A 72089-nucleotide genomic window follows, 5' to 3' on the forward strand; every position below is an offset into this window, starting at 1 on the left:
TCGAATGCAAATTGAGCAACCAAGTAGTCTCACACTTCTCAGATAAGGGGCAATGGACTAAGACTGGACAATAAAAACTTGCCGTACTCCGGTGTCCTCCAACCTGAAGTGGGTACAGAAGGTGGGACGGTCTTGGTGTCACTCCCTACATGTAGAATGTGTGCCGGCTGGAGTGGGATGTGATTGTTCAGTTCTTCGTCATGGATCTCCATTTTCCACAAGCCTTTCTCTTTGACATGTATTGAATCTCCGTTTCGAACAAATTGGATGTTTAAGTATTATTGTTAAGGGTGTTTGCTGACCACTTTAGTTATGTCTGAGAGATCCTCCAACCCCAAGGATCTGTTGGCTGTCGGAACCAAATGTTATTTATCAGGACAAGTACCAAGCACATCGCCTCATGCCTTCCAGCTCCTATTGCTCACAAGATGAGCTTGGCCCCCATGTTCCTTTTTGCACCGAAGCCTTCAACATTTGGGAACAGAATTGACTCGACCACCCTTTCCTAGTTTTTTGTCTCCCTAAAATGAGTGGGAAGTTTGGGGGAATGATATATGCTGCCATGCCCTTAGTGGAGTCAAAATGTGGTAGTCTGGATCGGAAGATAAACTTAATGAAGCAGTTACTCCTATGCTTGCCGTGTCTAATTCAAGTCTTCAACCAAGGATAAGAGGGGCAGATTTATTAGAAGTCTTACTAAACCTCGAGATACTACCGATTCCAAGTTGAAAATTTCATGTGTGATTGCATGATGGGAACTTGGAAAGAAGACTACGGAGTTGTATACACCCTCCCCCATTGTCCAAGAGCAATTGTTGTGCTTAAAGAGTTGGAGAATTGCAAGCTCTAAGCATAGTTTTGTAACCCTTTGTACCCGATCACAATGCTGCTCTTAGAACTGGCTTGGCGAATATAACAAATATTGTCTATAAGACATGAAATTTGCTCATTAAAAAAAAAAGACTAAGAAAGTACGAAAGCTCCCTCCAAACTGGCTCAGCCATTTCATAGTAGCTGAAATTCTCAAATCTTAGAGACCCTCACCATCAGGCGAAAGCAAGTTTGACTCCATCGTCTCCATGAATCTGATCAACCTCAAGTGCTTGGGAGGCCTCAACCTCTCCAATTGCTTCCTAATCTAGAAAATTAAAAACATATCAAAATAATATTGAGACCGTATGGACATCATAAAAGCTCTTCCGAATTTGCTCTTTGGACCTATCTAATTTATAATCCAATTTAATCTTCTTTTAAAATTAGAAAAAAAAAATCAAAATAGAATGATTCATAAAAATCTCGCGATTGGTCTAAGCCAATTGATAAAAATTGAAGTCGTGGATGCAGTGGCTTAGTGCCTAACAGAGGGTTAATCGTGATGGTAAACATCGGCATGGTGCTGGTCAATCTAAATGACAATCCAACCTTATTAGAGATAGAACTCAGTGAAGCATGCAATTAAACTAGTGAAGTAGCCAGAGCAAACGACCACGGCCATAAATTTCCATTATTTTTTTTATCATTAATTTGTACATCAGTTCTTTGATCTTTGTTCCGTAATGAATCAATATACAGAGACTCGGAGATAAAGGAGAGGCTTATGAACATTCTAGAGTCTGATTAGTTGCTTCGGATTAGGATTTTCAGTTTTTGCCAACTTGTTCTTGTAAATTAAAGAGGATAAAACTCGGTACAAAGATCTGTAAAAAAAGAGATGTAAATCTAGTATGTGAAGCCGTGAGGGTATGTGTATAAAGTTATAGAACTAGTTACTATATGATAGTCTGATGTTGCTCCAGTACTTGCTACTTTCTAACGTTGGCTTCCGCTATTATATTCCACATGATTGAGAAAATATGTTGGCTGATTAACCAAACTATTTCATATAAACCCAAACAATTAGTCGATCTTATTAGGAAATTTTTTTCCTAAAGAAACATATAATCATGTACCATTAATTGTATCTATATAATTTGAAAATCATGGACTCATCTCACTGCGCCACCCTCAGCCCCCAAAAACTAGTCCTATCTTCTGCGCCATGCAGTTTTGCTAGCAATTTTCCCTCGTTGGCTTTTTGTATCATTGCTCGTGTTGTGTGTGCGACACGTCGTTATTATTGTTGCTTGTTGACCCTGTCCCTGTCCTCTGTACCATTCATCATCTTCGTCTGTGTTTTGTTTGCTTATTGTAGTAGTACTTCTGTCACAGCACGTAGCCCTCTGTACGGTTGTTTCATATAGTAATAATAAATAATATGCATGGTCGCCATTATATTTTTCTATGTCGTGAAGCAGGTTCTCGATTATATTTTCACATCTCCACCGTTTAACTTTTAGAGTCTAATGTGTAGATCATTTCTGTAAAATTTCAACTAAAATGGAGGTGTTTAAGTCATTTAAAATGGAATTTAAACTTATAAACATGAACGGTTCGGATTTGAGAGATTTGGTGCGTCCATTGTTTTCATCAAGTTTGATATTTTAATGATCACCATTTGGCGTGAAATTTTACAGAGGTGATCTATACATTAGACTCTAAAGGTTGAACGGTTAAGATGTGAAAATGTAATCAAAAAATTTATAAAGGGATGTATCCGTTTAAAATATCTAAAAAAGTATCATTTAATAGAAAGGCCCTAATGTATATACAACTTTTTATATATGGCAAAAATAAATGAAGTTGTAGGAGAAAATAAGAAAATTGAGTAAATAGTGAAGTACATGGAGGTTTGTCTTTTTCGATGAGCAAACTATAGGATATAATTAAGTACAAATGATCGGATAATATATATACGGATTTGTTTGTATTACAAGTCTCTGTCGAAATGCAATTTGCCTTGAGTACTTGTCTCTTGTCTGGCTCAATTTTCTTGGGAGGAGGCACTTCAATAATAATGCATTTTAAAAAATTCTTCAATAATAATGAAAAACCCTTATTTCTTCTTTTTGTTTATTATTATTGTTGCTGGTAATTGTAACGTCATGTCGGGTTGGTGTCACAGTCTCACTCACTGGTTTAGAGAGAGAGAGAGAGAGAGAGAGAGAGAGAGAGAGAGTGAAGCGTTTTTTTGAGCAACAGAGGACTCTAATATAAACAGAGAAGGAATAGGATAAGAGCAACTCTGAAGGGAGATTATTTTCTGTGGACATGGCAGCTCGGAAACTATCCTCCTTACTCTCTCGCTCTCTCTCTCTTCTGGGTCTGCTTCTAAGCTCCTATCTCAAGGTGGCGCCACCTTACCTTTTTAGAGACTTTTAGTACTCAAGTTTAGCTTCTTGGGTTTTCTTCACTCTTTGTTATGCTCATGAATCATGATGATGTCTTGCATGCTTTATTTTAGCATATATGTCTGATTTATATATATATATGCTAGTTCTAGTTTTGTATTTTGTTTTATTTCCTTTTGTGGTTTTAGTCATATGGGAAGTGATTATCAAGATGCAAGATTTAATCTTTTATTGATCTTGTAAGCCCCAGGAATGAAAGATTGGTGCTTTGATATACTCCTGGTGCATTCAGCCTGTAAAATATGTTTCTTCCATTTGTGTAATGAAATGGTTTCTGATGTGATCCTCAGGGAGAAGTATCAGCAGGTTCAGCACTGCTGCAGCAACTGAAGAGTTGATCACCCCAGCTTTTGATATTGAATACACTAAGCTTCTAATCAATGGCCACTTTGTTGATTCTGCATCAGGTAATTATCCTGAACAGTAGATATAATTAGCATTCAATTCATTTTGGAAAGATGTAATGTTGTAGAGTTTGTTAATCAGGAAAAACATTTCCAACCCACGATCCTCGCACTGGAGAAGTGATTGCTCATGTGGCGGAGGGTGATGCAGAAGATATCAATCGTGCAGTAGCTGCTGCTCGAAAGGCTTTTGATGAGGGACCATGGCCAAAAATGTCCGCTTATGTAAGATTTATTAAACTAGATTGACATAAATATAAGTACATTGTGCTGCTTTCTTATTGCTTATACTTTGTAAGGATGTTGATTTACTCTTGCACCGGATCAGGAAAGGTCATGTAATAACCCTCGTTTTCAGACAATATTTGAATTGAATTAAATTCTATTAAGTTGTGAAGTTTGTTTTAAACCGAATATGATTGTTTGCAAACGTTACGAAACGGGAACGGAAACGTTCCGAGAACGTTTAAGAAGAAAACGTTACGTTTCCGAACGAATTTATCGACTTTTATTTCGTCGCTCGGTTGTGAAAACTTTCTTCATGGAAGTTGTAGAGCTCATCGATACGAGTTCGTGGATATGTGACGCGTTCGAATCGGACGTCGGAGGTAAAAGTTATTAACGTCGGAAGTTAGTTTCCGATTTTTGAAACGAGTATAAATAGACATTTTCAGATTAGGGTTTCCATTATTGGAAACCCTTCTCCCTTCCCTTTCGCCGCCTCCCCTCTTTCCTTTCTTCTCTCTCGACTCTCTCTCTCTCTTCTCGAGCTTCTCCCTCTCCCTCTCGACCCCGAGCTCTCTCCCTCTCTCGGTTCACTCTCTCCCCTATCGTGCCTTCTACCCGAGTCTCTCCCACTCACCGATTCACTTCCTCCCTCTCCCACACACCGATTTCCTCACTCGCTCATCCTCTCGGCTCACGTACGATTCGCCGCCCTCCGAGTACGGTGCTCCTCACCGACGACAGCTGTGACTTCACCACCACGACGCGACCACCCCACAAGCAAGGCGCAGTCCCGGCGACACCGTGAAGCTCGGCGTGGCTCTCGGGATCCAAACACAGTCGATCCGATCCAATCAACGATCAAATCGTGTTTTAGGTATGGGTTGGTTAAATTCGATTGTTAGAATTGTTGGTTGCGTATTTGTGAATGTATTGGGAAGGTTTTGAAGTAGATCGGAGGTGGTTAGAAGAGATGGTTACCGCCGCCTAGAGGCGGTGCGTGGGAGTGCGTGGGCTAGTTTAGGAGGGGTCTGTGGTGGTGGGAAGGAAGAGGAGGAGGAGGAGGAGAGAATCACGGCGGTGGTGGCATCACACGCGCCTTGGTTGGCGTCGGCGCGTGGGCCCCACGCGCTGCCGGCCGGAGGTGGCGCGTGTGCCACACGCGCCGCCGTGTGAGGCGGTGTGATTAGTTTTGACTGAAAGGGTATTTTGGTAATTTACTGTGTACGGTAAATGTAAATAAATTTTACCTTCGGTAAATGTAAAGGTTTACGAAACGATTCTAAATTCTTTTCTTATCTTTTCAAGGTGATCGTTAAATCGAGGAAAGGAATTATCGTCGGGAATTGTGGAATTACGCTCGAGTTGTTAAGGTGAGTAAAATCTCACTGAATTACGAATCTACCCTCGTGGTGATTCAACATTTTTGCAAGTGTGTTTATCAAATGAATTACAACATGTATATAATTTAGTGGACTACATATATACAGTATAATGGTAATAAGTACATATATATATATATATATATATATAGTTCATTAAATTACGTACTGTTATTAATTCATTAAAAATAGTCATTTCGATGACGGAAGTTTGTGAATTGAGCATGTGTGGTGAAATATGACATGTATAAAATATAGTGGACTATATATATATTGTATAAATGGTAAATAAGTACGAATATATATAGTTTGCTATATAATATACTGTTATGATTTTATTGTGATTATATCGAGCATGTGAGTTGAATTGTACAATATGATGTGAGATTATTGTACTTGATTTTTAACATCGAGATTGTTAAAATGTGAATTGTCTTCGGACCTGATTTTTGGTACAATATGATGTGAGATTATTGTACGTGTTTGGCAAGTCGAAACCTAGCCTTTGGCCGGGCGAAAGTTACGATACAGTTAGAGCTCTAGTCTGTCTGCCTTAGTACTGCATGTGAGGTAACGGGTGGTTATCTGCTCATGGGTACTCAGTTTATTTTGGATGTTGGGTAGCGGGTGGCTATCCAATATCAACGGCGTATTACGAGAGGGGTAACAGATGTGTACCAGCGTTCTTGGTACCCGTATTATAAATGCTTTGGGTAACCAGAAGGGTTACTTAATTTCCTCATGAGCGTTTTATTTCATATTTCTTTGAGTCAACCAGATGGGCTGACTATTGACTCATGAGGGCATTTATATTTGTTGTTTTGTGATCTTTCGTATATATTGATATGCGAACTGTATTGTGATTTTACTCATACGAGCTATAAGCTTACCGGGTTTGTGTTTACAATCCCGGTGCACCAATTCAATGGTGTAGGGGATAATTCCGCAGGTACTGATTAGCGGAGATTGAGTGACGACTCCGGAGATTCGAAGTCGTTCGTACCCTGTTGTGGTGAGATTTCTGGCGTGGATTTGTGTGAGAATTTGAGTGAATTTATTTGTAAGCTTTGTGAGAGTTTGTGAGGATTATTACATTTTCCATCATATTGTAATGTCAAATTATAAAGTTGGTTTGTAATAATCGGTTTGACTGAGTTGTATTTGGAACTCAGAGATGATCCGCTGTTACGCTTTAATGATTTCGATTTATTTGAGATTATTTGGTGTTTAACGACTTTAGAATTTTGAGTTTTTAAGCTCGAAATTTTGGGGTCGTTACAGTTGGTATCAGAGCCTAAGTGCGTATTTGGCGATTATCAATACCATCCGGGAGCGATGATCCGACTGCAGGCGGGCTCCCATCACATGCTCCTCGGTATTGATATGTCGTCGGGTACGCGAGAGTGGTTTAGGAGCCATACCTAATGGTTTGGTCCTCCGAGAAGTATCGTGATGATACTTCGATGATTCATCTTATCCGGAAACTTCATGTTGATACATATTGAATCTGTTTTAGTTGAATTCGAGATTTCACAAGTATTAACTAAGTGTTTCGTTGTTTGAAGGTGATGAACGCTGATAAGGGCCGAGGACAGGGCCGAGGACGGGCGAGAGGCCGAGGTCGAGGTAGGACCACAGGCCGAGTCCGCAACGTGGAGAACCTTTATGAGGAGGCTGCTCCACAGGTAGAGCAGATAGGCCGAGGTCGAGGTAGGGCCACAGGTCGAGTCCGCAACGTGGAGAACCTCTATGAGGAGGCTGCTCCGCAGGAGGAGCAGGATGAGCCAGCTCCTGCGGTTAGAGATGACGGTCGAGTGTTGAAGCTGATCAAGGATATTAGTGCACTGTCAGCTCCGACCTTTCATGGGGGACTAGATCATATGGTAGCTGACCATTGGATCGAGGGTATGGAGACTTATTTTGAGATGATAGAGTGCACAGAGATTGAGAAGAGAAAGATAGCTACATTCTTTCTCAAGGGTGATGCTCTAGATTGGTGGAAGAGCATGAGACAGACTATGGATGTGTCTACATTCACATGGGGAGGTTTCACCACCATATTCCGAGAGAAGTATTTTCCAGCCTCAGTACAGGAGGACTTAGAGTTGGAGTTTCTGGCATTGGTACAGGGAGACATGACCATTAGAGAGTATGATGCTCGATTCTCGCAGCTGTATCGGTATGTCAGGCCTATGGGTACGACTGCATTAGCTCAGAAGTATCTACGTGGGCTGAAACAAGAGTACAAGACCATGATATCAGTTCTTTGCCTGACTTCACGGGAGCAGATATTTGAGAGTGCTATGAGTTTGGAGCAAGTAGAGAAGACTCAAGCAGGTGATGTGGGGAACAGAGATGCAAAGGGGAAAGGCAAGGTAGTCTATACAGGCAGCGAGCACTCAGGGCCGAAGGATAGGTCATGGAAGAGGCCAAGACCCCACTATCAGGCCCCGACAAGGGCGCCACCCTTAGCTATCAGAGCAGCACCAGTCAGACCATTAGCAGCAGTGAGGTGTTATAGCTGCAATGAGATGGGACATTACGCCTCAGCATGTCCGAAACCGAAGAGAGTAGGCTGCCACCGGTGCGGGCAAGTGGGACACATAGCTCGAGATTGTACCCGACCACTTCCGGGTAGACAGGAACGGCCGCAGAGATAGCTACCAGCGGGCCAAGCTAGAGTGTTCGCAGTGGGTCAGCGAGACACAGGGGTGGAAGGTACATTATCACTTTTTGACTACCTTGCTAGAGTGTTGTTTGATACGGGAGCATCGCATTCATTCATTGCTAGTTCAGTAGTGGAGATGCTAGGATTGATTCCTACACCTCTCGGGGACGCCTTATGTGTCACTTCACCCCTTGGAGTGTCACTTGAGTTAGAGACAATCTGCAAAGCTTGTCCTATATTGATTGGAAGTAGAGAGTTCTCTGCTTCGTTGATCGTGATTCCGGACCACACTTATGATGTGATCTTGGGGATTGATTGGTTGAGACCATAGCATGCTGTGATTGATTGTTTTGACATGGTAGTGTCCTTTCATAGACCCGGAGAGCCAGTGTTTCGTTATCGTTGTCTCAAGTCGGATAATGCCATGAGATCAGGAGTTTTGGCACATATGGAGTCAGTGGATCAGAAAGTATCTATCGCAGACATCGTGGTAGTATCTGAGTTTGGTGAAGTGTTCCAAGAGATACCGGGGCTACCTCCTCGAAGAGTGGTAGATTTCTGCATTGATGTAGTACCCGGTACAGCACCTGTGTCAAAGGCGCCATATAGAATGGGGCAGAATGAACTTAAGGAGCTGAAGGTGCAGATCGATGAGCTATTAGACCAAGGGTTCATTAGACCTAGTGTTTCACCTTGGGGAGCACCTGTTTTGTTCGTAAAGAATAAAGATGGTTCTCTGCGGTTATGTGTGGACTACAGAGAACTGAACAAGGTGACCATCAAGAATAGGTATCCCTTACCTAGGATTGATGACTTGTTCGATCAGCTCAAAGGTGCTACGGTGTTCTCTAAGATTGACTTGAGATCCGGTTATCATCAACTCAGAGTGAAGGAAGAAGATATATCGAAGACAGCCTTCAGGACCCGGTATGGACATTATGAGTTTGTCGTCATGCCATTTGGTCTAACGAATGCACCAGCTGTCTTTATGAGTTTGATGAACCAAGTATTTAGCCCGTACTTGGATGAGTTTGTTGTGGTGTTTGTGGATGACATTCTGATATACTCCAAGACACAAGAAGAACATGTGGTGCATCTGAGGACAGTATTGCGGACCTTGAAGGAGGCGAGACTGTATGCCAAGCTAGAGAAGTGTGAGTTCTGGAAAGAAGAGGTCAAATTCCTTGGTCATGTTGTCTCAAAAGATGGAGTGCTAGTGGACCCGTCCAAGGTGGAGGCAGTAAAGAATTGGAGTCGTCCAAAGAACCCGACAGAGATACGTAGTTTCCTCGGTTTGGCAGGATACTACAGGAGGTTTATCGAGGGGTTTTCTAGTATTGCATCTTCTTTGACCAAGTTGACCAAGAAAGATACTCCGTTCGTGTGGACGGATGCATGTGAGGAAGCATTCAGCAAACTAAAGACTAGACTGACATTACGCCTCAGCATGTCCGAAACCGAAAAGAGGAGGGTGCCACCGGTGCGGGCAGGTGGGGCACATAGCTCGAGATTGTACCCGACCACTTCCGGGTAGACAGGAACGGTCGCAGAGACAGCTACCAGCAGGCCAAGCTAGAGTGTTCGCAGTGGGTCAGCGAGACACAGGAGTGGAAGGTACATTATCACTTTTTGACTACCTTGCTAGAGTGTTGTTTGATACGGGAGCATCGCATTCATTCATTGCTAGTTCAGTAGTGGAGATGCTAGGATTGATACCTACACCTCTCGGGGACGCCTTATGTGTCACTTCACCCCTTGGAGTGTCACTTGAGTTAGAGACAATCTGCAAAGCTTGTCCTATATTGATTGGAAGTAGAGAGTTCTCTGCTTCGTTGATTGTGATTCCGGACCACACTTATGATGTGATCTTGGGGATTGATTGGTTGAGACCACAGCATGCTGTGATTGATTGTTTTGACATGGTAGTGTCATTTCATAGACCTGGGGAGCCAGTGTTTCGTTATCGTTGCCTCAGGTCAGATAACGCCATGAGATCAGGAGTTTTGGCACATGTGGAGTCGGTGGATCAGAAAGTATCTATCGCAGACATTGTGGTAGTATCTGAGTTTGGTGAAGTGTTCCAAGAGATACCGGGGCTACCTCCTCGAAGAGTGGTAGATTTCTGCATTGATGTAGTACCCGGTACAGCACCTGTGTCAAAGGCGCCCTATAGAATGGGACAGAATGAACTTAAGGAGCTGAAGGTACAGATCGATGAGCTATTAGACCAAGGGTTCATTAGACCTAGTGTTTCACCTTGGGGAGCACCGGTGTTATTCGTGAAGAAGAAAGATGGTTCACTACGGTTGTGTGTGGACTACAGAGAGCTGAACAAGGTGACCATCAAGAATAGGTATCCCTTACCTAGGATTGATGACTTGTTCGATCAGCTCAAAGGTGCTACAGTGTTCTCTAAGATTGATTTGAGATCCGGTTATCATCAACTCAGAGTGAAGGAAGAAGATATATCGAAGACAGCCTTCAGGACCCGGTATGGACATTATGAGTTTGTCGTCATGCCATTTGGTCTAACGAATGCACCAGCTGTCTTCATGAGTTTGATGAACCAAGTATTTAGTCCGTACTTGGATGAGTTCGTAGTGGTGTTTGTGGATGATATTCTGATATACTCCAAGACACGAGAAGAACATGTGGTGCACCTGAGAACAGTGTTACAGACTTTGAAGGAGGCGAGACTGTATGCCAAGCTAGAGAAGTGTGAGTTCTGGAAAGAAGAGGTCAAATTCCTTGGTCATGTTGTTTCAAAAGATGGAGTACTAGTGGACCCGTCAAAGGTAGAGGCAGTAAAGAATTGGAGTCGTCCAAAGAACCCTACAGAGATACGTAGTTTCCTCGGTTTGGCAGGATACTACAGGAGGTTTATTGAGGGGTTTTCTAGTATTGCATCTTCATTGACCAAGTTGACCAAGAAAGATACTCCGTTCGTGTGGACGGATGCATGTGAGGAAGCATTTAGCAAACTAAAGACTAGACTGACCACAGCTCCAGTGTTGACGATTCCTTCTAGTGGTGGTGGTTATGTCATTTACAGTGATGCTTCGCTCCAAGGTTTGGGTTGTGTGTTGATGCAGCATGGAGGAGTTGTTGCTTATGGCTCGAGACAGTTGAAGATTCATGAGAAGAATTATCCGACACACGACCTAGAGCTTGCGGCAGTTGTATTTGCCCTGAAAATTTGGAGACATTACTTGTATGGTGAGAAATTTCAACTCTTTTCAGATCATAAGAGCTTGAAGTACTTGTTCTCACAGAAGGAGCTGAATATGAGGCAGAGGAGATGGATGGAACTCCTCAAGGACTATGACTTCACATTAGAGTACCACCCGGGGAAGGCAAATGTGGTGGCTGATGCCTTGAGCAGGAAACCGAGAGGCGTAGTAGCTTCACTTATGGTCCAGGAATGGTTCATGCTAGAAGCTGCATCAGAGTTTGATTTGGTACCATCGGGAGAAGAACCAAGGGCTTTTCTTGGTAGTGTCACAGTGCAACCCACATTGATCACGAGGATCATACAGGGTCAGGCGCAGGATAGACTCTCACGAGCTCGGTTGGCGGATCTTGTAGTTGATACGCTTGATGAGTGTCCTTCTGAGTGGAGAGTTGGACCCGATGGAGGGTTGAGGTCTGGGGCAAGATTGTGTGTCCCAGATTGTGATGATCTTCGGGAGGAGGTTCTTCGTACGGCACATCGTTCACGCTATACCGTCCATCCAGGGAACACCAAGATGTACAAGGATCTATGCAGACAATTCTGGTGGAACGGTATGAAGAAAGATGTAGCAGAATTTGTATCGAAGTGCCTTACATGTCAGCAAGTGAAAGCAGAACATCAACGACCAGCTGGCATGTTGAAACCACTGACTATTCCTCTTTGGAAGTGGGAGCAGATATCTATGGATTTTGTGACCGGGTTGCCTAGATCGAAGAAGGGTCACGATGCCATATGGGTGATTGTCGATCGATTGACGAAGTCGGCTCATTTTCTCCCAGTGTCGATGAAGTACTCAGTGGACGTGCTTGGGAAGCTATATGTGGATGAGGTAGTGAGACTTCATGGTGCACCAGTTTCTATTGTTTCTGATAGAGATGCTCGTTTCACTTCGAAGTTCTGGGGTGGTTTGCAGAAGGCGATGGGCACCACCTTGGATATGAGTACAGCTTTTCACCCTCAGACCGATGGACAGACGGAAAGGGTGAATCAGGTGATGGAAGACATGTTGAGAGCATGTGTGCTGGATTTCAGGGGTAGCTGGGAAGACCATTTGAGATTGATTGAGTTTGCCTACAACAACAGCTACCATTCTAGCATCGGCATGGCACCTTATGAGGCACTTTATGGTAGACCATGTCGATCTCCGATCTGTTGGGCCGAAGTTGGTGATGAGGCACTGATGGGTCCAGAGGTGGTTCAGGAAACCACGGAGAAGATCTCGATTATTCGAGATAGAATCCGGACCGCTCAGAGTAGACAGAAGAGCTACGCAGACTTGAAGAGGAGACATGTGGAATTTGAGATCGGTGATCATGTGTTCTTGAAAGTTTCACCTATGAAAGGTGTAGTGAGATTCGGCAAGAAAGGAAAGTTGGCACCGAGGTACGTTGGGCCCTTTGAGATACTTGAGAAGGTGGGCGAACTAGCATATCGACTAGCCTTGCCTACTAGCATGTCGGGCGTTCACAACGTCTTCCACATTTCCATGCTGAGGAAGTATGTACCAGATGAGTCACATGTGATAGATCATAGCACCATTGAAGTGAAGGAAAATGCCACATTTGTTGTCGAACCTGTTCGTATCCTGGATAGATCCACAAAGAAGCTTCGGAGGAGAGAAGTTGGGCTAGTCAAAGTGTTGTGGAGTCACCATGATGAGGGTGATGCATCTTGGGAGTTAGAGTCAGACATGATGACCAGATATCCACAGTTGTTTGTTGAGTGAGCTTGAATTTCGGGACGAAATTCCTTTAAGGGGGGTAGATTGTAATAACCCTCGTTTTCAGACAATATTTGAATTGAATTAAATTCTATTAAGTTGTGAAGTTTGTTTTAAACCGAATATGATTGTTTGCAAACGTTACGAAACGGGAACGGAAACGTTCCGAGAACGTTTAAGAAGAAAACGTTACGTTTCCGAACGAATTTATCGACTTTTATTTCGTCGCTCGGTTGTGAAAACTTTCTTCATGGAAGTTGTAGAGCTCATCGATACGAGTTCGTGGATATGTGACGCGTTCGAATCGGACGTCGGAGGTAAAAGTTATTAACGTCGGAAGTTAGTTTCCGATTTTTGAAACGAGTATAAATAGACATTTTCAGATTAGGGTTTCCATTATTGGAAACCCTTCTCCCTTCCCTTTCGCCGCCTCCCCTCTTTCCTTTCTTCTCTCTCGACTCTCTCTCTCTCTTCTCGAGCTTCTCCCTCTCCCTCTCGACCCCGAGCTCTCTCCCTCTCTCGGTTCACTCTCTCCCCTATCGTGCCTTCTACCCGAGTCTCTCCCACTCACCGATTCACTTCCTCCCTCTCCCACACACCGATTTCCTCACTCGCTCATCCTCTCGGCTCACCTACGATTCGCCGCCCTCCGAGTACGGTGCTCCTCACCGACGACAGCTGTGACTTCACCACCACGACGCGACCACCCCACAAGCAAGGCGCAGTCCCGGCGACACCGTGAAGCTCGGCGTGGCTCTCGGGATCCAAACACAGTCGATCCGATCCAATCAACGATCAAATCGTGTTTTAGGTATGGGTTGGTTAAATTCGATTGTTAGAATTGTTGGTTGCGTATTTGTGAATGTATTGGGATGGTTTTGAAGTAGATCGGAGGTGGTTAGAAGAGATGGTTACCGCCGCCTAGAGGCGGTGCGTGGGAGTGCGTGGGCTAGTTTAGGAGGGGTCTGTGGTGGTGGGAAGGAAGAGGAGGAGGAGGAGGAGAGAATCACGGCGGTGGTGGCATCACACGCGCCTTGGTTGGCGTCGGCGCGTGGGCCCCACGCGCTGCCGGCCGGAGGTGGCGCGTGTGCCACACGCGCCGCCGTGTGAGGCGGTGTGATTAGTTTTGACTGAAAGGGTATTTTGGTAATTTACTGTGTACGGTAAATGTAAATAAATTTTACCTTCGGTAAATGTAAAGGTTTACGAAACGATTCTAAATTCTTTTCTTATCTTTTCAAGGTGATCGTTAAATCGAGGAAAGGAATTATCGTCGGGAATTGTGGAATTACGCTCGAGTTGTTAAGGTGAGTAAAATCTCACTGAATTACGAATCTACCCTCGTGGTGATTCAACATTTTTGCAAGTGTGTTTATCAAATGAATTACAACATGTATATAATTTAGTGGACTACATATATACAGTATAATGGTAATAAGTACATATATATATATATATATATATAGTTCATTAAATTACGTACTGTTATTAATTCATTAAAAATAGTCATTTCGATGACGGAAGTTTGTGAATTGAGCATGTGTGGTGAAATATGACATGTATAAAATATAGTGGACTATATATATATTGTATAAATGGTAAATAAGTACGAATATATATAGTTTGCTATATAATATACTGTTATGATTTTATTGTGATTATATCGAGCATGTGAGTTGAATTGTACAATATGATGTGAGATTATTGTACTTGATTTTTAACATCGAGATTGTTAAAATGTGAATTGTCTTCGGACCTGATTTTTGGTACAATATGATGTGAGATTATTGTACGTGTTTGGCAAGTCGAAACCTAGCCTTTGGCCGGGCGAAAGTTACGATACAGTTAGAGCTCTAGTCTGTCTGCCTTAGTACTGCATGTGAGGTAACGGGTGGTTATCTGCTCATGGGTACTCAGTTTATTTTGGATGTTGGGTAGCGGGTGGCTATCCAATATCAACGGCGTATTACGAGAGGGGTAACAGATGTGTACCAGCGTTCTTGGTACCCGTATTATAAATGCTTTGGGTAACCAGAAGGGTTACTTAATTTCCTCATGAGCGTTTTATTTCATATTTCTTTGAGTCAACCAGATGGGCTGACTATTGACTCATGAGGGCATTTATATTTGTTGTTTTGTGATCTTTCGTATATATTGATATGCGAACTGTATTGTGATTTTACTCATACGAGCTATAAGCTTACCGGGTTTGTGTTTACAATCCCGGTGCACCAATTCAATGGTGTAGGGGATAATTCCGCAGGTACTGATTAGCGGAGATTGAGTGACGACTCCGGAGATTCGAAGTCGTTCGTACCCTGTTGTGGTGAGATTTCTGGCGTGGATTTGTGTGAGAATTTGAGTGAATTTATTTGTAAGCTTTGTGAGAGTTTGTGAGGATTATTACATTTTCCATCATATTGTAATGTCAAATTATAAAGTTGGTTTGTAATAATCGGTTTGACTGAGTTGTATTTGGAACTCAGAGATGATCCGCTGTTACGCTTTAATGATTTCGATTTATTTGAGATTATTTGGTGTTTAACGACTTTAGAATTTTGAGTTTTTAAGCTCGAAATTTTGGGGTCGTTACAGGTAAAGGATACTATTAAGATTTGCTGATTTGGTTGAGAAACATAGTGAAGAGCTTGCAGCACTTGAGACATGGAACAACGGCAAGCCTTTTGAGCAGGCTGCCAAGGCTGAATTGCCAATGTTTGCTCGTTTGTTTCACTACTATGCTGGTGAGAGGCTAAACCAATTTTGTTTTATTTTGAGAGACTATGTACTTCTGACCAGAGCAGGATTTCATCAACATATAGAAACATCAAAGATCAATACTGGGAAGAGGAATCAAACATAATATGATTGTGTCTAACTGTCTAGACTTTGATTGCATTTACATATATGATTATTATTTCAAAGGAGTATTACATTTGAGAATAACATATATGTGCTAGACTACCCCTGATGTCTGTACCTCCCCTTGTTCTTTACATTAATCATGAGAGCTTTGATAACTTTTGCATATTTATGCGTTTCATTGGGTTTGTGCGTATTTCTTTACGCATATCTAGCAACGACGTGGATAGTGCTTATTCTCATCATGATGTTTTTTCTTTTCTATATAGAGACTGAATAAGCATAAACATTCAGGTATTGTTGTTGTGTGGGTGCAGATCTATACAACGAATGAGAGGTTGAATCTTGCATATTATGTTAAGTATAGTAATGCGCCTTTGCACTCATATAGCAAATCTCATTTCTCAACATTTATTCGTCATCTTCCATTTAGATGAAAACAAACCTATCTTTAAAAACTTTGACTGATCAAGGGAGTTATAAAAGCCTCACTTTTAACATTTAGAGTGCCTGGCCAATTAATGATTAATTATCAATATTACAGTCCTCAAGATCTATATCGAGATTGTGTATTCCCAAAGATCTTTTTGATTATCGACTTCGGATTTACAATACGTATCGACATCTCTTTAGTTCATTAAGAGTCTATGTAAATCCATATTAAATTTGCAATGACATAATGCATTCGATCCTTATTCCAAATCAAGTTTTTACTTCGTGAACGTTTCAATTCCTTTTGTAGTGCTTCGTGGTTTAGAGCCACTTCTTGGGTGGATGAAGTCAGTTCTAGGACTTCATGTATATCTCTTAATTTTGATCTTCATAGAGATATCTTAATTTCAACATTCATAAGCTGCATTTGTCATTTTTTTCGGAAACTACCAAACTGACAAGGTAGTGGAATGCAACAACATCCATTACGAGAATATTTAATTGTGGTCCATTGCAAATGAATATTTTCTTGTAGTCGCTTTCAGTGCGTTATTGAGAGACCTTGCGCCATAAGGTGAGTCTAAACTTTTTTTCTCATTACGCATTCTAACAAAGACATATAATAGGGTTTATACTTGCGGTGTCAGCTTCACCTGCCCAAATATCTATCTTTTTGTTAGTGAACATTAGTTCATGCTAGATTGCTTCTTTCCCTTAGGCCGAGAGTACTACGTTCGTATTTCTCAATGAAGTATAGTTCGATATCAAAACTCAAAATCCTATGTCCTCATGTGATTTGTATTCATACAGATCTCTATATTTTCAAGGATTTGTTCTAACATCTGAGGCGTCCACAGTGATAACCAAAATCCAGGAAATTCTCATGAGGTGGATTTGAGATTATGGATCAATGGATCTGGTTGTGCCAAAACTCGCTTTCTTCCTTCAATTGAGTATATATCGAACTTAGGGTGGTCTCCCCCTTAGAGAGCCACACCATGTGACACCATTTTATGCCATTTTATGACGTCACCATGTCACCATCATTGGTGGCGACGCAATACCAATTCCTCTTGGGTGGTGTCATGTCATCTTCTTAGGACATCAAACCTTGCAAGCGTATTTGCATCTAATATATGTGATATCATCATTTTTGCAATATTGGGGATACAGATGAGACATAGTGGGGACAAACACGACAATTCATGTCGTTCTACTTAAACATTCTTTGTTCTTATCTCCCCCTAATGACGGGAAGACTGTCTCATCAAAAAGATATTCCGTATATCTGGCGGAAAAGAGATCGTATGTCAAGATTTTAACATAGCGTACTATAGTTGGGTGCTCATATCCAATAAATATACTTATTCACATTAAATGACTTCACCATTAAACCTTGTGGCGGCGCAATTTGGTACATAAGACAATATGGTTAAGCTCAAGGATTGTAGATCTGTGTCAATCTTATGAGCTCAAGTATTTCAATCCTTCGATGTCATGGGTTATAATTCAATTTACAATGATGATTGTGATAGCCAAGAATTAGTGAGTAAGAGGTTGTGTATGCAAAAATTACATTACCCTAAGTGGAAAATATTAGTGCGTATTACCAATATCAAGACTAGTATTGTAGTCATTTTCCGTGAGACCAAGTGGGGTTGTAAGTAGTAGTGAATGATCTGATGACATGTGACCAATGTGTTGACATATCAACTAACACCATAAAGTATTTAAGGTGTCCGCAAGTTGGTTGAATTAATCCACATAATTTTCGTTTGATTCAATGTTTGAACATAATGAGAATACATGTATATACCTTTTGCATAGAATAGTCTCAAACCTAATTCTTTATGAGATAAGATTTGAATGATTAATTTGTCATAATGTAATCACAATGGACATAAGAAGCATAATGAGAAGTTAATGCATATACTTGTGCATCAAAATATTTTATGGTTTCGCCTTAAGAAAGTGACAGAATAATGGGATGAAATCACATCTTCAATTCCTCCCTGTAATAATTTTTAAGGATTTTTACGGTCATATGTTTCTTTAGTTCTTACTTATATGTATCCAAAAACATGAGTGTCCGTGTGTATTCCTTTAATATAAAGACGCACATATCACGACTAAGGTATCCCAGTGAATCGTGTCAAACCCAATACGTCGAAATCCTGAAGGTCAGTTTCTTTTGACGTTGTTGGATTCATTAAGCAGTTACATATAATAGTTAAATAGACATAAAAACTTCTCTATTACTCGGTTACATCCGCAGTCATTAGATATAATGCAAAGGAAGTCAATTGCAATCTCACTTATTATTTTCACATGAAAAAGTCGTTGACATAAATATTTAAAATGTCTGAAGGTTCGATTGTCTCTTGTTACATAAAGTGCCAAGAAGGTATTAAGGCATATGGTTAAGACATAAAAATAGAATATAAACTCAAATTCTTTAGAGTAATATAATCGCAAAACGATGTTTACCTCTCATAAGGTATGTGCATTGTGAATCCCGAAGGAGTAGAAATGACTAATCCTTATTAATAATATTAGTTATATCCACGGATATAGTACTATTGTTCTTCATTTAGTTATTCATGTCATATTAATATTTTGTGAAATTACTTTACTCTATGTGGTACTTTGCAAAGTCAAAATATTGAAAACCGAACCACGTATATTTCAATTGATATTCAAATATTCTCAATTCATTGAGAAAAATTCATAACCTTGGTTATATGTCAACGATTGCGTCAAGGTCTTGTCCAATCTAAAGATAATTCAATATTGAAGTCTAATGAAATTTTAGGCATAACAACCATTACAATAACATCTTGACAAATTAAGACTAGACTATAATTAAAATCTGAAACCTCATAGTTAGATTGTTATCACAGTTTTGAATTGAAATTCTTTTTAAGTCATGTTATTGAATATGCTTTTTCAAATCGCTGTACTATCATTATTCTATATTCTTTTGGTAATAGGGCGCTTCATTGTTATCAATTGTCATTGATCGGTTTGTATGAAATTACATGTCTATAGTAATTGCCCTCTGTCCTATGTCATTATGCAAAGGTTGTTTTAGGAAAATTTATTTATCTTGAGAGACCTTACGTTGTCATTCAAGATTTTAATTATGCTTCCAAGTTACAGGCATGAAACATGTTTTCATAATTCAATCATGGTTGAGCTTTGGCTGGTTTGTTGGGGATGTTGATACTCAAATTCTTCAGAGTCCAATATATGAAATTCATGTTGTGCTAGTTCAACCAACTGTAGATAGCGTATGAGACTTATTGGTTTCACAGTCTAAAACTCTAAATAGACATATACGAGTTAAACATACCAAGATACATTATGATCACTTTGAAGATTGTGAAGTTACATCATCACAATAAAGATATACAAATTAATTAATTTTCAAGAAATAAAAATTGGGATTCAAGACAAAAAATTGCAATTGTCATATTTTTCGATGCAAAATACTTGATCACAGTAATATGTTTGTTCATTTTTCATATAATGCTCATGAAGTTTCATTATCATGTCTATGTTAATTTCATATAACATGCTAATTAAATTAATTATAATCGGATATGATGAAATATGATGAATTGAGACGGTGAAATTTTAAAAATTATATAGACATAGCATGTGCAACAAATAGAGCATATCATCTATATGGTTAGGTAATTTACAATGCTAAAGCAATTATCGTACTCACAATACATGTCAAAGACCACGTATAAATATAATGTTTTAAAATGTAAATCATAACATTACGATTCAGTTACATACTAAGCAATTAAATTTTAAAATAAATTAAAATTTGCATAACATATAACATGTCACAATATTCATAGACTACTTTGTTTACGTAATATGTATAATTTCATGTATATGAAATGAAATTTAATAAAAGTGGCATCACTAATTTAGATATTACTTTTAAATTTGTCAAATAAACTTCATATTAAGTGATTCTTGAGCATGATTCCATGTTACTCGTCACGTGGTTATGAAAAAAAATATCACGTGTCAAAACAACAAGATTTGAATGATGAGTCACTTTTAACTATACAATAATTTAATTTACCTTTGAGAAACAAATAGTAAATAGTCTTATTATAAAAACAAGTAAATCAGTAACTATTTAATTTTCGTAAAATAGCAAATAGTGAGCAATAATTATGAGTTAATGTCGGGTCGAGCTCGCGATTTGTAGAATGACCTGTGGTGTGGAGCAACGCGGCGGTGGAGGAATCTTGAGCCGATCTCGATCTCCGGTGGAGCAAGGGGCGGGGCTCGCCGGCTTTGGGGTTAGAACGCAACGTCGAAAGGTGGGAAATCCAATCTGGGACCGATTACAATATGGATGGGCTAGGCCGAACGGATCATCGTCGTTTCCAAGCGGCGATCTGTGGTGGTGCGAGGGTCGGGCTAGTGCAGCATTTCTCGTCGGAGTATGAGGCTAGTGGACTGATCTGATGTAGCCGGATCGGGTCTTCAAAGGAGGAAGGCGACGGCGCTTGATCAAAGTGTTCAAAAACGCCAGCTGTTTTTTGATACCCATAGTAGAAATCTGGGTGTCCAAAGTAAATAACCACTTGTTTTTTACTTCTTTTCGCCGGAGAGAAAGAGCAAGCGGCAGTAAGAAATTCTGGGTTTTTTTTCTTTTTTTTCTCTTTAGCTTATGGACTCAGATCTAAAGCTAAAGTGTTGTTAACGTGTTATAGAAAATATATAATTGTTCTACCCATTTCATTGATAATTCCTTTTATATAGAGGTTAAAATTATAATAGAAGTAAATGATAATTATAATAATAATTAAAGCTACATAATTACTGATTGACTATTTACACCCGTTGATTGTAAATGTCATTAATTATTTCCGTCATTTACTTCAACGAAGACTCTAATAGTGTTTTTCCTTCAACATAGTACTATTTTTTTCTTTAGTTTTACTAATTGTTGGTTCTTGTTAAACATCGCATAAACGTCACCAAAGACGTTTTCGGTTTCTGATCGACCTCACTGCAAATAGCGGAGATATGACTTATGTGTTGCCATGATCATGTCAACTAGCAGATCAGGTAAAATAAAGACAGAAAAATAACAAGTGGCCAAATACTGAAAATATATGAATGACATCCAATATATGTATAGCTCTACTACAACAAAGCCAAGGCGTACGTCATACAGAAAAAGAATGAAAAAATCAATAATCAAAGCAAACTGAAGAGCTAGTCTCAACTCGTTGTAGTTTATCACTTGCATTCTAAGCTTTTGACCGTTTGTCCGGACACATCAATTTGTATGGTGCAGCTCATACTCGCAGACTTCTTCTTCTTCATGATCAACATCAACTCCACCTTTCCGGTCAGTTTTGCCTCGCTAGTTAGGGACAACACCCCACCGCTCAATTCACTGCCGAGGGTGGAGCTGGTCGTCAATGCATCGGTGTTCAAGCTCACAACGGCGTTCACCTTCTTTGTGCCTTTCATCCCGGCCTTGCCCTTGGGTACAGTGAATGTCCCGACAGATGTACCTTGGTACATGAATGTCACGACGCCTTCGTCGAACTTGTAAGGACCCCAGTTGGTGTTCTTGACTCTGATTTGGGTATTGAAGGTTGTACTGAACGAAGGAGTTGTAGAGGATGAAGTGAATCCTGTGAGGGAGCTTGTGCCGAGTCTGACCTTAGGGGTCTTAACTTTCATTACAGTGAGACCAAACACAGTCATGACTGCGATCTGGAATACAATGAAAATACCAATATAAGCAAAGCACTTGATTCTCTTCTTGCGCTTGAGATCGTCCTCGGACAAAGACTCTCTATCGCTTCTTGCGTAACCATTTGCCGGAGCCAGAGGATAAGCCTGGTGTGTCTTCTCAGCCATGTTTATTTTTATTTTCTGATGGAAGAACGAAAAGGAAATGATCGTAAGAAGTAGTTGTGGCTTTGCTTTGTGTTGAACTAGCTGTTGATGATGAAACTACAGGAAATGTTTGAACTTGTTTGTGGTGATGATGAGATGAAAAGTGCAAGTCCGCATGTGTATATAGTGTTTGGAAATTTGGACAATTTCAATAAGTTAAATGGGCGAATGAGTTTCCTGGAAGGTGCATTTCATTTTAGACACAAAACGCGTCCAAATCTGGGGTTAATTATCAATTATCTTCTAGATGATCGATGACTTTGATGAGGACATTTTAGCCTTTTGCTACAACAAGTGAGAACATATATAGCAGCAGCTCATCTGGATATTAAATAATTTAAATTCATGTCTGCATTGACCATTCCCACGTTTTAAACTCATGAAAGAAAAAAAAAATAGAAACGAAGTAAAGAATAAAAGAATTCTATAGCACTTTGCCTGGAACAGAACCGAAGAATCATCTCCTAGCTGTCTGATATCTACATATTTAAATTTCGTCAAATTTTCTTGTTGTAAGCTAACTAATAGAGACTTTGTCTTGCAGCAAAAATCCACCATTAAGGTCGTCATAAATGGAGGTCGTTCTAGAAGAGTTGAAGACGAGTTGTTGACTCTATCATGCGCGTTACACTTTAGCATTTCCTGGAAGCGTACTTGAACTCGGAGGCGGCCGACTCTATATATGTAACGCAGAGGCAGCCAACAATCACAACATTCCTACAAGCAATACTTGCTAAGAGAAAACCGATCAGAAGAACACATTTTAAGCTTTCCAAGTCACTTAAGAAAATGTCTGCTAGGAAAGATGAAGAATCTGCTACTTTGCAAACCGATGAGGAACTCAAGCGCCAAAAGAGAATCAAGTTGTTTACCTATATCGGCATCTTCATAGTTTTTCAGATCATAGTGATGACCGTTTTTGGTCTCACTGTGATGAAAGTCAAGACCCCGAAGGTGAGATTGGGCGATATCAGCATCACAAACTTGAGCACAGCAACTGCAACGCCTTCTTTTGACGCGACATTCAACACCCAAATTAGGGTCAAGAACACCAACTGGGGTCCTTACAAATTTGATGCAGGCACCATAACATTCATGTACCAAGGTGTGCAGGTCGGAACAGTGACAGTACCTAAGGGCAAAGCTGGTATGCGTTCCACCAAGAAGATCAATGTGGAGGTGAGTTTGAACTCGGATGCATTGAGTGGCAGTTCTACTCTTGGAAGTGAAGTGAGCAGCGGAGTGGTGACGCTGACTAGCCAAGCCAAATTGACTGGGAAGGTGGAATTGATGCTTATAATGAAGAAAAAGAAGTCTGCCACAATGGACTGTGCCATGGCAATTGATCTGTCCACAAAAACTGTCCAAAGTTTACAGTGCAAGTGACAGTGAGATAGCTAGCTTGTTCTTGATTCGTTATTTTTTCATTCATGATTTTATTTTGTGATGTCTTGATTTTGATGTAATGATTTTTGCATATAATCATATTTTTTGTTAGTATAATCCTCTTCTTGCCTTTGAGCTCCTAGAATATCCAGGAAATAAAAAGAAAACAAAGCAGTACTGAATTCTAGGGGTGGACACGGGTCCATTCGGTTCGGTTTTGGACAAAACCCATAACCCAACCCAAATTTTAAATTCGGTTCGGTTCGGTTCGGTTTTTCTATTTTAGAGACTGTGACCCACAACCCAACCCAACCCGTACGGTTCGGTTCGGTTCGGTTTTTTTTCGGTTTTACCCGTATGTAAAATACGTAATATTATATATTAATTTTAAAAGTACAAAATTTAACATAAAGATGAAAAACTAATAGTCTAATGATTATTTCATACCTAATTGACTTATGCCTCATCATTTAGCCCGTGGATCTGAAAAGATCGTCGAGGCCCGCAAGCCCGATGGGTTTTTACCCGAAAACAACACTATTATGTCATATGGGAAGACCCATTACCAATATGCGAACACTAAAAGTCGTTTGCATATATGAAATCACCTAATTTTTGTCACCGATTGTGTGCGGTCGCACCAAAAAATTCCATTTGGCAAAGCCCCGGTCAATGAGGATTTTAATGTCAAAACGCCTTTTTTCTTGACCATAAGTATGGACGATCAATCAATATCCAAATCGGCCGAAATTTTTACGGGTTCCCTAAATATATATACTGATCACATCTGCTGGTGTCGATCGACCATATTTCGAACTGGAGTTATCGATTGCTGAAGTGTCCACTAATGTATCATACCTTTATATTAGATTTATAACAAAACTATCACATTATGAAGCGACTATATGAAGTAAACTTTTAGGGATCGATCGACACCATCCGATGTGATCAGTATATATATTTAGTGACCATGTAAAAATTTCATCCAATTCGGACCTAGTTTGACCGTCAGAATTTCCGGTAAACTGAAAACACCACTAATTTGTCCTAAAGGAGAATCCATTACAAAGATGCGAGCGCCGAAAGCCGTTTGCATATCTGAAGTCACCTAATTTTTGTTACTTATCATGCGGGGTCGCACTGAAGAAATCTATTTGGCAAAGCCTCGGTCAATGAGGTTTTATTATGTGAAAACGCCTCTTTTTTGGTTGACCGTAGGTACGAACGGTCAAACCATGTCCAAAATGGACGAAATTTTTACGGGGTCCCTAAATATATATACCAATCACATCTGCTAGTGTCGATCGACCATATTTCAAATTAGAGTTGACGATCACCTAAGTGTCAACTAATGTATCATAACCTTTATATTAGGTTTAAAATAAAACTATCGCATTATGAAGCGACTATATGAAGGAAACTTCTAGGGATCGATCGACACCAGCCGATGTGATCGTTATATATATTTAGTGACCCTATCAAAATTTCATCCAATTCGGACCTTATTTAACCGTCGGAATTTTTGGTAAATCGAAAACATCACTATTATGCCATAAGGGAGGACCTATTACAAATATGCGAACGCCGAAAGCCGTTTGCATATCTGAAATCACCTAATTTTTGTTACTTATCATGCGGGGTCGCACTGAAGAAATCTATTTGGCAAAGCCCCGGTCAATGAGGTTTTATTATGTGAAAACGCCTCTTTTTTGGTTGACCGTAGGTACGAACGGTCAAACCATGTCCAAAATGGATGAAATTTTTACGGGGTCCCTAAATATATATACCAATCGCATCTGCTGGTGTCGATCGACCATATTTCGAATTAGAGTTGACGATCACCTAAGTGTCAACTAATGTATCATAACCTTTATATTAGGTTTAAAATAAAACTATCGCATTATGAAGCGACTATATGAAGGAAATTTCTAGGGATCGATCGATACCAGCCGATGTGATCGTTATATATATTTAGTGACCCTATCAAAATTTCATCCAATTCGGACCTCATTTAACCGTCGGAATTTTTGGTAAATCGAAAACATCACTATTATGCCATAAGGGAGGACCTATTACAAATATGCGAACGCCGAAAGCCATTTGCATATCTGAAATCACCTAATTTTTGTTACTTATCATGCGCGGTCGCACTAAATAAATATATTTGGCAAAGCCCCGTCAATGGGGTTTCAATATGTGAAAACGCCTCTTTTTTAGTTAACCGTAGGTACGAACGGTCAAACCATGTCCAAAATGGACAAAATTTTTACGGGGTCCCTAAATATATATACCAATCACATCTGCTAGTGTCGATCGACCATATTTCGAATTAGAGTTTACGATCACCTAAGTGTCAACTAATGTATCATTACCTTTATATTAGGTTTAAAATAAAACTATCGCATTATGAAGCGACTATATGAAGGAAACTTCTAGGGATCGATCGACACCAGCCGATGTCATCGGTATATATATTTAGTGACCCTATAAAATTTCATCCAATTCGGACCTCATTTAACCGTCAGAATTTTTGGTAAATCGAAAACACCACTATTATGCCATAAGGGAGGACCTATTACAAATATGCGAACGCCGAAAGCCGTTTGCATATCTGAAATCACCTAATTTTTGTTATCTATCATGCGCGGTCGCACTAAAGAAATATATTTGGCAAAGCCCCGGTTAATAGGGTTTCAATATGTGAAAACGACTCTTTTTTAGTTAACCGTAGGTACGAACGGTCAAACCATGTCCAAAACGGACGAAATTTTTACGGGGTCCCTAAATATATATACCAATCACATCTGCTGGTGTCGATCGATCATATTTCAAATTAGAGTTGGCGATTTCCTAAGTGTCAACTAATGTATCATAACATTTATATTAGGTTTAAAATAAAACTATCGCATTATGAAGCGACTATATGAATGAAACTTCTAGGGATCGATCGACACCAGCCGATGTAATCGGTATATATATTTAGTTACCCTATAAAAATTTCATCCAATTCGGACCTCATTTAACCGTCAGAATTTTTGGTAAATCGAAAACACCACTATTATGCCATAAGGGAGGACCTATTACAAATATGCGAACGCCGAAAGCCGTTTGCATATCTGAAATCACATAATTTTTGTTATCTATCATGCGCGGTCGCACTAAAGAAATATATTTGGCAAAGCCCCGGTCAATAGGGTTTCAATATGTGAAAACGCCTCTTTTTTAGTTAACCGTAGGTACGAACGGTCAAACCATGTCCAAAACGGACGAAATTTTTACGGGGTCCCTAAATATATATACCAATCACATCTGCTGGTGTCGATCGATCATATTTCGAATTAGAGTTGGCGATTTTCTAAGTGTCAACTAATGTATCATAACATTTATATTAGGTTTAAAATAAAACTATCGCATTATGAAGGAAGCAAGACAGCTAAATAATGCGCCTCTTATACATTAGCTCAATTAGGTTAGAAATTATGTGCGGCTGTGAGGCCGACCACACTATTTTTTTATTAAAAAAATAATAATAATGTAAAATTATAAATATGACAAAATGATGTCGTTTTGTAACGTTGACCATTGACTTCGGGTTGTTCGGGTCGGTTCGGTTTCTAAGGGACTGAACCCAAAACCCAACCCAAATAGAATCGGTTCGGTTCGGTTTTTTTATTTTCGGTTCGGTTTGATTCGGGTTTCGGTTTGTTCGGATTCGATTTGGGTTCGGGTCCGGTTTTTTTCGGTTTTCGGGTCAGTTTGTCCACCCCTACTGAATTCCCACATAATCGGCAGCTAAAAATGTAATGACCCGATTTTTCAGGATCAATTTATTTGAATTTGTAGATATTAATAAACTTTGTACGATTAATAAACCGCAATGTTTCGGAAAACGGGACCGTCATCGGAAATCTTATTTAGAAAAACGTTACGTTTCCGCGACGTGAGAATCGACTTTTACACCGTCGCTCGTTTCCGAAAACTTCCTTCACGGAGGTTGTAGAGCTCGTCGATACGAGTTCGTGGACGCATCACGCGTCCTAATCGGATGTTGTATGTGAAAGTTATTAACAACGGAAGTTAGTTTCCGATCTGGAAAAAGGTATAAAAAAGAAATTTAAGGGATTAGAGTTTCCATTTTCGGAAACCCCTCACCCGCCTCCCTCTCTCTCTCTCTCTCCCCGATCTCTCCCTCCCTCAGCAAAATCTCGCCGTCGAACTCCCACCTCCGGACGTCCGTGTCCCTCACCACCGGTCCTAGAAGCTTCGCACGGCCCTCCGCAATCAACCCCAAGCTCGACACGTCCTCATTCGCCGCCGGGAAGCCGCACGACCAACCGAGCCTCGTGCCGCCTTTCGAACTCCGCCTTCGGCGACGCCCGTGCTCGAGGCTAGCTCGCATTCACCTCACCTCACCCCTGGTTCCATCTACGACAAGATTGGGACTCGATTCACCCTCGTGCCTCGCCTCTGCTAAAATTCGACTCCGTCGACATCTCAAGCGTCTCCGGCGACAAATCCAACGGTTTCGAGATTCAATCAAGGTGAGGGTTAGCTTTATAGACTGATTTTGGTTGCTTGTGGTGGATTGTGATGGATTTGGGGGAAAATCGGAGGAGGAAGAGATGAGGGAGGTACCGCCGCCTAGGGCGGCGCGTGACGGGGGCAGGGAGGCGGCCTGAGGCCGTAGAAGGGTAGAGGGGGAAGAAATGAAGTGTTTTGGGCGGCGGTGGGCAAGCCACGCGCGCCGGTTCTAGCGACGCATGAGCTCCACGTGCTGCTACTGCTACAGTGGAGAGGCGCGTGAGTACCACGCGCCACCACGTGCGGCGGCACGTAAACAGTGATTTTCAACAGTAATTTTTGTAAAATTATTTTATGAGCGGTGAATTTATTTTACGTGCGGTGAATGTAAATTGTTTTTTACGTACGGTGAATGTAAATTTTTTTTACGCACATTAATTGTAAAAATAATTTCTGAAGAGTAAATCGGTAATTATTATTTACTGAAACAGTATTTACGATGGATTAGTACATGGATATACATGAATACGTAAATAGTATGTACACATACAGAAATACATAAATAGTATGTAATCGTACAAGAATACGTAATTAATATGTATTTGTACAGTAATACGTGAATAGTAATTATGTGAACAATAATTTAATAAAAACCAGAAATTGCTGAACATTAAAACATTATTACTGGTTCGGCATTTAAGATTTTACGTAACGCTTCTAAATTCACTTCTTATCTATTCTAGGTGATCGACACAACAAGTAAAGGATTCGACTTCAGAATTGTGGAAATTACGCTCAGGAATATAAGGTGAGTAAAATCTCACAATGACGAATCTACCCTTGTGGAGATTCATGATTACGCTAAATTTAAAAGAATGAACAATGATATGTATATGATATAGTGAATTGTGTATGTGTATAATTGGTAAAATAGGTACATATGTATGGTTTACTATATGATATACTGTCGTAATTTCTGTTTGCGAATGAGTTCATTATAGCGTTGATATTTATTTATTTGAGCATGTCAGTGTGATTTGTACAATATCATGTGATGATTGTTTATATGTGGTTACAACTTGAGTTATGTTAAAACGTTTTTGTGGTCTGTGGACCTGTCTTCAGACGTGTTGGCATGTCAGAACCTAGCCTTGGCCGGGGGTACAATTCAGTTAGAGCTCTAATCTGTCTGTCGGGGTACTAACATGAGGGGTAACAGAGGTGTATTATCGCTCATGGGTACCCGTATTATAAATGTATTTGGGTAAACAGAGGGGTTGCCCGATTTCTCATGAGCATATATATTTTCAATTAATATTAGACAACCAGATGGGTCGTCCAATGACTCATGAGTGCATTTATGATTAATGCTTTATGTATTTTCGTATATATTTTTATGCGAGTTATATTGTTCTTTTACTCATACGAACTGCAAAGCTTACCAGGTTTGTGTTTACAATCCCAGTGCACATATCTGATGGTGTAGGGGATAATTCCGCAGGTGTGGTGTAATAACCCGAATTTTTAGAAGCTAAATGTCGAGTATTTTCAAAGTGTTAAACTTGTGAAATTAATTCAAGACGACAATTGGAGGTTTGCGACATTTCGAAACGAAAACGGAAACGTTCTCGGATCGTTTAATTAGAAAACGTAACGTTACCGCAACGTATAGATCGACTTTTATTTCGTCGCTCGGTTGCGAAAACGTCCTTCACGAAAGTCGTAGAGCTCATCGATACGAGTTCGTGGACACGTCACGCGTTCGAATCGGACGTCGGAAACGAAAGTTATTTACGTCGGAAGTTCGTTTCCGATTTTGGAAATAGTATAAAAGGAAGGAGATGAGATTAAAAATCAGAAAATCAGCTCGGGTACTGTTCACCCGAGCTCGGGTACTGTTCACCCGACCCAAAAATCTTCTCCGGCCGATTTCTCCACCATCCGACGTCGCCTCGTGTCGTGCCACCTATCAAACTGACGGACTCGACGATCTCCATCTTTTGGGCTACGCCTTGCACTCCGGCGACAACCACACACGGTGCAGCAACCGCCGGAAGTTACTGTTGTGTCCGCGCCGCCTCCTCCGGCCACCATAGCACGAGATTTTTGGGGGGTTTTGCTTGTCTCAGTTCCAGCAACATTCCCACAAAAGGAATCAAGCCAAATCGAAGTGTAAGTACCCGAATCAAAATTTCAATTTCTAGGGTTTGTGAATAGTGCCGAATTTATGTTCTTCGTTGTTTCGACTGTTTAGGCTCGGATTTAGACCTTGGTGTCAACTAGAACGTTGTTGGAAATGTTGTTTAGGTTGTGGTGGTGAAATTTGGTGATGATTGGTGGCGGTCGGTGAACAGTAACATCGCATGAATAGTAAATGTGAATAGTACCGACGCATGAATAGGAATGTGAACAGTGACGCCGCATGCATAGTACTCTGTAACAGTAAATGTGAACAGTGACATGGTAAAACAGTAACTGTGAACAGTGGTTTGATAAAAATAGTAACTGTGAACAATGGTTAAGTAAAAACATTGATTAGTAAACATGAACAGTGTTATGTGAACAATGTTTTATGAACAACATTTAGCTGTGCTGAACTCGTCACCTGATATTTTAAGTATCATTTTCTAAGCATTTATCGTGCTATTAGGTGACTGACGAAACGAATGAGAAAATTACTTTCAGGGTCGTGGAAGTTGCACGCAGGAAAGAATGTGAGTAAAATCTCACTTATTTACGAATCTACCCTTGCGATGATTCAAGATTTTGCAAGAGTTTTTAATATTGAATTACGACATGTATACAATATAGTGGATTACATATATATTGTATAAATGGTAAATAAGTACATATATATATAGTTTGCTATATTATATATTGTTATGAATTAATTGGAATTGGTCATTTCGAATGACGAGAATTAAATATTGAGCATGTGATTTGATTTTTGTACAATATGAGGTGTGATTATTGTACGTAGTTTTAACATGAGTTTGTTAAAATGTTTTGTTTTCGGTCGAGTTTTGTCTTCGGACGAGTTTTTGTCTTCGGACATGTTTATGAAATATGACATGTATATGATATAATGGATTATATATATATTGTATAAATTGTAAATAAGTACATATATATATAGTTTGGTATATTATATACTGTTAGGATTTCATTTATGAAAATGATCACGGTGGTGATGAGGATTATATGTTGAGCATATTGACGTGAAGAATTGTTAAAACGTTTTGTCTTCGGACGTGTTTATGAAATATGACATGTATATAATAAAGTGGATTATATATATATATATATATTGTATAAATGGTAAATATGTACATATATATATATATGTAGTTTGCTATATTATATACTGTTAGTATTTCGGTTGTGAATTATGATCACAGTGGTGATGAGAATTATATATTGAGTGTGATGAAATTTGTACAATAATGATTAGATTATTGTACGTGTTTATGTCTTCGGACGTGTGTGACATGTCGGAACCTAGCCTTTGGCCGGGCGAAAGTTACGATACAGTTAGAGCTCTAGTCTGTCTGTCGGACATCGGGTAGCGAGGAGGTTGCCCGATGTCGGACTTCGGGTAGCGAGGAGGTTGCCCGAAGTCGGACTTAGGGTAGCGTGGAGGTTGCCCAATGCCGGCGGTGTACTACGTGAAGGGTAACAGAGGTGTACCAGCGCTCATTAGTACCCGTATTATAAATGTATTTGGGTAAACAGAGGGGTTACCGAATTGCTCATGAGTACTTTTATTTTCATATCTTCGGGACAACCAGATGAGCCGTCCATTTACTCATGGGTGCATTTATATTTGTTGAGTTGTGGATTTCCGTATATATTGATATGTGAGTTATGTTTTTATTTTACTCATACGAGCTGTAAAGCTTACCGGGTTTGTGTTTACAATCCCGGTGCACCAATTCGATGGTGTAGTGGATAACTTCCCAGGTGTGGATTAGCGGGAATTGACGGACTGCTCAGAGAACTTGAAGTTATTTATTTCCAGCTGGAGCGAGGATTTTTTGTGACTATCTTGTGAGGTTGTTGTGGGGATTATACATTTCCATTTGTTATAATGTTGAATTATAATTTGGTTTGTAATAATCGGTTTGACCGAGTTGTATTTTGAACTCAGAGATGATCCGCTGTGGCATTTTAAATGATTTCGATTCATTGAGATTATTTGGTGTTTAACGACTTTGAAATTTTGAGTTTTTTTTATGCTCAAAATTTTGGGGTCGTTACATGTGGATTTGCGGAATCAACCGACAACACTGAAGACTTTGAAGTTGTTTTATTTTATCTTATGGTGAGCATGTGATTTGATTTTTGTACAATATGAGGTGTGATTATTGTACGTGGTTTTAACTTGGAGTTTGTTAAAATGTTTTGTCTTCTGACGAGTTTTGTCTTCGGACGAGTTTTTATCTTCGGACGTGTTTATGAAATATGACATGTATATGATATAATGGATTATATATATATTGTATAAATGGTAAATATGTACATATATATATATAGTTTGCTATATAATATACTGTTATGATTTTATCGTGATTATGTCATTTTGATGACAAAATTTATATATCAAGCATGTGATTTTGATTTGTACAATATCATGTGAGATTATTGTACGTGATTTTAACATGAAGATTGTTAAAATGTTGATTTGTCTTTGGACTTGATTTTTGGTACAATATGATGTGAGATTATTGTACGTGATTTTAACATGGAGATTGTTAAAATGTTGATTTGTCTTCGGACTTGATTTTTGTACAATATGATGTGAGATTATTGTACGTGATTTTAACATGGAGATTGTTAAAATGTTGATTTGTCTTCGGACTTGATTTTGTACAATATGATGTGAGATTATTGTACGTGTTTGGCAAGTCGGAACCTAGCCTTTGGCCGGGCGAAAGTTACGATACAGTTAGAGCTCTAGTCTGTCTGCCGGAGTCCTGCATGTGAGGTAACAGGTGGTTATCTGCTCATGAGTACTCATATTTTTGGATATTGGGTAACGGGTGGTTGCCCAATATCGGCGGTGTACTACGAGAGGGGTAACAGATGTGTACCAGCGTTCTTGGTACCCGTATTATAAATGCATTTGGGTAACCAGAAGGGTTACTTAATTTCTCATGAGCGTTTCATTTCATATTTCTTTGGGACAACCAAATGGGCCGTCCAATGACTAATGAGTGTATTTATATTTGTTTGATTTGTGGATTTTCGTATATATTAATAAGCGAGTTATATTTTCATTTTACTCATACGAGCTGTTAAAGCTTACCGGGTTTGTGTTTACAATCCCGGTGCACCAATTCGATGGTGTAGTGGATAACTCCGCAGGTGTGGATTAGCGGGAATTGACGGACCGCTCAGAGGACTTGAAGTTATTTATCTCCAGTTTGTGTGAGGATTTTGTGTGACTATCTTGTGAGGTTGTTGTGAGGATTATACAATTCCATTTGTTATATGTTGAATTATCATTTGGTTTGTAATAATCGGTTTGACTAAGTTGTATTTTGAACTCAGAGATGATCCGCTGTGACATTTTAAATGATTTCGATTTCATTGAAATTGTTTAGTGTTTAACGACTTTGAAATTTTGAGTTTTTAAGCTCTAAATTTTGGGGTCGTTACAACTTCTGTAATCAGTAATTGGTAATGTCAAATAACATTATTTTTTCAAGGTAAATAATGTTTTCAAGATCTTAGTAACTGAGAGAATACAGAGCACTCGGAGCATAAGAGTGCTATATCTCAATTTTCTGCTGAGCAAGTGAGCATGATGAGCTAATAGACCATTTAATAATAAGTTTAAAAAAATGCACATTTTGGCAATGATATACAGTGATCACCGTACCGTTTGTCAAATCTGAGAAGATGTCGCAGTTATGAGTTCATCAATTCAGGAAGGTGAAGGGATCACATAATGCACATGTACGTGATCAGTGATTCACTAACAGTTTAATTCTAGCTAATACAGAAAGCAACTTATAAAACAGGCCCTCAGTTCTACACTACGCGAGGAAAATGTAAGAGCAATAAGCCAATAAGCATGCATGCATGATCATCATGACTGTATTGAGACCCTGCAATGTGCGCATAAATAAAAAAGATGTTCTAATTCAGTTCAGAAAGAAGTGCCACACAGAAGATAAGCTTCACTAATGGTAAGTTGGATGACCAAGTTATGGTTCCTTGTTTTGCTCATTTGTTGCTTACTAGCATCGTTTCTTATTGCTATATGTGATGCATTTCCAATAGGGCATTATACAGGAGTTGATAATGACGAACGACTAATTTCTCCACAAGTTCTAAGTTAAATTTATGCAAGGCAGCTATTCTTGCTGTCACAGAAATATCTGTTTCTATATCAATCAAACAAACGAATAACAAAAAAAAATTAAACTGCAGTGCTTAAAAATACAAAAACCAGTATAAATATACATGGGATTCAGAATAAATCCAAGAGGTCATACACAGAAAAAGAAAAAAAAGAACAAATCAAATGACAATGACGAACTGGTATATCACTTGCATTGCAAGCTTTTAACCGTCTTTGTGGAAAGATCAAATGCTATGCTGCAGTCCATATTGGCAGACTTCTTTTTCTTCACTATGAGCATCAATTCAACCTTTCCGGTCAATTTGGCTTCGCTGGTCAGAGCCAACACCCCGCTGTTCAATTCATTGCTGAGAGTAGAACTACTCGGCAGTGCATCAGTATTCAAGTTCACTGAAACACTGATCTTCTTTGTGGAACGCATTCCAGCCTTGCTCTTAGGAATTGATACCTGCCCCACTGCTACTCCTTGGTACAGAAATGTTGCAGTGCTTGAATCAAACTTATAAGGACCCCAGTTAGTGTTCTTCACTCTAATCTGGGTGGTGAAGCTTGTGTCAAATGAGGGTGTTGCAGGAATAGAGATGAGGCTTTGGACATTGATTTCCCCCAATCTGACCTTAGGGGTCTTCACTTTCATCACAGTGAGACCAAATACAGTCATCACTATGATTTGAAAGACAATGAAGATACCAATGTACATAAACAACTTCATCCTCTTTTGTCGTTTGAGTTCATCTTCGGATACCAAAGATTCTCCATCACTTCTTGTGTAACCATTTGCAGGGGCCAAAGGATAAGCCTGGTTGGTCTTCTCAGACATCTTTTTTTCTAGTTTTATGGAAAGATTTGAATGGAACAGCAGATAAATATCTCTTTTCGGTTTTGCTCTCTAAATTATGAAGTGAGCAATGTACTGGTTTTGGAAATAATATGAGTACTGCTTCATATATATATATATATAGTGCTGCTTAGGGAAATTGATGAATGAGTCTGAGTAAATAGTTGGTGTAATCTTCGTTGAAATGGAACCAGTAAACGCGCATATGTTCCAACTTTTGACTTCTAGTCTTCTGGATATTGGTCGCACCAGTAAGCTACTCGAGGAGTTTAATATAATAATTAAAGATAATTATATCGAATTTGACATGAGGTGATCGTGTCATACTACTATTTTAATTTTGGTTTAGAAAGTGATTGGAAAGGCAAACCTATTAGACAAGCTGCTATAAAAGGTTGCTTAACAAGTTACATAAGTCTAGAAGACTTTGTCTTGCAGCAAGCACGCACCTAAAGTAGGACCAAGAGTCTAGACGACTATCTCAAGTCAAAACATCTACACCATGCAAGTTTGACTACAGTTTCCTGGAAGCTAAACTAGCCCCTTCATCTTCTGTGAAGTCATCTATGAAACACTATATACCACATGGCAGTACCAACATTGTCACAGACTCACAGACGACTTCACGAATACAATACTTGCTCAATCCATCTTATAATCATCAAAGTTTTCTTTTGAATCAGGAAAACAAGAATTTGTTTGAATTCTTTTTCGAAGTAAAGAAATATGGCCGAGAAGAATCAGCAGAGCTTTGCATCAGCAAATGGCTACTCCAGGAAGGATGAAGAATCAGCCACCCTGCAATCCGAAAACGTGCTCAAACGCCAAAAGAGAATCAAACTGGCTATGTATATTGGTGCTTTCATTGTCTTCCAGATCATAGTGATGACCGTATTTGGTCTCACTGTGATGAAAGTTAAGACCCCGAAGGTCTGCTTAGGCGACATCAACATCCAAAGCCTCAACTCCGTCTCTGCCACATCTTCATTTGACACAAGCTTCACAACCCAAATCAGAGTCAAGAACACAAACTGGGGCCCATATAAGTTTGATGCAAGCACTGCAACGTTCATGTATCAAGGCGTGGCTGTGGGGCAAGTTAGTCTTCCTAAGACCAAGGCTGGTATGCGTTCCACCAAAAAGATCGATGTCACAGTGAGTCTAAATTCCAATGGATTGCCAAGCTCAAATCTCGGAAGTGATTTGAATGCTGGGATCTTGACCCTCAGCAGCCAAGCTAAATTGACTGGAAAGGTTGATCTCATGTTCATCATGAAGAAAAACAAATCGGCTAATATGGACTGTACCGTAGCGTTTGATCTGTCCTCTAAGACAGTCCAAGCTTTACAATGCAAGTGAGCTAAAGGCTGAATCTCCAGCATTGATCAAGACTAGTTCTTGATTTGTATTCTTTGATTCATTCTTTATATTTTCTGTATAAGGTTGCTTAATTTGTTTCACTTACATATTGTATAGAAAAAATCTATGCTTTTACTGTTTTACATGTAGTTCCAGAAAAGTAAGCTTTAAATTTTTATGGAGTGATAGTTTTGGACAAGACATCGAAACGTGACCCTGACTTTGTCTGAGAGAGTGAGAGCTAGTGTTTTACAATCTGGACACAGATCATTAACCTCAAAACTATGAAAATTTGCAACTTTCTTGTCATATAACAACTAGGTCTAACAGTTGATCCAGGACAAGAAATCAAGGGAAATTAACTGATTGATTTTCATAAGTAATCAAGCATAGAAATACCTTAAAGTCAGAGTCCCTTCGCCATCGCGACTCTAATGTTAACTGGATGTGATACCTAATTTGATGATTCCCTTCTTCTCTTTATAAGCCCTAATTAGCTCAATCACTGTTGCCATGAGAGGCAATATGCCAATATGTAATCTACTTCTCTATTTCAGACTTCAAAATCGGCCAACAGGTGGAACACCACATTTGGCCCATAATATCATCTAGGCCAGTTTGCAGAGGTTTATTTTTATTTTTAAGTGAACTACATTTGGCACTTTTTCTTTTTCACCCCATGAAGTTTTGTTAGTCTTACATTTTGGCACTTTTTTCTATTTATGAGATTTTTTGGGGTCTGACATTTGGCAATTTGATTTCTGAGGAGCATAAGGTTCAGTTAAGCCATTCCCCTGTTTTATTCTGTTCTTGCTCTGTTCATTCTCTGTTCTCTTAAGTTAGTTGTATCTTCTTGTTTGCATAGAAAATCAGAGATTTTTTTCTGTATTCAATCATTTGATTGATTTAAAGGAGGGCGAAAACAGAGACTTCATTATAGCTATACAACAATTCCAAGTAGTATTACAGATCTAAAAAAAGAACTGAATAAGGAATTCAAAATCAAGTATAAAACATCAAGAACTAGTCTTGATCATCTCCCAATCCGAAATCGGAGAGATATATAAAGCGCATTTTCAATTCCAATATTTAGCCCCAGCTTCCTGGCTTCTCTATGATCGATGATCACTTGCATGTTAAGCTTTTGACAGTCTTTGTTGACAAATTAAACACAATAGTGCAGTCCATGGAGGCATTCTTATTCTTCTTCATTATAAGCATCAACTCCACTTTGCCTTTCAGCTGAACTTGGCTGGTCAGTGTCAACACCCCGCTGCTTAATTCACTTCCTAGCTTGGAACTGCTTGGCAATGCATCGGCATTCAAACTCACCTCGACATTGATCTTCTTGGTAAAACGCATACCGGCCTTGCTCTTGGGAATAGTTACCTTCCCAATAGTAGCACCTTGGTACAGGAATGTGGCAGTTCCTGCTTCAAATTTGTAAGGACCCCAGTTTGAATTCTTGATTCTTATCTGGGTTGTGAACTTTGTGTCGAATGAAGGTGTTGCAGGAACGGATGTGAGGCTTTGAACACTGATTTCCCCCAACCTGGCCTTGGGGGTCTTGACTTTCATCACAGTTAGACCAAATACGGTCATCACTGCGATCTGAAACACAATGAAAATACCAATATAGATAAACAACTTGATCCTCTTCTGGCGTTTGAGCTCCTCGTCGGTTTGGAAGGGGGCTGATTCATGGTCAGTAGTTCTGGAGTAGCCACTTGCTGATGCATAGTTCTGCTGGCTCTTCTCTGCCATCACTCTAATCTTCTTGAGACCTTTAAACGAAGAAGTTTTTGTTTTCTAAAATATGAATGTGATGAACTCGAAGAAGAGGAGTATCTGTATAATCTTGTTTGTGAAAATGTTAGCTTCTGCTGCTTGTATATATACTAGTCTGAGAGGAACTGTCTGGCTTTCCTGGAAACTAAATCAAACTTCCATAGGTTAAAGTGATTGACTTGCCAAGTCTTCTAGATATGGTCACTATTTCCACGCTTATGGAACATTCATCTCTACACGTCAACTACTGAGCTCTTTTTCGAGTTACTATGACAGGAAATGAAGTTTGGTATCATTAAAATGATCTGAAGAAATTAATATATTTGTACTATACAACGCGTGATGTAATTCTCACTCTTGTAGAGTTGTAGTTGACATGAGACTGGTCAAGAAAAGAGGGCTTGAAATGTAATGAGAATTTCTTGAATGGGATTGGCGGCTTTACAACGGTCATTTCATTTTTGGCAATTTGCTATTTTGGTTGCTGGCTATACTTCTAAATCATCTTGTGCTATTTGTCCGTTGCAACTCCTTTATATGATGACAATTAGTCATGGATAAAAGCATATATAAGATGTGTTCTGGGATTAAACACTGAGGATTGAATGTAAAGCTATTTGAAGAAGCTATTCCGTGATTTCTAGTGAGTTCCTTGGGTTTGCACCGACCATTGATTATCACAGGTAGTATTGGAAAGTATGAACCAATTCTTCCCATGAAGATGCATGTTAGACCCTGGAAATCAAAGAAAATGTCCCAATACCGAATACGACCCAAAACCGGTCGCATCGGGACACAACTTTAATTTTATGTATCAACAGACCGACTCGAATTTTGAAAATATGTAAACGGTCCGGACCTATATGGGGCTAATCCATACGGCCATACCGAACTTATACCGGATTATGCCCTTTTATTGTTGCTTTAGCATTTTATGTTTTTATTTGCAATGTTAATTTACCATAATCAATAATTATAAATTCATGGAAATGCATATAAAGGTACACATTATATTTTTCTCAAAAAATCAATCCTAACTGGGACGTGTTGGTACTAAGACTAGAACTTTTTCCATGTAACGACCCTAAAATTTCGAGCATAAAAACTCAAAATTTCAAAGTCGTTAAACACTAAACAATCTCAACGAATCGAAATCATTTAAAATGCCACAGCGGATCATCTCTGAGTTCAAAATACAACTCAGTCAAACCGATTATTACAAACCAAATTATAATTCAACATTATAACAATTGGAAATGTATAATCCTCACAACAACCTCACAAAATAGTCACACAACATCCTCGCACCAGCTGGAAATATATAACTTCAAGTTCTCTGAGCAGTCCGTCAATTCCCGCTAATCCACACCTGCAGAGTTATCCACTACACCATCGAATTGGTGCACCGGGATTGTAAACACAAACCCGGTAAGCTTTACAGCTCGTATGAGTAAAATAAAAACATAACTCGCATATCAATATATACGGGAATCCACAAATCAACAAATATAAATGCACCCATGAGTAAATAGACGGCCCATCTGGTTGTCCCAAAAATATGAAAATGAAAGTACTCATGAGCAATTGGGTAACCCCTCTGTTTACCCAAATGCATTTATAATACGGGTACTAATGAGCGCAGGTACACCTCTGTTACCCCTTACATAGTACAACGCCGGCATTGGGCAACCTCCTCGCTACCCAACGCCCGACATTGGGTAACCTCCTCGCTACCCAACGTTCGACTTCAGGCAACCTCCTCGCTACCCTAAGTCCGACTTCAGGCAACCTCCTCGCTACCCGAAGTCCGACATCGGGCAACCTCCTCGCTACCCGATGTCCGGAAGACAGACTAGAGCTCTAACTGTATCGTAACTTTCGGCCGGCCAAAGGCTAGGTTCCGACATGCCACACACGTCCGAAGACTGGTCCGAAGACATAAACACGTACAATAATCTACTCATTATTGTACAAATTTCATCACACACTCAATATATAATTCTCATCACCACTGTGATCATAATTCACAACCGAAATCCTAACAGTATATAATATAGCAAACTACATATATATATGTACATATTTACCATTTATACAATATATATATAATCCACTTTATTATATACATGTCATATTTCATAAACACGTCCGAAGACAAAACGTTTTAACAATTCTCCACGTCAAAACCACGTACAATAATTTACTCATTATTGTACCAATCGCATCAATATGCTCAACATATAATCCTCATCACCACCGTGATCATTTTCACAAATGAAATCCTAACAGTATATAATATAGCAAACTATATATATATATATATATATATATATATGTACGTATTTACCATTTATACAATATATATATAATCCATTATATCATATACATGTCATATTTCATAAACACGTCCGAAGACAAAACGTTTTAACAATTCTCAACGTCACACCACATACAATAATCTACTCATTATTTGTACAAATCACATCAACATGCTCAATTCGTAAATAAGTGAGATTTTACTCACCTTCTTTCCTGCGTGCAACTTCCACGACCCTGAAAGTAATTTCCTCACTCGTTTCGTCAGTCACCTAATAGCACGATAAATGCTTAGAAAATGATACTTAAAATATCAGGTGACGAGTTCAGTACAGCTAACTGTTGTTCATAAAACATTGTTCACGGAACACTGTTCATGTTACTATTCAAAGTTACTGTTTTTACCAAAACACTGTTCACAGTTACTGTTTACTAATCACTGTTTTTACTAAACCACTGTTCACAGTAACTGTTTTTACCATGACACTGTTCACATTTACTGTTGCATATCACTATTCAAACGGCGTTACTATTCATAACCACTGTTCTTGCGGCGTTATTGTTCACCGACCGCCACCAATCATCACCAAATTTCACCACCACAACCTAAACAATATTTCCAACAACTTCCTAGTTGACACCAAGGTCTAAATCCGAGCCTAAACAGTTCAAACAACGAAGAACATAAATTCGGCACTATTCACAAACCCTAGAAATTGAAATTTTGATTCGGGTACTTACACTTCGATTTGGCTCGATTCCTTTTGTGAGAATGTTGCTGGGACTGAGACAAGCAAAACCCCCCAAGCATCTCGAGCCATGGTGGCCGGAGGAGGCGGCGCCGCCACAGCAGTAACTTCAGGCGGTTGCTACACCGTGTGTGGTTGTCGCCGGAGTGCAAGGCGTAGCCCAAAAGATGGAGCTCGTCGAACCCGTCTGTTTGATAGGTGGCACGACATGAGGCGACGTCGGATGGTGGAGAAATCGGCTGGAGAAGGTTTTTGGGTCGGATGAACAGTACCCGAACTCGGGTGAACAGTAACCGAGCGGATTTTTGGAAAAAACTGATTTTTCTGATTTCTAATCTCCTTTCCTTCCTTTTATACTATTTCCAAAATCGGAAACGAACTTCTGACGTTAATAACTTTCGCGTCCGACGTCCGATTCGAACGCGTGATGTCTCCACGAACTCGTATCGATGAGCTCTACGACTTTCGTGAAGGATGTTTTCGCAACCAAGTGACGGAATAAAAGTCGATCTATACGTTGCGGTAACGTTACGTTTTCTAATTAAACGATCTGAGAACGTTTCCGTTTTTGTTTCGAAATGTCGCAAACCTCCAATTGTCGTCTTGAATTAATTTCACAAGTTTAACACTTTGAAAATACTCGACATTTAATTTCTAAAAATTCGGGTTATTACATTCCCAAACCGACCTAAAACCAAGTGAAACATCGGTATCAGTATCTGTATAAGCTGAGCCTCAAGCTGTACCGAACCATTCACAAGCCTTGTGCATGTTATTTCGGGACTCAGGCAGTGAGACCATCATTCTAATTTTATTTTTCATTTTTATTTAAGATGTTCTGAGCCACACTTTTTACTTTCCGCATACAGTTTGACTAATTAATATATTTTCTCATTTATAATTAATTTTAAATTGAAGTTTGTGTACATGATTTACCGTTATTTTAGATAAAATTCACAAGTTCAAACATGTAAATTGACAGGGCTGCAACTCTGTTCTTGCAAGTAGTGAAACAGTGGAGAAATGAGTCGGTATGAAGATAGGTTACGTTAGGTAAGTAAACATGACAAAGAAGACAACTATTTAAATCTGTTCGATCATGATCAAATTAATTTCATGCAAGTAGCCAGATATTGATGCAGTATCTATATTCAATCTAGCTATAAGAGAATGAAAAACATAGGCCGCAATAATTAATACTCAGAAAAAGTATTATTATAAATTTGTAATCAAAATCCAGCAACAACTTAATTGATCCAAGCATCACACAAATCATGAATAAAAGAATGCATAAGAACTAGTCGTCTAGTCTTCATCATTTCACGATCCAACTAACTACTATCTAAAGACACAGCGTAAACCCCTGTATATACTTGTCTGATAGATGACGATCACTTGCATTTTAGGGTTTTGACAGTCTTCGTAGACAAATCAAATGCTACAGTGCAATCCATAGAGGCATTCTTATTCTTCTTCATTATCATCATCAACTCAACTTTGCCTTTCAGTTGAACTTGGCTGGTCAGCGTCAACACCCCGCTGTTCAATTCACTTCCAAGAGTGGAACTGCTTGGCAAGGCATTAGTATTCAAACTCACCTCAACATCGATTTTCTTGGTGGATCGCATTCCGGCCTTGCTCTTAGGAATATCAACTTTCCCAACAGTCACGCCTTGGTACAAAAATGTGGCAGTGCCTGCTTCGAACTTGTAAGGACCCCAGTTTGTGTTCTTGATCCTTAGCTGCGTTTCAAAGGTCGTATCGAACGAAGGTGTTGCAGGGACAGAATTGAGGGCTTCAACACTGATTTCACCCCATCTGGCTTTCGGAGTCTTAACTTTCATCACAGTGAGACCAAATACGGTCATTACTATGATTTGAAAGATAATGAAAAAACCAATGTAGGTGAACAATTTGATTCTTTTCTGGCGCTTGAGCTCTTCGTCAGATTGGAAGGGGGACGATTCTTGGTCTGCACTTCTGGAGTAGCCATTTGCTGATGCATACGCCTGCTGGTTCTTCTCGGCCATTTTTCTGATCTTCCTTGAAAGTTTTCGAAAAGAAAAAATGTAGTCTCTTTGCTGATTGAATACAGAAGATGAATATGAAATGAGCAAGTGAATATTGTTTGTGGGAAATGAACTCATCAGAGTGGTATATATATAGTGATGGACATTTTGATCAAGTGTTTGAGGAACTGATGGTGCAAGGTGCCTGAAAATTGCTTTCAAAAACACGCATAGAATAGTTTCAAGTGATTGACTATTTGACTTGTTCTAGATGGCTATTTTCCACTTAATATATAAAAAGGGAGTCTAACATGTAAAGCATGTGTCAATTTTTCTTTCTTTAACTGACTTGAGAGTTGAGTGTACTGGTCTCATCTTGTTGAAAATATTAATCTAGAAGCTCATTCTATCTGCTTAATCATATGATAATCATCCAAATGGCTCTATTAGTCAAGAAAAGGGTGCTGAAAAACAAATCATTTTCTATGGTTTAGGGTGGCCTGACTTTACAGTTGTTCAATTTGTCAATAGGTTGAGACTCATTAAATTTTTTTTTTGATAATATACTCCTTGATTTTTGTTGGATATTAGCAATGTTAACCGTACAAGTGACGTGACATTTTTAAAGAAATATCTAGATAAATATTTACATGACACAAACATGCAATTAGATGTGTACAATTTAAGGCCTTGTACCGAATTTCTAAAAAAAATACTATTGAGCGATGTAAAATACACTACTGTTATCCAAGTCTTGCATTTAATTTTGGTTTAACGTCCAACAGTTCATTTGTAGTGTATGAAGGCATTAGACATATTAGGATTCATATACAATCACACTTTATGTGACGTGCAACCAACTCTGTAATTATCTGCAGGTGGACATTAATATGATAGCAAGTAGCATGTGTGCTTCTACAGTTTACTATTAGAACAGTTCGATTGTTTCTCTAGTATGAAAGTAACAAAAAAGTGTAGTCTATGTGATCCTTTTTTTTTTGTGAAAAACGGCGATATTGTCAATATATTGACAAGTATGAAAATCTACATAAACATGGAACATCTTCTATAGAACTTCGAGACATTAGAACCATGCGAAACAAATTAAGTTAAAACTTAGCTAACTAAACTCTAACAGTCTCAATGTTGATAAACCATGGCATGAATCCAGAAAGAACTAGTAACCATTAGTGCCCTTGAATGTAAGACTATGCTCACTTATTTGGAAAAACTTAAACCACCCTACGCAGAGGGAGTATCCATAGGGTCAATACTAATTAAAAGCTCACGGCTTCAAAGCCTGTTGTAGGAAGAGAGCCAAATCCAATTAATATGGACACCCCATCAAGGCACCCAAGCATCAAGATCACCGGTCAATTGCATCGCGACGACAAACTCAACCCTCTCCACATCAAATAGCCTCAAGCCTCCAACAACTTTCCCATCGCCGCCATCACATCCAGAACCATCAGAATAGCCGCCAACCTTCTCCACCTCCATGTCGCCAGAATTCACTGGACCCAAGCCACTACGTAACCAAGATGAGGGAGAATGCATCTTGGAGCCTCTATATGCAGCCTCCATCATGACAGCGACGGGAGCACTGGATCCAAAAGGTGCGACACCACCACTCTCTGTAATGAGGTCACCATCATCCCAGCCAAACCATATAAACCGGCCACCACCATCATAAGAACCGGCACAACCAACGCCAACCCTATAAACATCAACCAGCTAATGGCAACATCAAACTCCGAGCCAAAATGTACCACCAATGGTTGCAAATCAAAACTAGAAAATCTTGCTATCAACTCGAAAACCGGCTCCAGATTTGACAACACAAAAGCCACCCCACCAAGGAGAAAGAGAATGATGGATGCTGATTCCCAAAAGCACCTCTAATATGATCCATAAAGAATCAAAGACTCAAAAAACCACACCAAGTGAAAACCTTGACAGCAGCTCCGTGAGAGAGAAAAGAGAGAAGGAGGAGCATTAGGGTTCTTGTCACAACCCCAAAATTTAGAGTATGAAACTTTAATTTTGAAGTCATGAAAAACACTAAAACAATCTCAATAAATCGAAATCATATAAATGTCACAGCGGATCATCTCTGAGTTCAAAATACAACTCAGTCAAACCGATTATTACAAATTAAAATTTATAATTCAACATTATAACAAATGGAATGTATAATCCTCACAACATCCTCACAAAGAAATCAACGCAAGTCCTCGCCACAAGATGGAATTATATAACTTCAAGTCCTCTGAGCGGTCTGACGATTTCCGCTAATCCAAACCTGCGGAGTTATCCTCTACACCATCAAATAGGTGCACCGGGATTGTAAACACAAACCCGGTAAGCTTTGCAGCTCGTATGAGTAAAATAACAATATAATTCGCATATCAATATATACGAAAATCCACAAATATAAATGCACTCATGACTCACTAGACGGCCCATCTAGTTGTCTAATAATGTGAAAATATATGTACTCATGAGAATTGGGCAACCCCTCTGTTTACCCAAATGCATTTATAATACGGGTACTTATGAGCACTGGTACACCTCTGTTACGCCTCATGTAGTACGCCGCCGACATTGGACAACCATCTGTCATCCAATATCAAAATATATGGGTACTCATAAGCCGTTAACTCATCTGTTACCTTATATGCAGTACCCCGACATACAGACTAGAGCTCTAACTAAATCGTAACTTTCGCCCGGCCAAAAGCTAGGTTCCGACATGCCAAACACGTCCGAAGACTAGTCCGAAAACAAAACACGTCCGAAGACAAACACGTCTTAACAAAACTCAATGTTAAAACCATGTACAATAAGCATCACGTTATATTTTACAATCAAATTAAAAAGCTCAATATATATATCTCATCATCAAAATGATCTTATCCGCAATGAAATCTTGACAGTATATAATATAGCAAACTATATATATATACCTATTTACCATTTATACAAATATATCTTGCACTATATCATATACATGTCATATTTCATTCTTTAAAATTCTGCATAATCTTGAATCTCCGCAAGGGTAGATTCGTAAATGTGAGATTTTACTCACCTTATAATCTCGAGCGTAATTCCACGATTCCGAAAGTAATTCATTTACTTGAATTATCGATCACCTTGAAAATATAAGAAAAGAATTTAGAATCGTCACGTAAACCTTAAATGACAAAACAGTAATAATATATTATTGTTCAGTAATTTCTAGTTTTACGAAATTACTATTCATGTATTTACTATTCACGTATTTCTAAACAAATACATATCAGTTACCTATTTTCTGTTCATGTACATATTGTTTACTTATTTCTGTACGTATGCATACTATTCAAATGTAAATACTATCTTAGTAAATAAAAATTATTGATTTACCCTTCCGAAATTACTTTTATATTTACTGAATGTAATTTACATTTACATTTATCATATGTAAATAAAAGTTACATTTACTGTACGTAAATTACTTTTTACATTCACTGACGTAAAAATAATTTATTACAAATTTACTGTTACGAAAACACTATTCACGCGCCGCCGCACGTGGCAGCGCGTAGCACGCCACCGCCGCCCCCAACAGAAGCAGCAGCAGGAGATTAGGTTATGTCATCCACCATGTTCAAAGCAATGCATGGCTGATCCACAGGTACCTGCATTTACAACAAACATAGATTAATAAATGTGAGGGTAGGCTTTTGGTCAGTGAGACTCGGACTCTGTCTTCTAAACACGAGTGTTCTGCTTATATCGCTTATCGAAACGCTTTGGTAGAGGATTAAAACAATATATTAGAAATATATTGATATATATCGATTTTATCGGATTTACTTATTTTTAATATAATTTATAAAATTATACTTCAAAATGTACCAAATAAAGTAAATGAACAATACCAACTAAACTAAAGAAAAATAATATTTGATTTTTTTGTACAATTAAAGTACACGAACGACACTTAATAATAAAAATAAATGTTTAAGAATGATTGTTTAGGCTCGAAATTCATCATATATATTTTTAAAAATAATATAAATATATATATATGAAAAATGAAAAAACAAATATATATATATATATCTATAAGTTTTTCAAAAAAAAGAAAGGAAAGAATTATTTAAAAAAATCAGAGTTTGACCAATATTTGACTAACATATTGGATTTTGACCTAAATTTGACCGTTGACCGATATGATCAACCAAGGAGATATCGTATCGATTTCTAAATATTACCGATATATCTGATATTTAGAACAAAGCTTATAACTTACTCAGATCTCTCTGATTGCCCTCCAAACTTTCCCGGTATATCTCACAAAAACTTTCGATATCAAATAATTGTCATCGTCAAGCTTTGCAACGCGACACATTTACATGGTCTTTATCAAAATAAAATAAAAAACAACACATTTACATTTTTTTTGAAGTCAATGCGATATTGCCGAATATTACCATGCATATGAACATTTATTCTTTTCATACGTACATTAAATCAAGAACAAAGGTGGAAATTTGGCAATGCATATTCTAATGTGTTCCATTTAAAATTGTTATGAGTCTCTTTAAAATCCTGATCAAGTACAAGTCAAACTTACTTCACCCTCTTTTTTCGTACGAAATCATTTAGTAGGACATTCCCAATTGACATTTCGACAGAAAAAAAAATAACATTTCTTAATACATGCATTTTGGTTATATAAAAATTCCAGCTAGCCAAGATTAACTTAATTTCTCAAATAAACAATTAAAAAAATACAAACAGTACTTACATTTGAAAATTTTTAAAGTAAATAACCAGAATTTTATCTGCTTGAATTGGATCGCCAACCAGAGCATATATGGCTGTTGACCCAAAAATGGGGTACATGAAAATGCTTGGTGCACATGGCCAACTCAAATGCTACACTAAATTTGGTTTCATGATCTTAAGGATCTTGGTCTCTAATTATACCGAAAATTTAATCAATAATTAAAGTTAAGTAACAATCTCCAAGTCTAAGCTTTAGGTCTCCTTGTTCAATGGCTTCTAGAGCTAAAAGTCCAAGAGTCACTGCAAATTTGCCTCCATAAGACTCTGCAACAATGAACAGAGGACTCTTTTGGAGGCTCTCATTTTTGTTGAATATCTCTTTGAGTAATGTTGTCAAATCAGTGGCTGCCTCGACATCATTTTTCACAAACAGAGCTTTGTCTTCCACAAAACTGAACCCAGTTCCAACTGGGTTATCCTAAGTTTACCCAGAAACGAAAATTAATATGATGAAAAAATTGAATGATCTCAGACTTAGTTGCTCTGTTTCATTATGATGACTAGTTAAGTAACAATCTCCAAGTCTAAGCTTTAGGTCTCCTTGTTCAATGGCTTCTAGAGCTAAAAGTCCAAGAGTCACTGCAAATTTGCCTCCATAAGACTCTGCAACAATGAACAGAGGACACTTTTGGAGGCTCTCATTTTTGTTGAATATCTCTTTGAGTAATGTTGTCAAATCAGTGGCTGCCTCGACATCATTTTTCACAAACAGAGCTTTGTCTTCCATAAAACTGAACCCAGTTCCAACTGGGTTATCCTAAGTTTACCCAGAAACGAAAATTAATATGATGAAAAAATTGAATGATCTCAGACTTAGTTGCTCTGTTTCATTATGATGACTTACCACAAATAAAAGATCAGCTTTGTGCAACCATGTTGAATTCCTTGGCCTCAAATTGGTGTCCAATGGCCCAACCTCTTCAAAGTTCCCAATCCCAACTCCTGAAGCTCCCTTTTTCCATGAAAACACCATGAATTAATGAACATGAAATGAAAACATTTCTGGGGTTTTCATATTCATTTCTAATATTGAGTATGAACAATTTTCCTTTCTGGGTTTTTCACACACTCATTTGATATCATTATTGATAAAGTACTTACAGGTCCACCTTGGAGCCAGAAAAATGATTGGCCATGGCTTTGAGGGATCCTCAACTCTGTTAGGACTTCTATAAAGCCACCAAAACATGTGTCCTTCTGTGAAAAACAACCAAAGCAGAGCAAACAGACCATGAACACCAAATTCCCATGACATTTCTGATGCAATAACAAAAGTGAAAGAAAGATGAGAGACAATGAATTGCTTACTGGGTCTGACTTGAACATAGCCCCAGTCCTCTGATCCATCTTTGGTTCCTGCAGCAATTGCTGATGGCACCAAAAGAAGAACAGAGAAAAGGACGAGTATAGAGAGCTTTTCCATTGGGAGAGAAAGGAACAGGGAGAAAGAGCTTTCAGGCTTTTACGAGGTGAGAAACTAAAGTGCAGTAAAAGAAGATGTATATATGCATAGTCAGCATAGAGAAGGATTATGGGAATGAAGGAAGAGTACTGGTTTGTCTCAGTCTGTAACAGAAATAACAAAATGAGGAAAAGTAAAAGTGGCAAGAGTTGACTCATGTATTGTGTGTATCAAATCATTGTTACATGGGAAATCCATGGTGGGTTCCGGTAAGAGCCCACTCTCCGGGAGCCCAACGTCTTTTTGGCAAACGGCGTCAATTTCCTCCTATCAAAATAGTAGCGTTTGTGAAATTTTACTGAATGCTCAAATTGTGAAACTAACAAAGCAAATTGACTCTGTCCAGAACTTGAAGGAATAGAAATGTAGAATTCTTGATTAGATGATTAAAAATAACTGAATGATCATGCCAAAAGGATCTCACTGTCTGAGCCACAAGCAAAGCAGGCAATTGAGCAAAGATTCGATTCTCCTGAAAAAGGAATCAAATCAGTAGAATTCGAATTTTGGGGAGCCGATGATTTACGGATGGTGTCGTCCTTTGAAATCTGTGGATTTTGAATTTTTTGTGGGGGATTTGCAGTTTTCATCAACTTGAGGAAACATAAAACAACCTCCGTTGGCAAGTATGCACGAGTTCAGAGATTTCTTTTCTTCATAATAGCTTCATCATCTTCGTGTTCTTCCCCTTCTTCAACCTCCGGTCTGAGATTTCAATAGGTTTTATGATCGATTTCCTTAATTTCGTAGCATATAGGACCCTTTGCCTCTGATGCCATGTCACTCGCTTTCTAGATTATCCGTGCGGGCTTGCCCCCAAAATCCCCAATCGCATCAACCGATCGATGAACTAAACTATAAGATCCGAGAAGCGGCTGCTTCTTTCTAGAATTTATGGCTCTTCGCACAACAAATTTGAAGTGGATCTGAAAACTTTTACGACTACGCACGTGTCGTTTTTTTTTTCAAACTGTCTCTCATTTAACAGACGTCTGGTCCCACTTCGGCCCTTCCTATAATTGATCGACACGTATGCAAGGGCTCTCGGAGATCAGGCGCATAACAGACGGTTCTGAAATCCATAATTGATTTGTATGTGGTGAGCAGTGAAGTCAAATATAGAAGTTTCATTTTTTTTATTTATGTAATTTTTCTTTCATTCTATTTATAAATTCGATTGGATAATGAGTCTTGCCCGTCACTAAATCAAGTATCCATTTTATTTTATATTTCCTTACTCTTTGAGTGAATTTGATTTTCCATGGGAATCTGGAAATAAATTTACTGGGTATATATGTTTCTAAAAAAAAATCAACGACCATTTCTAAATGGGGAAAAGATCCTCTATATAAATTAAAACTTCGTATGTTTAGAGTAAATGTACATGGGTACGTAATGAATTCCCTGGGATTTGTATGCTTCCTAGTTTTGAAATTCCTAAGGCTAGGCGACTCCTTTAGAAAACGAAGCCAATGCCAACGCCTTTATTGAGCAGAAGATCAATCATACTGGAGAGTATCACAGTTTAGCTTCCTAAGTGAAAGTTTCATTTATAAGCTTTTACTTATGTGATTACATTCCGAGATTAGGTCGCCAAAATCTTGTGTACCGTAGTCAAAACATTTTTGGAAGTCTTTGTTTTCTTCCTTTTTCAAGTCTAATGAGTAGTTGGCAACTTGGCATGGTCAATTTGATTTGGATTTTTTGGTGAGACATTGTTTTAAGCCTTTATTCTTTTGCTTTAAATGTGCATGAAATGTGCTGTGTGATTCTTGTGTCATACAGTATCACCATCAGCATGAGCAAAAGTTGAGTCCAACATGTTTACAAGGTTTTGGTCATCAACAAAACCCTTAAAATTATTCACATTAGTAACGATGTTTTAAGTTTGATAGTCTTGTGCTTTTGTAATTTTCATTTTCTGCTCACCTACGAGGTAGTGTAATATTGGGCTGACGATGAAATCTAAGGAGAACAGCTTCACCAATCTAGCATATCCAAAACTTGAGACAAACTTCTTTCGCTACATTGTACAGCTATCTAACAGCTACGACAATGTCCGTATACCAACATGTTAAAAATGAGGAACTTCAATTAATCAGTGGATCAAGACAAACTTTATGTTCTCAATAATTGGAATCTCCGGCACTATGAAATCAATTTATTTTATTAGGGAGTATAATCATTTATTCAATAATCAAGCACATGTTAAAATGAGCATTACATATCGACCCGTTACCACTTACCTACCTACTTACAGCGTAGATTAAGACTAACTTTAAGAAGCAAAACTCCTACAATGATACGAAGCAAAACTAAGCAAAACTCCTACAATGATACGAAGCAAAACTCCTACAATGATACATAGTCTAGGCTACCTATATAAGAAACAACCGCTCACCCGTGAAGGAAATATAAAAACCTTGAATCTATGATTAAACATAAACACATGCACGATATAAACAACCAAAGTAAAAGACTAGAGGGAAATTAACTAAAGCAAAGACTCAGGCTCTAATTGTGGATTATGTTGTTTATGTGGAGTGAGATATTGATTTACCCCGTAGTGTAGTCTTAAGCCATCTTCAACCCACCCAAATTAAGGGCTAAAAGGCTCTCATTTATCATTCTACATCTCTAACCTCCTTAACTTAAGGCTAACAAATAGCCCTTAACAATGTCTTTTGACCATTTGAGAGAGTTTTGATTTCATTTGTTTATTCAATAGGTTCCACACATTTAATTTTCATTTATCAACTACATCTAATTATAATTATAATTTTATATTAATATAATTAATATAAAAATTGATGATTAATATAATTAACTTTAATTTTGATGATTAGTACAATTAATTTTAATTTTATTGATTAGTATAAATTTTAATTTTGATGATTAATATAATTTGCTCTGGGCATCCTCATCTGCTCTGATCTGCACCGGCACCGCTCTCTAGCCCAAGCAACGTCCCATCAACTCATCCAAGCACCCTGACGACGTTGCCCAAGCCCATCTAGATCGAATCTGATCTGGGCACCGAAAGGCAGCACTGCCGCCATGCACCCAGCAAGACCAGCCTTGGGCGACCCGGATTCAGGGTCCTACCCGACTCAAATTTAAGAGTTTACCTCTCGGTTAACTAGTAATGGGGGACATGTTAATTTTTGCTCCTAGGTAAAAAGTGGTTTTATCCCACAATTATTTATTTTTGAGTAATTTAATTTAATTTTACTAATTCTATATATATATGGTGAATTTAACTAACCATATGCTTTTGTTTTTGTGAAATTTATCACACAATGAACAAATCGAATGACGAGATTTACTTCGCGACACATTCGTAGATTCAAGCATGACCGTGGAACTAAGCAAGAGCAACAATTATATGTTGTTTATTTGGCAAATAACCAAGTATGTTTTTTAATTAACGTTGTTTCTTTCATGAAATTTTCAATTCTTCTGAATTTTGTCTTTCATCGGGGACTTTCAACCTCCTTTTCATTTTCAACCCGATTCTTTTGCTTCTCGGGTGGTATACAAAGATATGATTCCCCTGGAATCGAGTTTTAGGAGCTGTTGGGAGTGTCGTTGTTACCATCTGTAACCTTTGTGTGTAGCTACATGTTTGAAAAAAAAGGAAAAACATCAGTTTGCGACGGAAATTGTCGCTTATACCACCGGTTTGTGACTGAAATTGTCACTTATACCATTGTGACGAAATTTGTCATTGTTTATTGAATTGAGTTACCATACTTTGAGACTTGACCTCCAATTCAGTACTTGAAAGTTGTATCGTATATTGATACATAATGAATCTTTCCTCTTGTTGACCACAACATGCGCCTGAAATTTGACATTTTCATGTTGGATGTGTTTATGCACCTAGTCCACATTAATTTCTTTTAGTGCAACATCGTTTCATTGAAAGAGAAAAACATTATGGTCAAAATATACAAGAGCGAGATATGAGAAGTTCTTGAAACAAGACACTCATTATATGAAAGATCATGAGAATATCTACTCACTATTACACGATACAAAAGCAATTATATATTGCGGTTATTAAAAGAAAATAATGAAGCATAAATGCTTCGGTTAATAGTCTGAATGTCTATATTTCTGTTTATTCCCATGTTTCTGTGACTAATATTACTTAGTCGATACATTTTTAATTGGTTCATAGTCAATATCTCAATACAATTGTTGACTATAAAATTCTCATGAAGTTTAAGTAAACGAACATATGAGAATGTCTCAATGCAATTATGGTTTAAGAATGTTTGGCGAGATTTGATATTCAAATCATTGACTCATTGCTATTTTTGAAGAATGTGAAGAGCGTTCATATACGCTATATATCTAAACTCCAAGATTAAATTACCGATCAGAAGGAGATGTTTTGCAGACTAGTATTTCACATGCTATCTTCAACTGTAGTTAGTGCGTTGTGCTCTTTTTCTCTTCGACCAAGTTTATATTTTACCCAATAAGTTTTTGTTTTGTTTGGCAAGGTTTTTACCGAAGCAACGATTATGCACCATGACACATTAGAATCGCGATATAAGGGGGAGTGTTGCAGGAGAATTACTCTATGTAATCTTTCAGTGTATCTTGTTCTAATTAGTATATGTTAGTCTAGATAAGGAATGATATATAATCCTTTATTCAACGGGATACTCAATGTAATGCCTATATATAAGGTCTTCTTATCAATGAATAAAGATGATGTTTCTCCCTATTTTGATGTGTATTATATTCTTCTGTAATATATATATATATATATAGTGAGGTTATATACATATATATATATATATATATATATTATACGGTCAATATAACCTCACTATATATATATATATTTATTTATGTATTTAGTTATTCGATATAAGAGGTAGATGAATTTGTAATGTCACTAATTCATTTCTTTTTATTTTGTTAAATATATACTATCACGTCAAATATAGTTGAATGATAGAAGTGAGAGGCAATAATAAAAAAAATCAAGTAAGATTTCAAAATTATAAAAAAAATCTATTTTTTTATAATGCTTAAACTGTTACCTATGAATTTGGCTAAAATTACAACTCCTGCCATTGAGGAAAACCCGCACCAATCCCTTACAGCCTCACACAGTTAGACCTCAGTTACCTCACCTCACCTCCGACGATACCGAAGCCATCCTACCATCTCAACCCCCATCATCAAGAGCTTTAACACACACACATTAGTAGACCAAACGCCATGACTTCCTTCAGCCCTCTGCCGCCAAAGCCTCTCGATTTCTCCGCCATCTACCATTGCAAATCTCAAGCTCTCACCTCTCGGTTTAGGGCTTCTCACCAGAAACCAAATGTCCAACTAAAGATTGAGCCAAGGGTTGCATCCCGGCCGTCGTCTTCGCCCAAGCGCCCACCAAATTCAGGATCGGAATAGATCGCATCGTTGGTTTTGCTGAGCAGAGGAACACGACGACTGATGCAGTGCTTGGTGGGTAAAATCTAGATTGAAGAAGATGGTGATGATTTACGGATGGTGATGATCTAGAGATGGTGGCGATGACGATGACATTGAAGAGAGGACATCGAATGAACAAGAGCTGGCTCACCGGAAAGAGCGTAGCTTAGTCGGAGATTCAGTGAAGATGGTGAATGGGTGCCCAATCAGAATTTATGTTATTCAATTTCAATTTTCTGAGTTTTTGTAAAAGCTACCAAGTACGGCAATGAAGTTGATTCAGTCATAATATCAGTTACAATACTTATCACACCACCTGCCACATTACCCATCACATAACAAAGTTAGTGTGACTAATAGTGTGGTTGATTGTTAGCTATCAGTCACACTACCTTTGTATTGTGACAGGTAATGTGATAGGTAGTGTGACAGGATGTGTGATTGGTTGTGTTCTATATGACATATTTGGATGATATTAGTTGATTTGAGAATTTCAAGATCACATAACAATAAATAAAAGATCGTTATTTCTAGTTATTCTCTTATTCTTCTTTTTCTTCTTCTTCTTCTTCTTCTTCTTCTTCTTCTTCTTCTTCTTCTTCTTTTTGTCACAACATAGTCATTATACAAATAGTGTGATAGATAGTGTGACAGGGGTTGTGACAGGTAGTGCGACAAGGGTTGTGAGAGGTAGTGCAGCATGGGGTGTGACAGTTAGTGTGACATGAGTTGTGATAAGGGGTGTGACAGTTAGTGTGACAGGGGATACGACAGGCGGTGTAACAAGTAGTATGAAAAAAGTTATGACATGTAGTGTGACAAGGGTTGTGACAGATAGTGTGACAGGAGGTGTACAGTTAGTGTGACAGGTAGTGTGATATGAGGTGTGACAGGGGGTGTGACAGATAGTGTGATATGCCAAGAAAAAATTGTCTAAATATGTGAAATGATGTTAAAATTCAAAAGAAATTGGTATGAGTATACTCAGAACAAAGAGAATAACTAGAATTAGAGAGTCTTGAGCTTCGATTTCGTCATAATAGCTTGGAGTACCACCATGGAAGGCAGCAGCCCATTGCAAGGGTTGTTGCGCCTTGTATGGTAGTCTGTTCAGAGTGGGTATTATATCAAAAGAAATGGGGGAGAAAGATCTTTCCAATGGTACCAACCATGCTTAAATTTATCGCCATATGACCAAATTATGGCTGTAAATCTCTAAACGAAGGAAAAATAAGAAGATGAAGAATAAATGGTAAAACAGTCCAAAAAATATTTAAAAGTGACTATTTTCTAATTTTGTTTCAAGTTTGTTGACTATTTTCTAATTTTTAGTAAATTGAGATGACATTTTTATAATTGGGATATAAGTGGTAACTTTTCTTTATAATTTATGATGAAAAATGGTACATTTCTCTAATTTCAATTAAAATATATGATAAAATGTCGGAACTAATTTCATAATTATGAAAATAACTTATTTACTTAAAATAAGAATCTAATACAAAACTTAAACATATAATAACAGTATCAAATCTTAAAATATAATTTATGACTAAAAATTTAGTCTTATAAGTTGGACAGTTAATGTCACATCGATAAATAGTTTAACTTTTCATAACTAAAATTTTAGTCATGGGGTTATTTTAGACTTTCGGGTTCAAGATGGCTTTACCTGTTAATTTTGACCATTTTAGGACATGCTGACCTAGAGATAGTTATTTGTAACTAAGTCGCGATCGTTTAATATAAAAAAGAATTGTAGATCATTAACTAATATAATTGTTCCAGTCTATGGATGTTACTCTTCTTTTGAAGATTTTATCAACAAGATTTTATTTTATCTTCTACAATAGTCATTATGGGCATATTTATGAACTGTCACTCTCCTCATAACCAGATTCTTGTGGCTGCGGCGATAATGCAACAGTTTCTCGAATGCCGGTTTGGGCGACTGGAAGATTTTAGATCAAACAAACATCCCTAGGGGCTACAGCTCGGGTTGCCCATCAATATCCTCCGTCAATTCTATTACCACAGGCTCATTTTGAGCCAATTTATAATCAGCGAGGTTCCGGTCATGGAACTTATATCCTTTGCTTAACATGTATTGTAGAGCTTGACATATAATGTAACAATTTTCTGGCCATCGTTCTTAACAACACAATTTACTTGATTTTAAAAGAAAATCTAATGTCCAATACATCAATACGTAGTAGTCAAAAAGTGGAACACGATCTCTTAAAATTTCCTGAGAAAAAAAGAAGAAGAAAAATATCTAAGTGCAAGCTAGGGTCTTATGTCATCATTGGAGATGCAATCATTCATATATGCAGATGCATACACATAGGGCTGGGCATTTGGTCTTGAAATCCCAAATCTCATCCCTAAATTTGAAGGGACGAGACGAGATTCATGTTTGAAAAATGCACATCCCGTCACATCCTGATCTCGTTTTAAAACAACGAGATGAGATCAGGATCAACCAAATAAGGCCCGTTAGGTCCCGTCCCATATTAAATATAAAATTAAAATTATTATATTATATATACATTTTGACTTCATCTCAGCCGTTGATAACTTGATATCACAAAAAAACATTAGGGTTTAAAGGGGAATGAAGTGGCCACAAGACCCAAAGTCTCTGACTCTTAATCTCGTTTCCAATTTCCTGATTTTTCCCATTTCTCTCTCAAACACAGAAACACTCTCTCAGACCTCTCTTTCTCCGCATCCGCTCCCTCTCTCTAATCTGTCTCCATCCTCTTCCAATCGATGGTTAGAGGGAAAAAACTTGTTCCTTGGAAAAATGAAGAAGCTTCAGGCTTTGAAGATTCAAACGACATCACCTTCTCAGCAACATCACATCCTCAGCCCTCTAAGCCCCCACAAATTGAACTAGCAAACGAGACAGTGCAAGAAGCTCTTTCAACCTAGCAAACTCCTTCAACCTAACAAACTCCTTTGACATAGCAAGCTCCAGGTGATTTTGATGTAGTCAATACTTTGATTAAACATAGTAGCTTTGTTTTGGATCACTTCAAAGAATATAAGAAAATTATAAATATTAAGGATGAAGAGGGGAACCAAGTAAACATCAAGCCCACTGTATCCATTGTCCTAGAGGGAAAATTGGAGATTTTAATGTGGAGAATAATAGTGGGACTTCGGGGATGATTAGCCATATTAACCAGTTTTGTAGGTATTTCCTAGCAAGACTTAATAAGAATCAGAAAATTCTAACTGGTGCTAAGTCTAATTCAAACAATCTAAGTGCAGCAGGTTATAATGATGATGACTATGTTGTTGCTGCAATTGAAATGATTGTCATAGATGATGGTGCAGTATGCACCACATGCTGATGGTGGAAGACATATCCACAAACCAGTAAGTCCTACAAGTTCAAGCAACACAATAACTACTTCAACCTATAATCCTAAGAGAGGTGTGAGGGGTAGGATGTTGAATAATTGAAGTGTAGTCCAAGAGAGTGATGAGGTAGTATTAACTCATGAAGTGGATCAATATTTGAATGCTCCTCTTGAACCAATCGATGTGAATGATGATAATTTTGACATATTGTGTTGGTGGAAGATAAATGGCCCTAAGTATCATGTTATAGAAGCAATAGCAAGAGATGTACTTGCCATTCAAACATCGACAGTTGCATGAGAGTCATGCTTTAACACTAGAGGTAGATTGACTCTTAAATCAGTGGAGGGTTTAGTTTGCATGCAAAATTGGTTGTTGGGAGATGATATGGCTAAAGTTAAAGTTGAAAATGAGTTGCCTTCGATCAAGAACACAGAGTTCTATGAAAAAGATGAATTAGGTACAATATTAATTTGCTTCTCTTTCTTTGTTATTTTGTGTTCTTTCTCGTAGTATTTTAACTATCGTTACTTCTTATGTTTGGTTTGTTGGTTAGATCATGAGAGTAGTGCCTCAAATGTTCCAGTATTCCCAAAATCGAAGGGGAAGACCAAGGTTGTGGTGCCTATTGTTGACATCTTTGTGTTACATAGAGCTAATGTATTAAGACAATATTAAGTTATTGTTGTTGTGTTCGAATGTCAGAGTGAACTCTAAATTATATAATTGAGTAACTCAGTATGGGAGTTTGCTATGTAGTTCATTATAAGACTTGCTATGTAATTTAATATGTGACTTTGTTATGTTGTGAAAATCTGCTTTTGAATTGCAAGAATTTAGTTTTATTTATGAAATTATTGCTTAAATAAGTTAAATTAATGAATAGTCTCGTTTTGGTTCCGGTCCCGAACGAGATACGAGCATGTCACGATCACTTTTTAACAAGTCTAATCCCATCATGTCCCGTCTCTTTTTTATATCTCTAGGACAGGACTAGGATCAGGTGAATCCCGGCTTGTCACGGTCCATGCACAGTCCTACTGCATAGGTGAGAAAACAAAATTTTGTAACTGGCTAGTTTCCACTTAAAGAAAGATGGAATGTGAAAGGAAAATATCCCCTAAAGTAAGCCAACTTCACATAGAGCAGTAGAATACACATACAAGGACCTTTCAGACCATTAATTTAGGCAAATGGAACTGTCATGGACTCTCTGGTCGCTCTCTCAAAACGAATATAAAGGGTGATGTATCTTATAGTCCTCAAATATAAAACGTTTGTTTAGTTCATGTAGTTTTAGTCGGTCATTTATTTAGCTCATGAAATTTCAATGTCATCTTTATAGTCTTCGAACTTGCAACTTTTAATATAGATAGTTCACCCCGTTAAATATCCTCTGAAAAAATGTGTAATTTCCAAAATATCCTTATATCAATGTTTCCTTATATTTTCTTTAGTATTTATTTTTAATATATTTTTAAGAGATTGAAGCCATTGACTTAGAAAGTCATTTCCATTATTTATTTATATCTTCATAGTTGATATAAATTTAAATTTAACTTAGGTAAAAATCATAAATTTATTTGATAATTGAAGACAATATTGATTTAAGAGTATTTTTGTCATTTTACACTTTTTTTGGAGGATCTTTAATTGCCACATCATTATGTTAAAAGTTAAATTGACGGAATCGACCTTTTAAATTAAAATTTATAAGTTCGAGGACTATATAGATGACTTTAAAACTTTATGAACTAAATGAATGAGTGATCAAAAATATAGGGACTAAACGAACGTTTTCCCTTTAATTTTTGTATCGTAACTTGGCAGGACCTTTTGCCCCCATTGGATAGTTGGAAAGCTTGAGGTCTTAAGCAATCAATATAATTGGGTTACTCTTAGCCAAACTCAAATTTTCCATAGGTCTCGATCATCTACCATTTGCACGAGAAATGTTCATTCAAGATTTCAAGATACAGAAGGCTTCTCATATAGTATATGTCGAAAACTCGAGAAGAGATGTACCCGGAGGCCACCAGTTACCTAAGTGAGGTATACCTGAAATCCCTCCAGAGGATATCGTAGATTCTTATGGTTTATTATATATTTGTTCAAAGACATATACGGTCCTATATATATGTCCTTCCTACCTAAACTTAATTATGAGTTTAATAAAGCATTATGTTATAGAGAGATGGTCTTTATCGTTAAGCTGGTGTATTGTGATTTGTGTACACATGGCCCTGGGACAGATAATATATATGAACTTAAAAATATGACAAAGGGGACAAGATATAATAGAGGAGATTATATAAAGAACTAGACATGTGAGTGAAATTTAGCTGGACATTCTTCTTGTATGTACCTATCACAACAAGAGAATGATCACATTCTTTAGATTGGCATTGTCCACATTTTATAGGATTTGGCAGCACATGTTGGTTAAGAACACATCTACTTTGACTCGGCCAGAGACTCTGATATTCAAAGTTTCCAATTAATTAATCAAGACCATAATAAGTATAGAAGAACCAATAATTGGTCAAATAATATAGATTGAAAGTTTTATTTTTTATAACTCCAACTACTCACTCTAATTTGAGCCTTAAGTTCACGTTTGTAGTTCCAATGCCCTCATTTTAAGGACATCTATAGACCTCTCCCCAAGTCAATAGCTAGTGATGTTTTTGCTCAATTTGTTGAGAGACATGCAATCTAGATAGGTCTCTCGATCACATAAAGAGAAAAGAAGAATTAATCCTGGATTGAGTAGTTGCAGTTGCAGTTGCATGTACAACTGGGAAAACAGAGTGACCAAACCAAGAAAATCAAACCAAGCTAGAGAAAAAACAAAAGCTCTTCCAGCGAGAGGAAGGGATCAACGTCAAGGTCCTATGAATCGAAATCGATCCGTATGACATTATGACTATATGTAGTTATGTACTAAAGTTTATTCAAGTCATGCTCGAGGATTTCAACTAATCTCTCATGGGATTGATAACATTGAAAAGGTGAATGAATCTTACCGCTGAGAATATATACATGCATGATTTTAAGTTGCTAAATGTAAGACGATTAAATGTCTAACTACATAATCGGATTTACCTCACAGTTTCTTAAAAATTAAAATCTGTCTCATAAAACAACACTTTGTGTGATGAATAACATAAATTTAGAAAACCATTTATCGTCGGTGGTCTTCGTTGAAAAAGAGACATTTGGAGAGGAGTTCTCACTATTTTGGATCAAACACATGAACTCGTTAAAATTTGGAGCGATCAATGACGTCGTTTCCAAACTATCTATCTCTTTAAATAGCACTCAGAATTTGTCTAGCCAAATGGTGCACTAGCTATATATTTCATACTATAGAAAATTACCGTAATATACTAAGTCTTCATCAGCAAACGATGGTACGTTCAGGCTGTTTTTAGTTTTTCGCATGGGCGGGAAGATCAACAATGACCAATCAGAGACGAATTTATTTCTAGAGAAAACAAAACGCTTTCAAATTACAATACAAGTTTCTCCCTCCATTGTGTTTATTATCCTTCCTTTTGTTAGATAATGCAGATGAGTACTTAGAAACTTAATTAGCATTAATAGAGAACATAAAATTATTTTAGGAGTAATATTGTGTTTATCAGCTTATTTAGAGAGACAGGGAGGATTAGTTCAAGCTCTAAAAAGGCAGCTGGCTCAAAATGAGTAAGAAATTAAGTTGGTCGTTCTCACTACGCAACGAAGACTAGGGCTGTTAATCGGTCCCGGTTCCGTCTAACCGAACCATTTAAGGGTGATTCGGTTCTGTTCCTCCACAAAAATTTGGATAGACGGTTCAGTTCGAAGAGTCAAAATACATAAGAACCGTTGGATATTAAATGTAATTCGAATTGAAAAAAAAGACCCCCCACTCAGATCCAACAGATCCCATACCTAGAACTTAGAACACCCAACTTTCCCAGTCTCAAATCCGAGGTTATTTGCTTCACGATTCTACTCTTAACGTTCGCATACTAGAGAACGCAATCTTGCATCATCAACCATCTCGATCTGCTCATGCTAGAGAATACAAATGATCAATATTGGATCGATCTTGTGAGTTAAAGGAGGTTATTTTTGCAATCCATCTTTCATCAATTCTACGTGCAGACGGAACTAGGATTTCTATGTGGGGGTCTGTGCTTGACAATGGGAAACTAAGTTCAAATTTATTTGAGTTAGCTATATGATACCGTATATGAACTCTAAACCCTAGTTCATATGTATTGCCATTTTTCCATTGACAAGCTTACTAAACTCAATGTATGCAATAGAGATCAAAGAAGCTGATGCATAAAATTGGCATAAAATTTCTTACAGTCTAAAAAATCAAAATTATTAATTTTTTTTGGCATCTATTTAATCCTTTTAATAATTCTAATAACTCATTAAAGAAAAAATGATAGATTTCAAACGAATTCTTAACATGCACGTAATAGTTTGTTTGGTTGCGTATATATAATTTGGAAAATATTTTAGCGCCACAATATGGTGCCACATTCAATGTCATAATTTTATGTTGTATGCTACGTTAGAAATTAAAATAATCCTAAAATGTTAATTTTTAATGAAAAAACAATTATATTTTTTTTCAATCCAACGACTATATTACATCATGATAATGCTCAAAATGTAATAAAACAATTTGATATCTACTAAACTATTATATATATATATATATCTCTGTGTGAGCGAAAATTTTCAAAATAAAATTATTTCATCCTAAATAATTATTTCAGAGATTTTTCATATTTTTGTAAATTAACTAATAATTTGATAGCGAATATATGGTAACTGTAGTTTTTAATTATAGTCATTAATATAATTCATAAATATAAAAAAAATTTGAAAAGTCATGTGTTAAATTTGAAAATTTTCTTGGCATATTTAGTTACCGAAAGATAGAAAATTTCTTTTTATTACCATATCGTAACATACATTATTAATTAAGATTAGAGTATACATGTAAAAAAAATAACATTTTCCCATAAAGTCTACTAAATTGTAATAAGCGTATAATCTTGTTGTCGTCAGTTGTAAAGTAACTTTTTTATTCTAATTGGATTAATATCAATATAATTGTTTTTTCATTTAAATATGACAATTTGTAATTATTTTAATCGCTGATTTGACAAGTTGATGTGACATGTCACATAGAATTATGGTGCGAAGTCTGCTCAAATTATCTTCATGTACGCATCTATAAATAGTTATTTAAAAAATGTTTTAATTTGAACAATTTTCTTAGACGTAACCATGATAGTCCTCTTTTGATTACACATTAGATTTGGGCCATTTAGCTACAATAAAACGAAATTTCTACAACAAGAGAAATTCTTCATTCTCCAGCATCACATATATAATTAGAGATGAGAAGCAGATAACGCACTTAAATTGAAAATTTGCACGTGGAATACATTTATACATGGTATAAATGTTGTAATTTCCACTTCATTTTCCATTGGGAGGAAGAAGCAGCCTCTTAATTCCCCGCCCAAAAACGCTACCTTTTCAGATGCCAACTCTGTGCCTCGCCAAAGAGACGCAACGCAACACCAAGAATCGAATCACAAGTGATTTGATTGATTATATCTATTTCATAACCTCCCCAAACCCAGAGACATAGCCACACCTTTTCTCTCCTTAAGTTATCCAACGCCTCAGAGAAACCATACTATCTGATCGAGCCGTCGGTTTGCAGCACTCATTCACCCTCCTCTTGTCACTTTGTGTGTGAACTATGGTGGTGGTGGTCATGAGATTCATGACTCCTCCAAAACATTAAACAAGAGAAAGCTAATGCGTCTATCACACACACCGCATTTAACTATACAAATGGTATGTTCTGTAATTTGTCGTTGTTTTCCTCTTTTTCTTGCACACAAATCATTCTCTTCTGTTTTGGTTCCTGATAACTATTATGTTACTCTTTCAACTTCTTTAATTCCAACCCCCCTCTCTTCTAATTTCTGAAACGTTATTGGCAATGCTGTGTGTGTAAACCATCTAGAGTTTCTTTCTAACTCTTCTGGGTTAACAGGAGGAGGAGATGTTGGTGCCTTCATGGCTTGAGTCATTACTATCCACAACTTTCTTCTCCATTTGTCCAGCACACAGAGATGCCCCGAGAAGTGAATGCAACATGTACTGCCTGGATTGCCGCAACGCAGGTGAGTTTTGCTTTTACTGCAGATCATCAAGGCACAAAGATCACCAAGTAATTCAGGTGGGTGGATGTAATGTAATGTAATGTAATTCATTGTCATTGAAAAGGGACTTTTTTTCTGTTTCATTTTCTCATTTGAGTCTGTAACTTCTGGCAATGCAGATCAGACGGTCGTCGTATCACGATGTTGTTAGGGTGAATGAAATTCAGAAGGTTTTGGATATCACTGGAGTTCAGACGTACGTGATCAACAGTGCGAGAGTGCTGTTCTTGAATGAGAGGCCTCAGCCCAGAACAGCTGTTAAAGGGAGCTCACATATTTGTGAAGTATGTGGGAGAAGTCTGTTGGATCCTTTTCGGTTTTGTTCATTGGGATGCAAGGTTAGCTAGCTCCAACAATCAACTCTTTCTTGTCCCATTTTAAGTTTTTTCTGGTCGAATTAATGTTAGTTCCACTACATTATTTCTCTCGCCTGTCATTCATATATAGAAATCATGGGGGCCAAAATTGTGCATAGAACCCTAATGTAATTGGAGTTTTCATATATTTGCTCATGCATATAATGTTTCCAAAGTCAGGTTCGTCTCAGATCGCATTTTGGCAATCCAGACCAAACATATACTAAGAATAGTTTGATGTATCAGAAGAGTCTTCAACCATTAGCAATTGCTCTTGCATTACAGTAAACCATAACTGTTTTTCTTGTGTTTCAAAATTGGATTTTCATCAATTCTCCAATGCAATTGCTATTGTCATGGGAAAGGTGTGCCTCTCGATTTGGCAATTTATACAATGAGTTCTAAGACTTAATATGAGAGTTTGACAATATTACGTACATTTGAATTTGATAACTGTGATGTGCAATAATGTCATTCGATAATGGCTAATTTCTGCAGTGGCTTTATTTACAATCCAGTGATGTTAATTTCTTGCGTTGAACACTAGCTTGTAGGTCTAAAGCAGAATGGGGATGCCAGCTTTATCTTCAGCGCAAAGAATGGTGAAGAGAATGAGGAGGGAATAAGGGAAGGGATAGCAATAAGGTTGCCGGCAAAGGAGGGAGATCATCTAGGAAAATTTCGTAGTGAAGCAAGAATGCAACATCATCAGCAACCAGAACAAGACATGTACCAATGCACTCCTCCTCCACCCCAATATTCAAGATCAAGAAGAAGAAAGGGCATTCCTCATCGGGCACCTTTGGGGCCCTAAAAGTACTAGTGTTAAACTACTAATCATCATGATCCCTATATCAATTTATCTTTCTAGAATTTGGTCTTAGCCAACTCATTTCTCTCAACGCCCATGTGAATTTTATGTGTTCTTTACTGTAATAACCCTAAATTTTAAACAATGTTAGTTTGATTTGGAATTCTATAAAATTTCGAATTTTATTAGAATGAACGTATTTGGTTGCGACGTTAGTAAACGAGAAACGGAAACGTTCTCGGAACGTTTAAATTGAAAAACGTTACATTTCCGTAACGTTTATATCGACTTTTATTCCGTCGATCGGTTGCGAAAACTTCCTTCACGAAAGTTGTAGAGCTCGTCGATACGAGTTCGAGAGTATGTGACGCGTTCTAATCGGACGACGTACGTGAAAGTTATTAAAGACGGAAGTTAGTTTCCGATTTTAGGAGGGGGTATATAAGTAAATGGTTGCAACTAGGGTTCCCATATTTGGAAACCCTTTCACCCTCTCAACCCGCCGCTCTCTCTTCTCTCTCACTCTCTCGACTTTCTCTCTCTCTCCTCACGACTCTCTCTCTCTCCCCTGCCCTCCGACCTCAGCCCTCCGTGGCTCACACAGCCACACCCTAGGCCACCGCAAGCTCGACTTCCCTCCCTCCTGGCCCGGACGCGACCGCCACCGTCGCCAAGAAGCCACGCCGAGCTCCTGCATCTCCTGCAAGTTCGGCACCGATCTCCTCCGCCACCACCGAGCTCAAGGCGAGCTTTCCACCATCAAATCAAGGTGAGATACATGCTAGGAACGATTGTGTGATTGCTGTAATGAATTTTTGATGTGTTGGAGTGAGATCGGAGGAAGATAGAGGGGGAGGATTACCGCCGCCTAGCGGTGGCGCGTGGGGGAGCGTGGAGGGTGTAGGAGAGGGTCTGCCGCCGTAGGAAGGAGGAGGAAGAGATGAGGGAGAGTTTTGGGGCGGCGGTGGCGTGATACGCGCCGTGGTTAGCCTCGGCGCGTGGGCCCCACGCGCGGCCGGCCGGAGGTGGCGCGTGTGCCACACGCGCCGCCGTGCGAGGCGGTGTGAGCATTTTTTACGGAAGGGTATTTTGGTAATTTACTGTGTACGGTAAATGTAAATGTAAATTTTATTTACGTATGGTAAATGTAATTAAATGTTACCTACGGTAAATGTAATTTATAAATTACTTTCAGTAAATGTAAAAAGTAATTTGTAAAAGGGTAATTTAGTAAATTTTATTTACTGAATTTGTATTTACATTTAAATCGTACGTATACGTACAGAAATACGTATTAATATTTATACGTACAGAAATACGTATTAATATTTATACGTACAGAAATACGTATATAATATTTATACGTACAGAAATACGTATATAATATTTATACGTACAGAAATACGTATATAATATTTATACGTACAGAAATACGTACTTAATATTTATACGTACAGAAATACGTATTAATGGTATGTTTGTACAGTAACAGTGAACAGTAACCCTGAACAGTAACTTCGTAAAACCGAAAATTTGCCGAACAGTAACCGATTATTACTGTTTTGGCATCTAAAATTCTTTTCTTATCTTTTCAAGGTGATCGTTAAATCAAGGAAAGGAATTATCATCGGGAATTGTGGAATTACGCTCGAGTCGATAAGGTGAGTAAAATCTCACTTATTTACGAATCTACCCTTGCGGTGATTCCAAGATTTTCGCAAGAGTTTTTAATATTGAATTACGACACGTATACAATATAGTGGATTACGTATATATCGTATAAATGGTAATAAGTACATATATATATAGTTTGCTATATTATATACTGTTATGAATTCGTTGGAATTGGTCATTTCGAATGACGAGAATTAAATGTTGAGCATGTGATGTGATTTTTGTACAATATGAGGTGTGATTATTGTACGTGGTTTTAACATGAGTTTGTTAAAATGTTTTGTCTTCGGACGAGTTTTTGTCTTCGGACGTGTTTATGAAATATGACATGTATACGATATAATGGATTATATATATATTGTATAAATGGTAAATATGTACATATATATATAGTTTGCTATATAATATACTGTTATGATTTTATCTTGATTTATGTCATTTCGATGACGAGATTTAAATATCGAGCATGTGATTTTAATTTGTACAATATGATGTGAGATTATTGTACGTGATTTTAACATTGAGTTTGTTAAAATGTTGATTTGTCTTCGGACATGATTTTTGGTACAATATGATGTGAGATTATTGTACGTGATTTTAACATTGAGATTGTTAAAATGTTGATTTGTCTTCGGACGTGATTGGTACAATATGATGTGAGATTATTGTACGTGTTTGGCAAGTCGGAACCTAGCCTTTGGCCGGGCGAAAGTTACGATACAGTTAGAGCTCTAGTCTGTCTGCCTTAGTACTGCATGTGAGGTAACGGGTGGTTATCTGCTCATGGGTACTCGGTGTATTTTGGATGTTGGGTAGCGGGTGGCTATCCAATATCAACGGTGTATTACGAGAGGGGTAACAGATGTGTACCAGCGTTCTTAGTACCCGTATTATAAATGCATTGGGTAACCAGAAGGGTTACTTAATTTCCTCATGAGCGTTTCATTTCATATTTCTTTGGGTCAACCAGATGGGCTGACCATTGGCTCATGAGGGCATTTATATTTGTTGTTTTGTGATTTTTCGTATATTTTGATATGCGAGTTATATGTTTTCATTTTACTCATACGAGCTGTAAAGCTTACCGGGTTTGTGTTTACAATCCCGGTGCACCAATTCGATGGTGTAGTGGATGACTCCGCAGGTGTAGATTAACAGGAATTGACGGACCGCTCAGAGGACTTCAAGTGATTTACCTCCAGCTTGTGTGAAGATTTTGTGTGACTATTTTGTGAGAGATTGTGAGGATTATTACATTCCAACTTACGTAATGTAAATTATAAATTTGGGTTGTAATAATTGGTTTTTCTGAGTTGTATTGATAACTCAGTGATGATCCGCTGTGCACTTAAATGATTTCGATTTTATTGAGATTATTCTGTGTTTAACGACTTTAGAATTTTGAGTTTTTAAGCTCGAAATTTTGGGGTCGTTACATTTACCATGGGCAAGAAGCTGTCTTTATGGAGTTTTAAGGGGATTTATCAGTTGGGAATATTTAAGTATTGGCTTTGGGTTTGGCTTTTGGGTGCAAATCGTGCAATAATGCTGCATTAATATTGAAACATGCAAGGTGTAAATGACATCCAGATACACATGAACGGTTTTATATAATTTCTATTAAAGAAAACAACAGCTCAGATTATTTGTTTTAGGCCTCTGATCGATTGCCCAAATTAGGGAAGTTGTACATATTTAATATTTTCATACAAAGAAATACATGTACTGTTATTGTGTGGGATTATATATCTGGATTGCGTGTACTCCCTGGAATAATATATAACTGGTATACATGCTATACAGGTTGCCCAACGTTTTAGTCTAGTATATCTATAAACTGCATGTAGAGAGCTTAATTAGTTGGTAATTAACCTAAAGAAGATTCTGCCAAGTGCCAACCTTAAGATGCCTCTTATAAAATTTAAAATATTAGTTTACTAAATAGCTTTGCTTGACGAACAAAAAACAGCATCCACACAAGACCTAGAATGCATGATTTTTTATTCCATGCAAGCTATTGCATTGCTTTACCATGATTCTTGTTCCCACACTAAGTACATTTCACATGTAAGAGGTTCGTCCTTGATTATAGCGACTCTAATTCATTGACGAACTCTGTCATAGGAATCACACAAGTTATGATATTTCTCATTAGGTTAAACTTTGACGACTCGCTTGCAAAGTTGCAATTGCTTCTTTAATCCAATTGCAAATAAGTTGTATGTGCATTGTGTATGACCTAATTTGAACGGGATTGCAACTTTAACTTAATTTGTGCCGGTACTAAATCATCTTTTCCCACACAATTCATGCCTCACCTCATTCTCCTTTGATCCTTTGAGTCTTTTCCTTGGCCTTCTCCGATCCAGTTCTCGTTATAGCACCAAAATATCCTGCTATAAACTGATAACCTGCATTCACTCTCTTTATTTCTCATAGCTTAAGATACACCATGTATGCACTTCTAATCATTTCTTTCAGACACATTTCGCTCTTCATCTATTCCATCTTTTTTGTTTTTTTGTTTTTCAATTTCCTCCAGATCCACCCTTTAAAACTCTATCACCACTATGACTGCTACAATATGGACCACCATAAACCCTATCAAGTAAGACTAAACTAAATTTATGAGGAAGCATCATTCTGTCTAACAACAAGCTTCACCACTATATATATATATATATATATATATATATATATATATATATCAGGCCCTTCCACTAAGGGATCTTTTTTTGGGTCTAAAAAATGGATATGTCACTTGACCAACTTTTCGATCACATTTCAGCATCTCCACCGTTCAACATTTAGAGTATAATATGTAGATCCCATCGGTAAAATTGCAGGAAAAATGGAGGTGTTTAAGGCATTCAAAACTGTGATTTAAACTTATAAGCATGAACGGTTCATGTTTGACAGATCTGGTGCGTCCATTACTTTCACCAAGTTTGATACCTTAACAATCACCAATTTGGCTGAGATGTTATAGGGGCGATCTATACATTAGACCCTAAAAGCTGAACGGTGGAGATGTTGAAATGTTGTCAAAAAGTTGGTTAATGAGCTATCCCTTTAAAATACCTAGGTCTAAAAAAAAGGATAGGTCATTTAACCAACTTTTCGATCACATTTCATCATCTTTACCGTTCAACATTTAGAGTATAATGTGTAGATCACATCTGTACAATTTCAGTCAAAATAGAAGTGTTTAATATATATATATATATATATATATTTATATTTATATATATATATATATATATATATATCATCCATCCGCCACCAAAGGATCGAAGGAACTACGAGTCATCATATCGATCACGGGGCTGGGGTAGAGAGTCAAGCTTCTCTATGCATCCTTTAATTTGATGAGATACTTAAACTCATACTTATATATGATGGTACGGTTGAAATAAGTAGTTAATTTGTAAGGGCTAAAGGTTAAGAGCTCTTGATTCAACTCAATTTAATTACTTGGATAGTTGCTGTGAATATGGTTTACGTAAATTTCATTCTGAGCTTAATCAATCAGTCAGTCACTTTTATTAGACGATATAGATTTTGACGATAACATGCCGTCAAATCAAGTTCCTCAATTTTCTTTGAGTAACATCAGAGGATTGATCATTTTTCTTTGAGTTGCATTATGCACAGTACTAGCTTCCTTCTCATGATGATCCTACATGACCTGAAAAAGTACACAGATTACATATATGTGTGTATATGGATGTATATAAATTAATAGATGATTGATCGAGGAATTAAGTAGCTAGTTGCTTGCATGGGATTCGAGTATTCAAATTTCTGTGTCAGCGTCAAGTGTGAACTGTGAAGTTACATTCCAACGTCCAAGTTGGGTTCCAATGCGGATGGTTTTGAAGATGGATTGGAGACAACTGGGAGAGGAAGACAGTTATATACAGAGAATAACGATAAGAATCCTCAAGAGGGAGGGCAGGAATGTAGGGCCAGTTTCTACTGTTTGAAAAACGATATAAACAACCAGTTTATACGTACTTTAATTATCTTTAAATTTGATTACCCAATGATTGATCCAATTCAAACAGGCGTTCTGTATGTTAATAATTAGTCTTCATGAGATCCTTAATTGTACACCAAATATAGGTAATATTATCAATTTAGATTAACATGATCAGTATTCTTTCAATCAAATAAAAATTTGAATCTGTAGTTTTGTACTTCAGTAGTCTACAGAACCGTATGCATTGGTTTTATATCTGAAATATATTCTTCCTTTGGATCCTCTAATTTTAATTATTATTTATATGACTCAGAATTTTATGCTTCTGCAGAGAAAATACAATCCAAGAAGGTGCTTAGCTATCAATATCACAGGATAATATACAAAACTCCATATTTGT

General features: G+C 37.8%; 8 protein-coding genes and 1 long non-coding RNA gene across 9 annotated transcripts; 3 read left to right on the plus strand and 6 right to left on the minus strand.

Annotated features, from left to right (window-relative positions):
• Nucleotides 1-21347: 21347 nt before the first annotated feature.
• On the minus strand, nt 21348-22258 carry LOC126786216 (uncharacterized). Its single transcript, XM_050511976.1, has one exon. It carries the CDS (start codon nt 22117-22119, stop codon nt 21487-21489), a length of 633 nt encoding a protein of 210 aa, XP_050367933.1. The 5' UTR covers nt 22120-22258; the 3' UTR covers nt 21348-21486.
• Nucleotides 22259-22856: 598 nt separating this feature from the next.
• On the plus strand, nt 22857-23661 carry LOC126786220 (late embryogenesis abundant protein At1g64065-like). The gene has a single exon (XM_050511979.1). It carries the CDS (start codon nt 22948-22950, stop codon nt 23542-23544), a length of 597 nt encoding a protein of 198 aa, XP_050367936.1. The 5' UTR covers nt 22857-22947; the 3' UTR covers nt 23545-23661.
• A 10855-nt stretch (nt 23662-34516) lies between these two features.
• Nucleotides 34517-35358, minus strand: LOC126786215 (uncharacterized). Its single transcript, XM_050511975.1, has one exon. The coding sequence runs from the start codon at nt 35250-35252 to the stop codon at nt 34617-34619; it is 636 nt and encodes a 211-aa protein (XP_050367932.1). The 5' UTR covers nt 35253-35358; the 3' UTR covers nt 34517-34616.
• Nucleotides 35359-35848: 490 nt separating this feature from the next.
• Nucleotides 35849-36828, plus strand: LOC126786217 (uncharacterized). Its single transcript, XM_050511977.1, has one exon. The coding sequence runs from the start codon at nt 35997-35999 to the stop codon at nt 36627-36629; it is 633 nt and encodes a 210-aa protein (XP_050367934.1). The 5' UTR covers nt 35849-35996; the 3' UTR covers nt 36630-36828.
• Nucleotides 36829-37540: 712 nt separating this feature from the next.
• On the minus strand, nt 37541-38501 carry LOC126786213 (uncharacterized). The gene has a single exon (XM_050511973.1). It carries the CDS (start codon nt 38391-38393, stop codon nt 37755-37757), a length of 639 nt encoding a protein of 212 aa, XP_050367930.1. The 5' UTR covers nt 38394-38501; the 3' UTR covers nt 37541-37754.
• Nucleotides 38502-39495: 994 nt separating this feature from the next.
• On the minus strand, nt 39496-41747 carry LOC126786227 (uncharacterized). The gene is made up of 3 exons (XR_007671178.1): nt 41475-41747; nt 40942-41005; nt 39496-39801 (listed from the first exon to the last, which is right to left on the minus strand). It is a non-coding gene; the product is annotated as an uncharacterized LOC126786227 (long non-coding RNA).
• Nucleotides 41748-42657: 910 nt separating this feature from the next.
• On the minus strand, nt 42658-43606 carry LOC126786214 (uncharacterized). Its single transcript, XM_050511974.1, has one exon. It carries the CDS (start codon nt 43510-43512, stop codon nt 42874-42876), a length of 639 nt encoding a protein of 212 aa, XP_050367931.1. The 5' UTR covers nt 43513-43606; the 3' UTR covers nt 42658-42873.
• A 4213-nt stretch (nt 43607-47819) lies between these two features.
• On the minus strand, nt 47820-49791 carry LOC126786222 (serine carboxypeptidase-like 51). The gene is given in 5 exon segments (XM_050511981.1): nt 47820-48748; nt 49175-49282; nt 49432-49452; nt 49454-49527; nt 49639-49791. Coding segments are annotated over 5 exon segments (588 nt in total). The 5' UTR covers nt 49754-49791; the 3' UTR covers nt 47820-48478.
• A 14617-nt stretch (nt 49792-64408) lies between these two features.
• Nucleotides 64409-66112, plus strand: LOC126786211 (protein RGF1 INDUCIBLE TRANSCRIPTION FACTOR 1). Its single transcript, XM_050511970.1, has 4 exons — nt 64409-64495; nt 64698-64883; nt 64986-65204; nt 65770-66112. The coding sequence occupies exons 1-4, from the start codon at nt 64457-64459 to the stop codon at nt 66034-66036; spliced, it is 711 nt and encodes a 236-aa protein (XP_050367927.1). The 5' UTR covers nt 64409-64456; the 3' UTR covers nt 66037-66112.
• The last annotated feature ends 5977 nt before the right edge of the window (nt 66113-72089 follow it).

This window comes from Argentina anserina, chromosome 3, assembly GCF_933775445.1.
Source record: "Argentina anserina chromosome 3, drPotAnse1.1, whole genome shotgun sequence".
NCBI lineage: Eukaryota > Viridiplantae > Streptophyta > Magnoliopsida > Rosales > Rosaceae > Argentina > Argentina anserina.

What these genes read in the sequence shown, in the direction of transcription:
- LOC126786214 (XM_050511974.1), bottom strand. Translation starts at nt 43,512, where the DNA reads ATGGCCGAGAAGAACCAGCAGGCGTATGCATCAGCAAATGGCTACTCC.
- LOC126786216 (XM_050511976.1), bottom strand. Translation starts at nt 22,119, where the DNA reads ATGGCTGAGAAGACACACCAGGCTTATCCTCTGGCTCCGGCAAATGGT.
- LOC126786211 (XM_050511970.1), top strand. Translation starts at nt 64,457, where the DNA reads ATGCGTCTATCACACACACCGCATTTAACTATACAAATG. An exon ending in CGCATTTAACTATACAAATG is followed by an intron (nt 64,496 to 64,697) that starts GTATGTTCTGTA and finishes CTGGGTTAACAG; the next exon opens with GAGGAGGAGATGTTGGTGCC. An exon ending in TTTGTTCATTGGGATGCAAG is followed by an intron (nt 65,205 to 65,769) that starts GTTAGCTAGCTC and finishes GTTGAACACTAG; the next exon opens with CTTGTAGGTCTAAAGCAGAA.
- LOC126786220 (XM_050511979.1), top strand. Translation starts at nt 22,948, where the DNA reads ATGTCTGCTAGGAAAGATGAAGAATCTGCTACTTTGCAAACCGATGAG.
- LOC126786215 (XM_050511975.1), bottom strand. Translation starts at nt 35,252, where the DNA reads ATGTCTGAGAAGACCAACCAGGCTTATCCTTTGGCCCCTGCAAATGGT.
- LOC126786217 (XM_050511977.1), top strand. Translation starts at nt 35,997, where the DNA reads ATGGCCGAGAAGAATCAGCAGAGCTTTGCATCAGCAAATGGCTACTCC.
- LOC126786213 (XM_050511973.1), bottom strand. Translation starts at nt 38,393, where the DNA reads ATGGCAGAGAAGAGCCAGCAGAACTATGCATCAGCAAGTGGCTACTCC.